Below are 72089 nucleotides of genomic sequence, written 5' to 3'. Positions count from 1 at the left end.
CTGTGATTTGGGCAGATATTACCAGAATCCTTAGAAACAGGGTTGGAGGAAAGAGTTCCTTCTACTCCATTTATCATGGATAAGGTGTCTTGCTCTGGCATTTACTTTTTAGAAAACGGTTTTGGTCCAAATGTGTAAGAATAGTTTAAAAAGTTAGATAGATAGATAGATAGATAGATAGATAGATAGATAGATAGATAAATAGATAGACACACATACACACACAGGATTCCTACTCTGAGTTTGCAGTGGTGCTATTCAAATCTTACTGCAAGGAGGAGATGCAGCTTCAACCCATGGCCTCTGAGTTCTTGTGGCCCCTAAGACTGTTTCATGTTCACAATCATTTGGGAATGTCATAGCTCTATGCCAACATCACTTAGGCAAAATAATAATGGTAACAATAACAAAAACCACTCAAATATCTATGGAGCATCTGCTTTAAGTTGGCTGCTTTAAATGCAACCCCTCATTTCATCCTTATCAGGGTCCTCTGAGCTGAACATATTAAACCCTTGTCTAAAAATCTTGAGTGCCAATGAACAGCTAACCCAGAGTAATGCAGCTAGGTGGCAGAGCTGGGATTTTTTTTTAAGGTATTTTATTTTTAAGTAATCTCTATACCCAATCTCTATGTGGCTCAAACTCACAACCCTGAGATCAGTAGTCACATGCTCTACTCACTGAGCCAGCCAGCCGCCCTCAGAGCTGGGATTTGAACCCAAGCCTAGAACCTGACTCCAAATCCGTGCTTGTTCAACTCTTCCTGATATATAAAGAGATGCATTACTTCCCTAAGACCACAGTGATGAAATGTGGATTTTTTTTTTCTCTACTCGGAAGATGGAGTCCTACAAGAGTTTCTTCCCAACACAGAGGGCAGGAGAGGAACTGGGAGAGGCCACCTCGTCCACTCCCACGATTGATCACGGATGGACACCAAGGCGGGCTAGGGCTCTAGCAGAGCTAGGAAGTGTCACTCAATGCTGTCAGCCCCTAGAGTCAACAGCTCCTGTCCTCTCAGCATGCCTCCTTTTCCCCACACCACCACACACCTCACTCCACATACTGAGTGCCAGTCCCTGGACCTGACAGAAGCTGTCACTCCTAGATCTCCTCTCAGCTTCACCTCAAGAAATGCTCTTACCTCCCCCACTTTCTTCAAAGTTTACCTCAGTGTCTGGGCTTCCGTGAGCCTTTGGTGATTCCCAGGCCAAAGTCAGCAGTCAGGCCCTGTGCTTCCATGGCAGTTGGCACCTGAAATGTGCCATCCATCACACAATATTTTTTTTTAAAGATTTTATTTATTTATTTGACAGAGAGAGACACAGCGAGAGAGGGAACACAAGCAGGGGGAGTGGGAGAGGGAGAAGCAGGCTTCCCACTGAGCAGGGAGCCCGATGTGGGGCTCGATCCCAGGACCCTGGATCATGACCTGAGCTGAAGGCAGACGCTTAATGACTGAGCCACCCAGGCGCCTCTCTATCACACAATATTAAAATGAATTACTTTGGGGGAGCACCTGGCTGACTCAGTCGGTTAAGTGTCTGCCATCGGCTCAAGTCATGATCTTGGGGTCCTGGGATTGAGTCGGGCTCCCGACTTGGCAGGGAGTCTGCTTCTCCCTCTGCCCCTCCCCCCTGCTTGTGCTCTCTCTCTCTGTCTCAAATGAATAAATTTTAAAAATCTTTAAAAAAAATAAAATGAACTATTTTTGTTTCTTCCTTTTCTCGGTAGACCATGCAGTCTCTAAAGGTAGGGGACAAGGGTTACTAGTCTTTCAAATGGCCTAGCACAGGTCCTCAATAATGGTTAGTTGAACTAAATGGAATTTATTTAAATTGAATTAAACCAGCTCATTGACACAAAATTCAGGCAGGAATATATTTCATGATTTGTTATGAAGATTATTCGATAATTTCTCTGCAATATCAAAAGGCTAAGGAGCAAATATTCTCATGAGTGTGTCCAGGCTTGCAATCTTGATTGAATATGTATATTTTGTGCAAGGCAGACACAGCTGGGTACACAAGATTTACAATTTTGTGTTATAAGAATGTAAGAGAATGAGGCAATTTTGAAATTATGACTAAAATATTGTGTGAGATGCTTATTGGAGACACCATGTGTTCTTCACAGAGTTGACTTGAGTTAGCACTACAGATTTACTCATTAGTTTGAGATAGTCTTTTAAATGCCTAGAAATAGACTCAGGAATCACCTCCTGGAGTCGGTTCTAGAAGTTTTACCATCCTTAGTCATCAGCCAATAATCACACTCTTCTCGGGGCTTTGCATACCTCATCTCATACTCTCCTCCCCAACGTTATGAGGCAGACACTATTGGCCTCCCCATTTCTCATGGAAAACTGAAGCAGCTTGAGGGAAAGTAACCTACCCAAGGCCTCACAGGGAGTGAGTGGTGGAGCGGGATCTGAACCCGGGCAGTCTGGCTCCAGAGTCCACACTCTGTACACTGCAGCTACTACACATCAGTATACTAATCCACTTAGAGCAAACTCACCCTTATAGATCTAGCTTCATCTGAATTATTACATATTTACCTCTTGACTTCCAGTTGTGTCCTCTGTGGGAGAGAGAAAAAGATATGTAACACCCTCTTTATAATCACACCATGAATATTGGAAGAGAGTTTTTAAGCTGTGTCTGAGTTTTCTTTCTAACACGTTTAAATAATTCCATTTAGTTTAAAATTTCTCCCAGAGATTCCCCCATCCCCGCCATGTTAGTCTTCATATTTTTCAGGGCACACTTGATTTCTTTTAGATAATTCTTCCCAAATTATGAAGGCCCTAACTGGATAAGAGTGTTCTCTAGCTAAGGCCCAACCAAGACCATATGTGGGAAAGTATTCAGGAGTTTTGCTTATCTTTTCCTCATTAACATTCCAGCATCGTGTTCTTTTGTTTTCCCAAATAGTTTCCTTCTTTGCTGACTAATTTTGTAGTCGTGACACAGTTGTTAACTTTGAAAACTTTGTTAACATTTTATTTTATTTTTTACTATAGGGCTACAAGCCATTTCTCATCTTGTATTTGTGGTGTGGATCATTTTTTAAAAAAAATTTGTCAAGGCCAATCTAAAAGGGTCATAGTGAGTTTAGTTCTTGCTGTTGGGATGTTGGCAACTCCACCTAATTTGGTATCATCCAACAAGAGCAAGATACTTATTCTCAACTCTATCATGTAGATCACTTGAAGAATGTATTTATATAAACCTCTTTTCCCATAAATATACTTTTCTGGTTTCCAGATAGTCTGGGAGTGGTGAACTGAGTTCACATTTAATCTTTTCCAATAACTGCAGTTGATTATCCAAGCGTTATGCCGACTTATGAAGAAACAATCAAAACTCATTTCCAAATCTGAAGAAATAGTGATGTTTGGCCACTGCTCAGTTCCTGGAGGACAATCAAAGTTGAATTTATTCTAAATACAGGAGGGATTGCAATGTTCTTTGGAAGTAAAAGCTTGGCCTAGATATCTGGAACTTACTGAGAGGGGTCTGCCCCTCATCTTGTTTCTAGACTGGCATTCCTTTTAGTTATTGCTAAACAGAGCAAATTTACAATCTGGTAGTAAGCCAGGGCAACTGAAGTATTGGAAGTTTTTAAACACATGTTTTTACATTGCTTATTTTGTATCTTGTGTCCTAGAAAGAAGAAGACTTTTTTTTTTTTAAGATTTTATTTATTTATTTGACAGAGAGAGACACAGTGAGAGAGGGAACACCAGCAGGGGGAGTGGGAGAGGGAGAACCAGGCTTCCCGCTGAGCAGAGAGCCCGATGTGGGGCTCGATCCCAGGACTCTGAGATCATGACCTGAGCCAAAGGCAGACGCTTAACGACTGAGCCACCCAGGCGCCCCGAAGACAGATTTTTTTTTTAAAAAAGGAAGTTTCCTGGCTTTTTGTGTGTTTTCATATTTGTAGGGTGAAGTGATGCGTTGCCTCTGCCAAAGAATCCCAGACCTGGCTGATAATCAGAACCACCTGGAAAGTCTGGAAAATTCATAGGGTCAACTCCTCCCTAGAGTTCCCTGAATCTTCATCTTGAAGCTGGTGTTAAAAAATGGGGGCAGTGTATCTCTACCTTCTGAAACTTCCCCAAATTGATTATATAATTTATTAAATCCATGCAATGGGGGGGCACCTGGGTGGTTCAGTCATTAAGTGTCTGCCTTCACCTCAGGTCATGATCCCAGTGTCCTGGGATCGAGCCCCGCATCAGGCTCCTGCTCGGCGGGAAGCCTGCTTCTCCCTCTCCCACTCCCCCTGCTTGTGTTCCTTCTCTCGCTTTGTCTCTTGCTGTCAAATAAATTTTAAAAAATCTTAAAAAAAAAAAAATCCAGGGGCGCCTGGGTGGCTCAGTCATTGGGCGTCTGCCTTCGGCTCAGGTCATGATCCCAGGGTCCTGGGATCGAGCCCCGCATCGGGCTCCCTGCTCGGCGGGAAGCCTGCTTCTCCCTTTCCCACTCCCCCTGCTTGTGTTCCCCTCTCTCGCTGTGTCTCTCTCTGTCAAATAAATAAATAAAATCTTAAAAAAAAAAAAAAACCAACCAAACAAACAAAAATCCATGCAATGGAACACCAAACAGCCATTTGAAAAAGGAGGTAAAACTACATGTGCTGATATGGAAAGATCTCACATTAGCCACACAGAATGTGCAGTAAGTTCCCATTGAGATGAGCTTGTCATGCATATATATTTATATACATCCACTTATATGTGTATACTGTATACAGTTAGGGGCTTCACCAGTGGCACCTGTCAATCAGCAAGAATGCCACCAGAGTGCCTGTGCCTGGTGTAACCCCTTAAGATGATTATAGGGGACAGGGTATGAGAGGACGGATCAGGGAGTCTGGGGTCCCATGGGGGTAGAGGCCGCGTCTTGTTTACCAACTGACATGGAAGTATTTCAACATGTTTACACCAGGTAAGGCTTCGTCCTGCATTTACATACATAAAACAATTCTGGAAGTTTTCCTAAGAATCTAAGATGAGTGGCCTATCCATCAACACTGGTTGATTTAAGCAGACGGATAATTTCCTGGGAGCCTATTGGGTAGAATTATCAGGAAAGCTTGGAAAATAGACAAGAATAATGGGGGGAGTAGACAACGAGCCACATCCACAGGCAAGGCCATACTGCTGAACCAGTCCAGGGTGCCCCCTACTGCTGCCACCCCTCCTCACTGGAGGCTGTTGCTGTCACCACTGCCACTTGCAAACTTTGGTTTGCACTTGGTACATCATCTTGTGATTATTTAGATTCAAAGGGGCACCTGGCTATTGTTGCTAACGCTGCTATAGACATCAGGGTGCATGTACCCCTTCAAATCTGTATTTTTATATCCTTTGGGGAAATACCTAGCAATGCAATTTCTGGATTGTAGGGTAGTTCTATTTCTAACTTTTTAAGGAACCTCCATACTGTTCTCCAGAGTGGCTGCACCAGTTTGCATTCCCACCAACAGTGTAAGAGGGTTCCCTTTTCTCTGCATCCTCACCAACATCTGTTATTTCCTGTTAATTTTAGCCATTCTGACAGGTGTGAGGTGATATATCATTGTGCTTTTGATTTGTATTTCTCTGATGATGAGTGATGTTGAGCATACTTTCATGTGTCTGTTAGCCATCTGCATGTCTTCTTTGGAAAAATGTCTATTCATGTCTTCTGCCTATTTCTTGACTGGATTATTTGTTTTTGGGGTGTTGAGTTTGATAAGTTCTTTATAGGTTTTGCATACTAACCCTTTATCAGATACGTCATTTGCAAATATCTTCTCCCATTCCGTAGGTTGCCTTTTAGTTTTGTTGGTTGTTTCCTTTGCTGTGCAGAAGATTTTTATCTTGATCAAGTCCCAACAGTTCATTTTTGCTTTTTTTTTCCTTGCCTTCCCTTTTTTCTTGTGGTTGACTTCATTTTGTCTAGTAAGAAGTTGCTATGGCTGAGGCCAAAGAGGTTTCTGCCTGTGTTCTTTTCTAGGATTCTGATGGATTCCTGTCTCACATTTAGGTCTCTCACCCATTTTGAATTTATTTTTGTGTATGGTGTAAGAAAGTGGTCCAGTTTCATTCTTCTGCATGTTGCTGTCCAGTTTACCCAACACCATTTGTTGAAGAGACTGTCTTTTTCCATTGAATATTCTTTCCTGCTTTGTCAAAGATTAGTTGAGCATAGAATTGAGGGTCCATTTCTGGGTTCTCTATTCTGTTCCATTGATCTATGTATCTGTTTTTGTGCCAGTACCATACTGTCCTGATCACTACAGCTTTGTAATACAACTGGAAGTCCAGAATTGTGATGCCTCCAGCTTTGCTTTTTTTTTTTCCAGGATTACTTTAGCTATCAGGGTCTTTTGTGGTTCCATACAAATTCTAGGATTGTTTGTTCTAGCTCTGTGAAAAATGCTGGTGGTATTTTGATAGGGATTGGGATTGCATTAAATGTGTAGATTGCTTTGGGTAGTACCGACATTTTCACAATGTTTGTTCTTCCAATCCGTGAGCATGGAATGTTTTTCCATTTCTTTGTGTCCTCTTCAATTTTTTTCGTAAGTGCTCTACAGTTTTCAGAGTACAGATCTTTGACCTCTTTGGTTAGGTTTATACCTAGGTATCTTATGGTTTTTTATGCAGTTATAAATGGGATCAATTCCTTGATTTTTTTTTCCTGTGGGGGCTTCATTATTGGTATGTAGAAATGCAACAGATTTCTGTACACTGATTTTATATCCTGCGACTTTGCTGAATTCATGTATTAGTTCAAGCAATTTTTTGGTGGGATCTTTGGGTTTTCTACATAGAGTATCATGTTGTCTGCAAGCTGTGAAAGTTTGACTTTTCCCTTGCTGATTTGGATGCCTTTTATTTCTTTTTGTTGTCTGATTACTGAGGCTAAGACTTCCAATACTATGTTAAATAGTAATGGTGAAAGTGGACATTTCTGTCTTGTTCTTAACCATAAAGGAAAAGCTCTCAGTTTTTCTCCATTGAAGATGATATTAGCTGTGAGTCTTTCATATATGGCCTTTATGATGTTGAGGTATGTTCCATCTATACCTACTTTGTTGAGGGTTTTTTATCAAGAATGGGTGCCGTATTTTGTCAAATGCTTTTTATACATCTATTAAGAGGATCATATGGTTCTTATACTTTCTTTTATTAATGTGATGTGTCACACTGATTGATTTGCAAATACTGAACCACCCCTGCAGCCCAGGAACAAATCTCATTTGATTGTGGAGAATAATTCTTTTAATGTACTGTTGGGTTTGATTTGCTAGTATCTTTTTGAGAATTCTTTTCATCCATATTCATCAGGGATATTGACCTGTAATTCTCCTTTTTTAGTGGGGTCTTTGGTTTTGGAATCAAGGTAATGCTGGCCTTGTAGAATGAGTTTGGAAGTTTTCCTTCCGTTTCTATTTTTTGGAACAGTTTGAGAATAGGTATTAAACTCTTCTTTAAATGTCTGGTAGAATTCGCCTGTGAAGCCATCTGGCCCTGGACTTTTGTTTGTTGGGAGATTTTAATTACTGATTCAGTTTCTTTGCTGGTTATGGGTCTGTTCAAATTTTCTTTCTTCCTGTTTCAGTTTTGGTAGTTTGTATAGGAATTTGACCATTTCTTCCAGATTGCCCAGTTTGTTGGCATATAACTTTTCATAATATTCTCTTATAATTGTTTGTATTTCCATGGTGGTGGTTATGATCTTTCCTCTCTTATTCGTGATTTTAGTTATTTGGGTCCTTTCTCTCTCTCTCTCTCTTTGATAAGTCTGGTTAGGGGTTTATCAATTTTATTAATTCTTTCAAAGAACCAGCTCTTAGTTTTGTTGATCTGTTCTACTGGGGCTTTTTTGTTTCTCTGTTTCTATATCATTTATTTCTGCTCTAATCTTTATTATTTCCCTTTTTCTGCTGGCTCTCGGCTTTATTTGCTGTTCCTTTTCTTGCTCCTTTAGATGTAAAGGTTAGGTTGTGTACTTGAGACTTTTCTTGCTTCTTGGGGTAGGCCTGTAATGCTATATACGTTCCTCTTAGGACCACCTTTGCTGCATCACAAAGGTTTTGAACAGTTATGTTTTCATTTTCATTTGTTTCCAAGTATTTTTAAAATTTCTTCTTTAATTTCCTGGTTAACCCATTCATTCTTTTGTAGGATGCTCTTTAATTACCATGTATTTGTGGTCTTACCAAATTTTTTCTTGTGGTTGACTTCAAGTTTCATAGCATTGTGGTCATGTGCGTCACTTTAGATCCCTGAAAATGAACAGGTGCACATGTTTTCCCATCCTCTATTCCTCCATTGATGTTTGTCAGATGTGGCTTCCACAAAAATGTATGGCTTGGGTTTCATGGTGGATTCATTCTGTCTCTTTCTCTGAATTGAGTATTCTTTCTAGCAGAGATTTGTATGAACCATGGTTTCATGAAGTGATTATCTTAATTTCAAATGTTATGTCCAGATTGAAGTAGGTGTAGGGGTCAACTGTACTTCCATTTCTGTTAGGACTTTTGTTTTGATTGCTTACACACATGAAATAATGCCCAACCACATCTCTGAGCCTTTCCTAAGCAAGCAACTTGAAACCAACATGGTTGCTATAGTCCAGGATCCTGGAAAGAAAAGCAAAAATAAACTACACCTTAAGAATTGCAGTGGTTTTCTTTTTTCTTTTTAAAGATTTTATTTATGTATTTATTTGAGAGAGAGAGTGAGCAGAGGAGGGGGAGAGAAACAGAGCAGGAGTGGGGACAGGGGGAGGGAGAGGGAGAAGCAGACTCCCCGCTGAGCAGGGAGCCTGATGTGGGGCTTGATCCCAGGGTCCCCTGATCATGACCTGAGTCAAAGGCAGCTGCTTAACCGACTGAGCCATCCAGGCATCCCAAGAATTGCAGGGTTTTCATATAAAAGCCAGGAGTTGAGAACATATACCAGAATTCAGGCTCCACTTGACCCACATACAAATTATGTAACTCTTCGAAGTTTCATCTGCTTTTTTCCAGGCCACAAGAGGATTCAGAGACTGGGAGGCTGTGAAGATGAAGGGTAATAGCATGCTAATAACAATCACGAGACAAAGAAGAAAGTAGATGGTCTTTGTTTATTGATGATTATATACTATTCATTCACAGAAAAGATCTACTACAATTCACTATAAAAGATATAAGCTCAGAGAAATGAAAACATATGTTCACACAAAAATCTGTACATGAATGTTTGTAGCAGCTTTATTAGTAATAGCCTCCAAACTGGAAATGACCCAGATGTCCTTCAAAGGATGAATTAAACAAACTGTGTGGAGCGCCTGGGTGGCTCAGTCGGTTAATCGTCCAACTCTTGATTTTGGCTCAGGTCACGATCTTAGGGTCGTGGGATCGAGCCCCATGTTAGGCTCTGTGCTTAGCACAGAGTCTGCTTGTCCCTCTCCCTCTGTTCCTACCTGCTCTCTCTCTATCTCTATCTCTAGCTCTAAAATAAATAAATAAAATTTAAAAAAATAAAAAATAAACAGTTACACCCACATCACAGAATACTACTCATCGATAAAAAGGAATAAATTATTAATACATACAGCAACTTGGATGAATTTCCAGAAAATTGTGTTGAGTGAAAAAAGCCAAAAAGTTACATAATGTATATAACATTCTTTTTTTTTAAAGATTTTATTTATTTGTCAGAGAGAGAGTGAGAGAGGCAGGCAGAGGGAGATGCAGGCTCCCCGCTGAACAAGGAACCCGATGTAGGATTTGATCCCAGGACCCTGGGATCATGACCTGAGCTGAAGGCAGACACTCAACCAACTGGGCCACCCAGGTATGCCTGTATATAACATTCTTGAAATGATAAAATTATAGAAACGGAGACCAGATTAGTGGCTACCAGAGGTTAAGAATAGGGTGGGGACAAGAGACAAGTATGTGGCTATAAAAGGGCAACATGAGGCATTCTTGGAGCAATGGCATGTCCTGTATCTTGACTGGGTCAATATCAATATCCTGGTTGTGGAACTGTACTATAATTTTGCAAGATGATACCATTGGGAGAAACCAGGTTAAAGAGTTCACAGGATGCCTCTGTATAATTTCTTACAACTACATGTGAATCTGTCATTATTTCAAAGTAAAAAAAAAAATTAAAAAAGAAACAAAAGAAAAGGTACAACCAACACAAAGATGTAAAAATAGAAAATATAAACCTGAGAAACCAAAACTCTGAGTTCTCATGATTAAGCATTACATTTATTTCTGTGATTTCTTGCAGCAAAAGAAAAAGAGGAAACCATGATAGGACAAATATTCTTGTTTTCTCATGAAAGTAATCACAGTAAATTTTTAGGAGAGACAGTCTTTCCCCTGGGAATCAATTCTTTTATTTATTTGAGAGAGAGAGAGAGAGAGAGAGAGAGAGAGGGAGAGCATGAGCAGGGGAGGGGCAGAGGGAGAAGGAGAAGCAGGCTCCCCGCTGAGAGCAGAGCCCGCCCCGATGCAGGGCTTGATCCTGGGACAACAGGATCATGACCTGAGCCAAAGGCAGATGCTTAACCGACTGAGCCACTCGGGTGCCCCTGGGAGTAAATTCTAAAAGAGCAATGAACTTAGCTTTTTTTTTTTTTTTTTTAAGATTTATTTGTTTGTTTTAGAGAGAGAGAGCACAAGGTGCGAGGGGCAGAGGGAGAGAGAATCTCAAGCAGACTCTGCGCTGAGTGTGGAGCCCCACACGGGGCTCCCTTTCATGACCCTGAGATCACAACCTGAGCTGAGACCAAGAGTGGGACACTTAACAGACTGCACCACCCAGGCGCCCCAAACTTACTCTTAAAATACAACCGCAGGGCACAAAGTAAAAGCTACAGAGGAGGGGCTGGCTCAGGGCTCAGGTGCTGTTACTTTTAATGCTTGAGGACCCATGACTTGGTTAAGGGATCCTATGGGGAAAAAATGATACAACTTTCATGGCTGGTCTTGTACCTAAATGGAGTAGATGATCACCCAAAAAAGTGTGGCTTCAGGGAAGCCAAAAAGACACTCTTCACAGTCCAGCTCGCCTATGTGGGTGTCGGAAAGTCCATCACTAGCTATGCACTCCTCTGGGCTGAGGATTTTTGCTCTCTGGTTTCTTCTATTGACAATTCAGAGATTGGGCCTTGCTCAAGTGTTGCACACACAAGGGGCTTCTGGGCATCTGGGAGACTCGGAAGAACTTGGAGAAAGAATATCCTACCCTCTGCTTTCCCTTCTGCGATGACAGATGCCTCTTCCCTGTGCTTCCTGTCCCTCAGTTCTCAGCTCCTACAAGTATCCCTCTCCCTCCTGAATCGTCAGTTTTCCTCCCTCTATGAGATCAGCTGTGTCAGCATTCAGAATGGTTCTGTTATCTCTTATCGCTAAAGCCCAAAACCCAAACAACCCAACACGAAAACTGCACTTCCTGCCTCGACCCTACATCTTCCCCTAGCTACTGCGCCATTTCTTTCTTTCCCTTCATGGCAAACCATGCATTGGCCAGAGGCTTGGTCTCCACTTTCTCACCAGCCTTTTTCTACCCGGCCTTCATCAAGGGGGCTCCACACTTGGAGCCTGCACAGTTGACCTCAATGTTCCCAAATCTGATAGTCACCTCTCCGTGGGTGTCTTAGTGGTTCTCTCTGCAGCATTTCTACCCAGCTGCCCACTCCCTACTTCATGGCAGACTTTTTTTCTCGTCTGCCATGACTTCTCCCCCTCATGTTTTTCTTCTTACCTCACTGGCTCGTGGCACATTCTGAAGTTGAGTTGAGCTGTTGGAGCACATAAGGGATTTGCCACATTTTGTTTGCTCCTCCTCTGTCCCATCTTACATGTAGAGTGCCCTACAGCTCGTCCTTTATTTTCTCTAGTTTCACTCTACTTAGGTCATCTTAACCAGTCCCAGAGCCATTTACTCCCAAATCTGTCCCCAGAACTCCAGATCTCTCTAACCAAAGGCCAACTCATCTCCAAAGGGATGACACATTGACATCTCAAACTTAACAGTCCAAAATAGCAATTGAACATTTCTCCCTCAACCTGTTCTTCATCCACTCCCCCCTATGGAAATACCAAACATCCAATTGCTCAGGGCAAAAGGTTTAGAGGTTTCTTTGCTTTCTCTTTTCTCATCCCCAACAGCCAAACCATCAGCAAATCCTGCCGACTCTACCTTATCCAGAATACCATCCCTAGTCCGACTCACCACCTTCCCTGTCCTGGGCCACCTCTATAACTTCTAATTGACCTCCAGCCTCCATTCTCCATCCTCCCACCCCCAACCCCAGCCCATCTTCCACACAGTAGCCAGAGCAATCTTTTCAAACATAAATTGGATCACATCACTCCTTTGCCTAAAATCCTCCATTAGATTCCCATCCAATTAGACAAAATCCAAACTTCATGCTACAACCTACAAAGCACAAACCATCTGGTCCCTGCTAACTCCTTCTCATTCCACCCTCTGCCAGAAGAAGCTCCAGCCATGTGGAAGGGCACAGACCATGTCTGCCTTGTAATGGGAGTATTCTCAGAAGCTAACACAGCAGGTACACAGTAAGTATTGGTTTGTGAATCAATAAACGAATGATTTCATAAGATAAAGTTACCAGTCCTAGACTGGTAACAACAGCTCTCTATCTCAGGGTCCTGACTTGAAAAGCCAGCATCTATAACTACCACTCTTCCTGGTTTGCGATGAGAACTAGTAGAAAAAAATGCTAGCTCTAAAAATCCACCAATTGTTCTTTAATGGGTACATGTCCCAGTTTGAGTCCTGTGATGACAGTCAGGGCTCCTCCTCACTTTATCCTTTGTGTGCAATGACACAAGACTCTTGAGTCCTCAAGCAAATGCTCCATTTGTGCCTTTTACATCTGCATCAGTGTGTGATTATCGTGGCATGATAAGGGATGTGTGTGAAGGGAATAGGGCGCGTGTGGAGAAGGAGATAATTACTCCCCAGTTAAGCAGCAGTGTTGGGGTAGATACCGGCATGGTTATGCAGTCAGTGGGCTCCGAGAAGCCACACAAAAGAACACAGTCCCCGAAGCAGGAAATGGCTCTGAGCCCGTGGCGCATCCACGTGAGGCCTGACTGGGCCACTGGCTCAGGCTGAAGTGGATTCCAGTTGTCTGCGCTTGATGGCTTTACTGCATCTTGTTACTGTTTTCTTTTTCTTGAGGGTATGTTTTGTCTGTTTAACCTTCTCACCGCCTGCTTTAGTCTGCGCTTGTTGCAAAGGGAAAGGCTGGGGAAGTGGACGGGACCTCAGTCAGCCTGCGATCACATCCGGTGGTTTAGGAGCGCTGGTACCTACTCATGTTTTCTCATCTCCCTTTCCATCGCCAGCCTTTTTGGCTTTTTCCTTCTGTAAATATTGAAGTTTGTGCCTAAAAAGCGGGGTGGTGAGGTGGGGGAGGGTTTACAAAACCACAGTAACGTTATTATGCCTGCTCAATTTACCAATAATTCCTAATATCAAATATCCCCCTTAGTAGTAAATGTCCCTGATTATATCATATATATTATATTAAAATATATATTTATATAAGTTAAATATATTTATAATATATTATATTAATGTATTTATTATAGTGTATTAAATATATATTAATATATTAATATATGTATATATTAAAATAACTGGTTTGTTTGAATCAGGATCCAGGCAAGGGCCATGTACTGTGTTTGACTGATACGGCTTTTTTTTTTTTTTAAGATTTATTTATTTATTTGACAGAGAGAGACACAGTGAGAGAGAGAACACAAGCAGGGGGAGTGGGAGAGGGAGAAGCAGGCCCCCCGCGGAGCAGGGAGCCCGATGCGGGGCTTGATCCCAGGACCCCGGGATCATGACCTGAGCCGAAGGCAGACACTTAAGCGACTGAGCCACCCAGGTGCCCCTTAAGTTTCTTTTTTAACCTAAAGTTCCCTCTTCCCTCTCATCTTCCCCCTTGTTACTTGTTGAAGAACAAGGTAAGTTTTTCTGAAGAGTTCCCCCCATTTTGAATTTTTCTGATTGAATTCTTGTAGTATCATTTAACCTGTTCCTCTTCTGACTTCCCATAAATCAAATGTTAGATTAGAGGCCCGATCTGCTTTGAGTTTTGGTTTTTATCTTGGGGGTGGGTTTTTTTGGCAGGAACACTTCATAGGTGGCATTTCATATTTCCATTGGGGACATCTATTTATTTATTTATTTTAAAGATTATTTATTTATTTATTTATTTATTTATTTATTTATTTGACAGAGAGAGAGAGAGAGCGCGCACAAGCAGGAGGAGTGGCAGGCAGAGGGAGAAGTAGGCTCCCCACAGAGCAGGGGGAGCCCGATGCGGAACTCAATCCCAGGACCCTGGGATCATGACTGAGCCGAAGGCAGTCGCTCAACCAACTGAGCCACCGGGGTGCCCCTCCATTGTGGGCATTTAATGACTAGATGTCCCTTCTGATTAGCTGCCCCTGGCAATCAATTCCTAGACCCACTATTCCATTAAGGTTTTATAAGAAGGTCAGTTTCTAACTCTGTCATTCCTTCTACAGTGATCACCTGGACTATTTCTACACAGAGACATTTTCCCTCATCGACAGTCTGGGTTGCCCTGGAGTGCACTTTGAAAGAGCTCATGCCTGCAGGAGACCAGGCCCACTCAGATGCACCAGCTGTGCCAAGTGGTAAGCGTTCATCAGAGCATGGGTGCAGGAGGAGGGTGGTGTGAGCAGTGGAAATGAGACGTGAACTCCTCCTACCCGGGTCCTCACTCACTACTTCTGCATGGATGATTATGAGTTGGCTGATTGCTGAGCCCTTAAGTTTCCACTTCACAATTGAGCTTACATGCATGATTCCCCATTCTGTTATTGAGCTTTGTCCTGACTCTAGTTCAGCTCTGAGAACAGCAACCTCACCTTATTCTTCTAGCAAGGCACTGAGCAAGGCATGGAGCACTGAGTAGGCTTTCAGTCAACGACTGATGACTGCTTGTAAATTCAGGATGATAAATTATTTATTCTATCACCATAATCACCCTCCAAAGCACTTTTGAAGCATCAATTTGGTCAGAGGGTTGGATGAAATGATATAGTTCCACCCCTCAGTAAGTCTTAAATCAATAATGGACAACACCATCACAGATTGACATGATGAAGCCAGATAGTTGAATCAGCCGTAAATGAATACACGGATACATACATATGTTCAAAAAGTGATATGTTACTGCCGAATTGACTTCCAGAACTCACGCCAGAGTGTATTTCCCCATCAGCATATGAGAATGCCTACTTCTCCACCCACTTGCCAACATTAGACATGGTCATTTCTTGGAACCTTTGCCAATCCTATAGGTGAAAATAGAATCGTATGTTCTAATTAGTCGTGAGAATAAATACCTCTTCATATTGGCCATTGTGTTTCTCCTTTTGTGGCTAATTATCTACTCACGTCTTTTGGTCATAGACATTGAGGTCCCTGTGTGCTGCCAGATGGGGGTGGGTGCTAATGTCACCATGATGCAAGAAATTGGGGACACTATTTTTTCAATCTATTGCAAAAAAAAATTAGAAAGTACATGTAAGCAAAAATGTTTAAAGAAATATCATTCAAAATCCTACTTCTCAGGCAGAATTGTGGGATTTTTTAAAAAGATTTTATTTATTTATTTATTTATTTATTTATTTATTTATTTATTTATTTATTTTTGAGAGAGAGAGCGAGCAGGAGCGGGGAGGAGGGGCAGAGGAAGGGGGAGAAGCAGACTCCCCCTGAGCAGGGAGCCCAATGCCGGGCTCAATCCCGGACCCCAAGATCATGACCTGAGCTGAAGGCAGATGCTTAACCAACTGAGCCCCCCAGGCGCCCCCAGGCAGAACTGTTAATAATCTAGTTATTTCATTGCAGACCTTCTATAAGAATATGTGTGTTTTATACACATGGTATCTTGTTATAATCAGCTTTTCTGTAACCTGTTTTCCTCAGAGGAACATTTGCAACTTCTTCAAAGAATGACAAATCAATTATAGAAAGGTAAATATAGAGTCTGTTAATAGAAAAATAAGCAAAATATATGAATAGGTTAACAACCAGGTACTTGAGTTCAGATTGTTTTTCTCGCATCACTACCAAGCTGGAGATGAGGTTGGTGGGTCAGGAGTTGCTGAGGCAGCTAAAACTCCTGTAACAAGTACCTCAAAAGTCTTTTAACAAGTTTAACTGGGATCTGGAAAGTGTTTTGAGATTCTGAGCTAAAATATGGACAAATGAATTTTATCAATTAAGAACAAACACCCAGAGACCATTTGCCTTTATCCAGAATTTATGACTAGGTGCTCTTACTTTTATTATCTGTGACGTCATAATATAGTTCCTTGGGTTGGGTAATGCATTTACTCCAGGAAACAGAACAGTCCATACATTATACTATTTCTTTTTTTTTTTTTAAAGATTTTATTTATTTATTTGAGAGAGAGAGAATGAGAGACAGAGAGCATGAGAGGGAGGAGGGTCAGAGGGAGAAGCAGACTCCCTGACGAGCAGGGAGCCCGATGTGGGACTCGATCCCGGGACTCCAGGATCATGACCTGAGCCGAAGGCAGTCGCTTAACCAACTGAGCCACCCAGGCGCCCCACATTATACTATTTCTGTGAGAAATCAGAAAAGGAGAAGTACAAATGACCTATGTGAAGAGATATTCATCCCTCCTGTTATTTGGAAGTATAAATTAGAATGAACATACAATTCTATTTTTCACTACCGTAGAATTTGCAATGATTCAAAGAAGTGATCATGCCCAGGTGCGAAAGTGAGCGGTCTCATACGCAGCTGGAGGTAATGTGCTCCGGAGCTAGCCTTCCGGGAAAAGATTTGGCCATAATAAGGTTTTGAGGATGAGTGTGCTCTTTGATACAGCAATACCATTTGCAGGGCTTTATCCTAAGAAAATAGCCATCCGTTTGAGTGACAATGTGTGTGTAAAATAAAGTAGGGGATTGGGCAAGGACACTGTGACATATTCATACCATAGAATACTACAGCGCAATTAAAATCGTATTTTAGATGAGTATTGGCGACCATAGGAGAATGTTCACCATGCATTACATAGAACGGAGGGAGGGTGCAGACTACAGCTCACTCCATGACCCAGTTTTTGTTTGTATGTATCTGCACACAAATGACTAGGAGGGGATTCACAAAACACTAACAACGATAAGTTATTTTTCTCTCTTTGTGCTTTTCTAAGGTTTTTGTGTTTCTTTGTGTTTTCTAAGGGTCGCTTTTTATGCCAAAGTTTACTTGTGTAAATTAGGGGGAGGAGGGACGATGTCATTAAAAAGTATTTCTATTTTGGGGTGCCTGGGTGTTCCAGTCATTAAGCGTCTGCCTTCGGCTCAGGTCATGATCCCAGGGTCCTGGGATCGAGCCCCACATTGGGCTCCCTGCTCAGCGGGAAGCCCGCTTCTCCCTCTCCCACTCCCCCTGCTTGTGTTCCCTGCCTCTGTCTCTCTCTCTGTCAAATAAATAAAATCTTAAAAAAAAAACTATTTCTATCTTGATGAAGTCCCAATAGTTCATTTTTGCTTTTGTTTCCCTTGCCTTTGGAGATGTGTCTAGCAAAAAGTTGCTGCCACTGAGGTCACAGAAGCTGTTGCCTGTGTTCTCCTCTAGGATTTTGATGGATTCCCATCTGACATTTAGGTCTTTTATCCATTTTGAGTTTATCTTTGTGTATAGTCTAAGAAAATGGTCCAGGTTCTTTCTTCTGCATGTGGCTGTCCAATTTTCCCAACATCGTTTGTTGAAGAGACTGTCTTTTTTCCACTGGATATTCTCTCCTGCTTTGTCAAAGATCAGTTGAGTATACAGTTGTGGGTCCATTTCTGGGCTCTCTATGCTGTTCCATTGATCTATGTGTCTGGTTTTGTGCCAGTACCATTCTGTCTTGATGATTACAGCTTTGTAATAGAGCTTGAAGTCGGGCATCGTGACGCCACCAGCTTTGGTTTTCTTTTTCAACATTCCTCTGGCTATTTGGGGTCTTTTCTGGTTCCATACAAATTTTAGGATTATTTGTTCCAGCTCTGTGAAAAATGTCAATGGTATTTTGATAGGGATTGCATTGAATGTGTAGATTGCTCTGGGTAGCGTAGACATTTTAACAATATTTATTCTTCCAGTCCATGAGCATGGAATATTTTTCCATTTCTTGTGTCTTCCTCAATTTCTTTCATAGGTGTTCCGTAGTTTTTAGAGTACAGATCCTTTACCTCTTTGGTTAGGTTTACTCCTAGGTATCTTACGGTTTTTGGTGCAATTGTAAATGGGATCAATTCCTTAATTTCTCTTTCTTCTTTCTCACTGCTAGTGTATAGAAATGCAACTAATTTCTGTGCATTGATTTTATATCCTGCCACGTTGCTGAATTCCTGTATGAGTTCCAGCAATTTTGGGGTGGAGTCTTTTGGGTTTTCCACACAAAATATCATGTTATCTGAAAAGAGTGAGACTTTGACTTCTTCTTTGCCGATTTGAATGCCTTTCACTTCTTTTTGTTGTCTGATTGTTGGGGCTAGGACTTCTAGTACTATGTCGAATAACATTGGTGAGAGTGGATATCCCTGTTGTGTTCCTGACCTTAGGGGAAAAGCTCTCAGTTTTTCCCCATTGAGAATGATATTCACTCTGGGCTTTTCATAGATGGCTTTTATGATATTGAGGTATGTTCCCTCTATCCCTACACCGTGGAAAGTTTTAATCAAGAAAGGATGCTGTATTTTGTCAAATGTTTTTTCTGCATCAATTGAGAGGATCATATGGTTCTTGTTCTTTATTTTATTAATGCAATGTATCACATTGATTAATTTGTGAATGTTGAACCACTCTTGCAGCCCAGGCTTTTGAACAGCAAGGAAAACCGTCAACAAAACTAAAAGGCAACCTATGGAATGGGAGAAGATGTTTGCAAATGATGTATCAGATAAAGGGCTAGTATCCAAAGTCTATAAAGAACTTATCAAACTCAACACCCAAAAAAACAAATACTCCAGTCAATAAATGGGTAGAAGACATGAACAGACATTTTTCCAAAGAATACATACAAATGGCAACAGACACATGAAAAAATGCTCCACATCACTCAGCATCAGGGAAATAGAAATCAAAACCACAATGAGATACCACCTCACACTAGTCAGAATGGCTAAAATTAACAAGTCAGGAAACAACAAATGTTGGTGAGGATGCAGAGAAGGGGAACACTCTTACACTGTTGGTGGGAATGCAAGCTGGTGCAGCCACTCTGGAAAACAGCATGGGGCTTCCCCAGGAAGTTAAAAATAGAGCTACCCTACGACCCAGCAATTGCACTACTGGATATTTACCCCAAAGATACAAATGTAATGATATGAAGGGGCACCTGCACCCCAATGTTTATAGCAGCAATGTCCACAACAGCCAAACTATGGAAAGAGCTGAGATGTCCATTGACAGATGAATGGATAAAGAAGATGTGGTATACTCACACAATGGGATATTACTCAGCCATCAGAAAGGGTGAATACTTACCATTTACATCGATGTGGATGGAACTGGAAGGTATTATGCTGAGCAAAATAAGTCAATCAGAGAAAGACAATTATCATATGGTTTCACTCATGTGGAATATAAGAAACAGTGCAGAGGATCATAGGGGAAGGGAGGGAAAACAGAATGGAAAGAAATCAGAGAGGGAGAAAAAACATGAGAGACTCTTAACCAAAGGAAACAAACTGTGGGTTGCTGGAGGGGAGGTGGGTGGGTGGATGGAATAATTGGGGGATGGGCATTGGGGAGGGCACATGATGTGATGAGCACTGGGTGGTATATGCAACTGATGAATTACTGAACTCTACATCTGAAATTAATGATGTACTGTAGGTTGGCTAATTGAATTTAAATTTTAAAAAAAGTATTTCTAAGAAGTATGGGTTGATACGGGGCATCCACAAATAGACTTAAAACTTTGATTCTAAATAGCTCCTATGTTCTGACACTGGCCAGTGAGGGCAGGAGAGGTGACCCTGCAAAGTTCCTAGGCTTGGGTAGCCACTCTGTGTCAGGTTTCAGTGTGGCCTGACTTTGCAGAGTGAGGGCTGAGGCCCTCCACCCCAGGGCATTCTCCTTCGGCTCTGCTTGGGCAGCTGGGTTAGAGGCAGGAGAAGTAAAGGAGATGAGAACAAATCATTCGGTACAAGAAGGAGGAGGGAGGCCAAGATGCAAAGGAAGTAGTCTCGGACACCAAGTCCCTGGGCACGGCTCGCCTAGACTGCCTCAGGCATCACTCCCAGAGAGAGAGCCACCAGCATGTGCCCAAACTCAGAGACAGAGAACAACTGTAGGAGCCTATTGCCAGGCACAAACTGCTCTGGAGACCAGCTACAAATACAACAGCGGCCAGTTCACACTGTGTGCTCAGTTCCCTGAAACCGCTTGCTTTCTGCAACCTGAAACTTGTTCAGAGGCAGGAGGGGTAAATGAGAATGGGCCTGGAGGAGTCAAGTTTATTTTTCTTTCTTGGTATAAAAATTAGCTGGGAGATCAGAATGCCATAGACCAAATGTGAAATAGGATGACAGGGCGGGGCAGGCTGAATCCTTCAACAGTGATGGTTCAGATGCTCTAGGACCCTGGAGCAGGCAGCCTTAAAACAAAGACCGAAGAGAAAAGAGCTCTGCAGTCATCAGCAGAAGGTTAAGGAATAAGACCCCTTCTTTCCGGTCTAAAGGAGAAGTCCTCACTATTCTCAAACCAGCCCCATGGTCCAGCTCAACTGCACGAGGCCTCGTGGCCCCCCAGTTTCCAGGTCTGAACCCTGTGAGATGCCCTAGAAGCATTCCCTGGTATGTTCCACTCCATCTCTGCCTATCCAGACCCCTCCCATCTTCAAGAACCATCTCTGTGCCCACCTCTCACTCCCTCAACCTAATAGGCTCTCTCCCTTAAGCCCCATTGCATTGTTTTACTTTTTTTTTTTAAGATCTTTTATTTATTTATCTGAGAGAGAGAGAGTGAGAGAGAGCACAAGCAGGGGGAGGGGCAGAGGGAGAAGCAGACCCCCTGCTGAGCTGGGAGCCCGACACGTAGTTCTATCCTACCACCCTAGATCGTGACCTGAGCTGAAGGCAGACACCTAACCAACTGAGCCACCCAGGAGCCCCTGCATTGTTTTTCTTGATTTCTGACATCTAGTCTCCTTTTTAAACCTGTATTTGTCTTAGCCTTCCCTTATGCCCAGAGAGCAACTTGCATAATGGACTACATGTTGTCTGTCTCTACATCCACATATCAGATTACTACGTTACTACATAAGTATCTGCTGAACATTTTTTTTAATCAACTTTTTATTTTAGGACAATTTTAAATACAAAGAAAAACTGTGAAGATAATAGAGAGAATTCCTGTATACCTTACACCCAACTTCCCCTATTATCAACATCTTACATTAGTATGGTACATTTGCCACAATTAATGAGCCAATATTGATACATTACTATTAACTACAATCCACACTTTATTAAGATTTCCTTAATTTCTTCCTAATGTCCTTTTTCTATTTCAGGATCCTTTCCAGGATACTACATTACATTTAGTCATGTGGCAGTTTCTCGGAATTTCCTTTTTTTTTTTAATTGAAATATAATTCACTTATTATAAAATCCACTCTCTTAAAATGTACAATTCAGTGATAGTATATTCACAACGTGTAACCATTAGCATTATCTACTGCACATTTTTTATCACCCCAAAAGCAAATTCTGTACCTGTTAGCAGTCACACCCCATTCCCTCTTCCTCTCAGCCTCTGGCAACCACTAAGCTAACTTGTCTTTATGGGTTTCTCTATTCTGGACATTTCATACAATTGGAATCATAGAACATGTGGCCTTTTGTGTCTGACTTCTTTCATTTAGCACGATGTTTTTAAGCTTTATTCACATTGTAGCAATGAATTAGTGCTTCATTCTTTTTTTAAGGCTGCATAATATTCCATTGTATGGATATACATTTTGTTTATCCATTCATCAATTGTTGGACATTTGGGTTGCTCCATTTTTTTAAAGATTTTATTTATTTATTTATTTATTTGACCGAGAGAGAGCAAGCACAAGCAGGAGAAGCGGGAGAGGGAGAAGTAGGCTCCCTGCTCAGCAGAAGCCCCAATACGGGGCTTGATCCCAGGACCCTGAGATCATGACCTGAACTGAAGGCAGATGCTTAACTGACTGAGCCACCCAGGCACCCTGGGTTGTGCCATTTTTTATCTATTATGAATAATGTTTCTATGAACATTTGTGTACAAGTGTTTGTGTAAACATATGTTTTCAGTTCTTCTGGGTATATGTCTAAAAGTGGAATTGCTAGGTCATAGGGTAATTCTATACTTAACTTTTTGAGGAACTGACAAACTTTTTTCCAAAGTGGCTACATCATTTTACATTCCCACCAACAATGTTGTGAAGGTTCTGATTACTCTGCATCCACATCAACCCTTGTTCTTGTCTGTCTTTTGTTCATGGCCATCCTAGTGGGTATGCAGTGGTATTTCATTGTGGTTTTGATTTGCATTTCTGTATTGACTACTGATGTTGAGCATTTTTTCATGTGCATATGGCCAATTTTATATCTTCCTTGGAATAATATCTGTTCAAATTCTTTGCCCATTTAAAAATTTGATCAAACATGCTTGATAGAATGAACAGCAGGCTGAAAGAGGCAGAGGAATGAATTAATGACATAGAAGACAGAGTAATGGAAAGTAATCAAGCTGAACAAAAGACAGAAAAAAGAATTATGCAAAACAAAAATAGACTTAGGGAACCCAGTGACTCCATCAAATGTAATAATATTCATTTATAGGAGTCCCAGAAAAAGAAGAGAAAGAAAAGAGGGCAGAGAATTTATCTGAAGAAATAGTAGCTGAAAACTTCCCAAATCTGGGGAAGGAAACAGATATCCGGATCCAGGAAGCACAGAGAACTCCCAAGAAAATCAACAAAAGATCCACACCAAGACATATTGTAATTAAAATGACAAAATATACCGATAAAGAAAGAATGTTAAAAGCAGCAAGATAGAAGACAGTTAAATACAAAGGAAACCCCATAAGGCTATGAGCAGATTTTTCAGCAGAAACTTTCCAAGCCAGAAAGGTGGTATGATATATTCAAAGTGATGAATGGGAAAAACCAGCAGCCAAGAGTACCCTGTCCAGCAAGGCTATCACTCAGAATAGAAGGAGCAATAAATAGTTTTCCAAACAAAAACTAAAGCAGTTCATGACCACTAAACCAACACTGCAAGAAATATTAAAGGGGACCCTGAGTGGAAAGGAAAGACCAAAAATGACAGTACGAAGGTAGGAAACACAAAAGCAGTAAAAATGAATATTTCTGTAAAAAAAATCAGTCAAGGAACTCACAAAACAAAAAGATGTAAAATATGGTATCATATACCTAAAACATGGGGAGGAGAGGAGTAAAGGATGGGTTCTTTTTGTCAAATAAATAAACAAAATGTTAAAAAAAAAAAAAGCCTCAACAATTCAAAAAGACTGTGGTCATACCATGCATCTTTTCTGACATGCATCACTATGAAACTAGAAGTCAGCCACAAGAAAGAATCTGGAAAGACCACAAATACATAGAGGTTAAATAACATGCTACTCAACAATGAATAAGTAAAACAGGAAATAAAAGAAGAAATTAAAAACTACATGAAAACAAATGAAAATGAAAACACAATGGTTCAAAACCTTTGGGATGTGGCAAAAGCAGTTCTAAGAGGGATGTTTTATAGCCAGACAGGCCTACCTCAAGAAACAAGAAAAAGCTCAAATAAACAACCTAACCTTACACCTAAAGGAGCTAGAAAAAGAACAACAAACAAAACTTAAAACCAGAAGAAGGAAGGAAATAATAAAGATTAGGGCAGAAATAAATGATACAGAAACTAAAAAAAAAAACAATAAAACAAATCAATGAAACCAGGAGCTCATGCTTTGAAAACATCAATAAAATTGATAAAACTCTATCCAGACTTATGAAGAAAAAAGGGGAAAGAACTCAAATAAATAAAATCACAAATAAGAAATAACCACCACAGAAATATAAACAGTTATAAGACAATAATATGAAAAACTATATGCCAACAAACTGGACAATCTAGAAGAAATGGGTAAATCCCTAGAAACATATAACCTACCAAAACTGAAACAGGAAGAAATAGAAAATTTGAACGGACTGATTACCAGCAAAGAAACTGAATCAGTAACTGAAGACTCCCACAAACAAAAGTCTAGGACCAGATGGCTTCATAGGCAAATTCTACCAAACATTTAAAGAAGAGTTAAAGCCTATTCTTTTCAAACTATTCAAAAAAAAAAAAGAAAAGAAAAGAAAAGGAAGGAAAACTTCCAAATTCATTCTATGAGGCCAGCATTACCCTGATACCAAAATCAGATAAAGATACCACACACACACACAAAAAAGAATTTCAGGCCAATATCCCTGATGAATGTAGACACATAAATCCCCAACAAAACACTAGCAAACCAAATCCAACAATACATTTAAAAAGTTATTCACCATAATCAAGTGATAGTTATTCCTGGGTTGCAAAGGTGGTTCAATATTCAATATTCAAAAATCAATCAATGTGATACATCACATGAATAATAGAGAAAGTTCTTATTTTATTTTATTTATAAAGAATATTCTTGGTGCGCCTGGGTGGCTCAGTCATTAAGTGTCTGCCTTTGGCTCAGGTCATGATCCCAGAGTCCTGGAATCAAGCCCCGCATCGGGCTCCCTGCTCAGCAGGAAGCCTGCTTCTCCCTCTCCCACTCCCCCTGCTTGTGTTCCCTCTCTCGCTGTGTCTCTGTCAAATAAATAAATAAAATCTTAAAAAAAAAAAAAAAGAATATCCTTTATTCTTTCTGCATCATTTCAATAGATGCAGAAAGGGCATTTGACAAAGTAGAACATCCATTCATGATAAAAACCTTCAACAAAGTAGATTTTAGAGGGAACATACTTCAATATAATAAAGGCCATGTATGAAAACCCGCAGTTAACATCATCCTCAATGGGGAAAAACTGAGAGCCTTTTCCCTAAGGTCAGGAACAGGACAAGAAGTCCACTTTCACCACTTTCATTCAACATAGTACTGGAAGCCCTAGCCACAGTAGTCAGACAACAAAAAGAAGTAAAAGGTATCCAAATCAGCAAGGAGAAGTAAAACTTTCACTATTTGCAGATGACATGATACCATATACAGAAAACCCAGAAGACTCCACCAAAAAACTGCTAGAACTGATAAATGAATTCAGTAAAGTTGCAGGATACAAAATTAATCTACAAGAATCTGTTGCATTTCTATACACCAATAATGGAGCAGCTTAAGGAGAAATTCAGAAAACAATCCCATTTACAATAGCACCAAAAATAATAAGATACCTAGGAATAAACCTAACTAAAGAAGTGAATGACTTGTACTCTGAAAACTATAAAACATTCATGGGGGCATCTGGGTGGCTCAGTTGGTTAAGTGTCTGCCTTTGGCTCAGGTCATGATCCCAGGGTCCTGGGATGGAGCCCTACATCGGGCTCCATGCTCTTCGAGGAGCCTGCTTCTCCCTCTGCCTCTCCCTGTTGCTCCCCCTGCTTGTGTTCACTCTCTCTCTGTCAATAAATAAAATCTTAAAAAAAAATTCATGAAAGGGGCGCCTGGGTGGCTCAGTCGTTAAGCGTCTGCCTTCGGCTCAGGTCATGATCCCAGGGTCCTGGGATCGAGTTCCACATCGGGCTCCCTGCTCTGCGGGAAGCCTGCTTCTCCCTCTCCCACTCCCCCTGCTTGTGTTCCTGCTCTTGCTATGTCTCTCTCTGTCAAATAAATAAATAAAATCAAAAAAAAAAAAATTCATGAAAGAAATTGAAGAGACCAAGAAATAGAAAGACATTCCACGCTCATGGATCAGAGGAACAAATATTGTTAAAATGTATGTACTACCCAAAGCAATCTACACATTTAATGCAATCTCTATCAAAATACCAATAGCATTTTTCACAGAGCTAGAACAAACAATCCTAAAATTTGTATGGAACCACAAAAGACACCAAAGAGCCAAAGTAATCCTGGAAAAGAAAAGCAAGCTGGAGGCTTCACAATTCTAGACTTGCAGTTATATTACAAAGCTGTAGTGATCAAAACAGCATGGTACTGGCACAAAAATGGACACATAGATCAATAGAACATAATAGAAAATCCAGAAATAAACCCACAATTATATGGTCAATTAATCTTTGACAAAGGAGTGAAATATCCAATATCCAATATCCAATGAGAAAAAGACAGTCTCTTCAATAAATGGTGTTGGGAAAACTGGACAGCAACATGCAAAAAAATGAAGCTGGATCACTTTCTTACACCATACACAAAAATCAGTTCAGAATAGATTAAAGACCTAAATATGAGACCTGAAACCATAAAAATCTTAGAAGAGAACATAGGGAGTAATTTCTCTGACATTGGCCATATCAACTTTTTTCTAGGTATGTCTTCTGAGGCAAGGGAAACAAAAGCATAAATGAACTATTGGGACTACATCAAAATAAAAATCTGCACAGTGAAGGAAATAATCAACAAAACTAAAAGGCAACTTATGGAATGGGAGAAGATATTTGCAAATGACATATCCAACAAAGCGTTAGTATTCAAAATATATAAAGAAGTTATACAACTTAATACCCAAAAAACAGATAATCCAATTTAAAAATAGGCAGAAGACATGAACAGACATTTCTCCAATGAAGACATACAGATGGCCAACAGACACATGAAAGGATGCTCATCATGACTTAGCATCAGGGAAATACAAATCAAAACTACAATGAGCTATCACCTCACACCTGTCAGAATGGCTAAAATCAACACAAGAAACAACAGATGTTGGCAAGGATGTGGAGAAAAAGGAACCCTCTTATAATGATGGTGGGGATGCAAACAGTGCAGCCACTGTGGGTGACTCAAAAAATATAGAGGTTCCTCAGAAACTTAAAAATAGAACTACCCTAAGATCCAGCAATCACACTACTGGGTATTTACTCAAGGAATATAAAAACACTAATTCAAAGGGACACATGCATCCCCATGTTTATAGCATTATTTACAAGAGCCAAGATATGGAAGCAGCCCATGCCCATCGATTGATGAATGGATAAAAATGTGGTATATATATATACAATGGAATATTATTCAGCCATAAAAAAGAATGAAATCTTGCCATTTGCAATGACATGGATGGATCTAGACAGTATAATGCTAAGTCAGAGCAAGATAAATACCATATGATTTCACGTGTGCAATTTAAGAAACAAATGAGTAAAGGGGAAAAAAAGGGGGAAAGAGACAAATCAAGAAAAACTCTTAACTCTAGAGAACAAACTGATGGTTACCAGAGGGGAGGTGGGTGGGGGGTGGGTGAAATAGGTGATAGGGATTCAGGAGTGCGTGTCTCATGATAAGCACCAGGTGATTAAAATAAAAACTTAATAAAATAAAATAAAAATTGGAGTATTTATTTTTTATTGTGGAGTTGTAAGAATTCATTATATATTCTGAATACCAGACCTTTATCACATATACGATGTGCAAATATTTTCTCCCATTCTGTGGATTGTTTTCACTTATAACAACTTTATTGAGACATAAATATGCCATACAATTCACCATTAAAGTGTAAAATTTAATTATTTTTAGTATATTCAGAGTTGAACAACCATCACCCTCATTTCCTTGATAGTGTCCTTTGAAGTACAAAAGTTATTAATTTTGATGAAATCCAATTTATCAATCTTTCCTTTTCTTGCTTATGTTTTTGGTGTCATTCATATTTAAGAAACCAATACCTAACCCAAGACCATCAAGATTTACTTCAACATTTTCTTCTAAGACTTTCCTAGTTTTAGCTCTTACATTTAGGTCTATGATCCCTTTTGAGTTAAATTTTGAAATCAGAATGCGTTAGTCTTCCAGCTTTGTTCTTTTGCAAGATTGTTTTGCTTATCTGGATCTCTTACATTTTCATATGAATCTTAAGAAACTTAAAAGTAAGAAACATAGAGAAAGAAATTTCTGAATCATAGTCTAAGGTGGCTGCATCATTTTTATTCCCCACCCCCCGCCAGCAGTGAATAAGAGTTCCTTTGCTCTGCAACCTAACCAGCATTTGGTATTGTCAGTTCTTTGGATTTTAGCCATGTTAATAGGTGTGTAGTGTTATCTCATAACTTTCTAAATTTGCCTTCCCTAATAATTGTGAACATCTCTTCATATGCTTATTTGCCGTGTGTATATTTTCTTTGGTAAGGTGTCTTCTTATGTAAGTTTTGTTTTGTTTTGTTTTGTTTGTTTTTTAAGATTTTATTTACTTGGGGCACCTGGATGACTCAGTCGGTTAAGCGTCTGCCTTCGGCTCAGGTCATGATCTCAGGGTCCTGGGATCGAGCCCCGCATCGGGCTCCCTGCTCGGCGGGAAGCCTGCTTCTCCCTCTCCTTCTGCCTGCCGCTCTGCCTGCTTGTGCTCTCTATCTCTCAGTCAAATAAATAAATTTTATTTACTTATTTGACAGAGAGAGACACAGCGAGAGAAGGAACACAAGCAAGGGGAGTGAGAGAGGGAGAAGCAGGCTTCCCACTGAGCAGGAAGCCCCGCATGGGGCTCGATCTCAGGACGTTGGGATCATGACCTGAGCCAAAGGCAGACGCTTAACAACTGAGCCACCCAGGCGCCCCTTATGTAAGATTTTTGCCCATTTTTTCATTGGATTGTTTTCTTATTGTTGATTTTTAAGAGTTCATGTATATTTTGCATTCAAGTCCTCTATCAGATATGAGTTTTGCAGGTATTTTCTCCCAGTTGGGAACTTGCCTTTGCATTCACTTAATTGCCAAATATTTAAAAAAACAAAAAACAAAAAAATTCTTTGGTAAGCTTTAACAATGCACCTGCTTAAAAAACATCAAAGGGTACCCATTTAAGTTTGTTGCTTTGTAAATTACTAAAGGGACTCTCTCTGGAAAGATCTAGAGCCAAGTAAAGATGTGTATTTGGATTTCAGCCCCCATCCATCCCCTTGACTGGTGCCCTTGTGCAAACCACAAACTGTGTAATCACATTGTAACAACCCCATTGATCTTAAGTGTATCCTTAATACACTTACAGAACCTTTCATGATAGGCTCTTGCCTATTCTCTTGCCACACTCATCCTTCTATCCTTTCTCTCTATACCCACAAAAGCCTTATCGCAACAACTTGAAAAGGCTTTGCTTCCAGCCTCAAGATTTTCATAGCCAGTGTGGCAGGCTGACTTCTAAGATGGCCCCCAGTGATCCTCACCCCTTGGTATTCATGACCCTGTATGGTCTCCTCCCATTGAGAGTAGGCTGAACCTTGTGACTTGCTTCTAAAGAACAGAATACAGCAAACTGATGGAATGGCAGTTCCAATAGTAGGTAAATTACTAACTTCTGTCTCGCACACTTTCTCTTCCTTTCTTACTTGTTCACTCTGACGAAGCCTACTGATTTACTGTAAGCTACTGAGGCAGAGGCTCATATAGCAGGGAACAGAAGGAGACTTTGGGTCAATAGCTTCTGAGGGGCTGCAGCCTCAGTCCAAGTCTATGAGGAATTTAATCCTGCCAACAACCACCTGAGTCATTTTGAAAGCAGATGAAACCCCAGTTGAGCCTTCAGATGACTTCAGCCCTGGTGACACATTGGTTGAAACCTTTATGAGACACAGGAGTCAGAAGATTCAAGCTAAGCTGCATGCCAATGCCTGAGCCACAGAAACTGTGCGATAATAACTGTTACTGTTTTAAGCCACTGTTTTGGGGTAATTTGTTTCACAGCAATAGATTAATACGGTTAGGAGCATTCCCCTCCTCACTTTCTACCACTCTAATCCCATGTGTCTTCAAGTCTCAGATTCATTTACTTACTTACTTATTATTTTTTAAGTAGGCTCCATGCTGGGCATGGATGCAGAGATTGAACTCACAACCCTGAGATCAAGACCTGAGCCGAAATCAAGTTGGATGCTTAACCAACGGAGCCACCCAGGCTCAGTTGGTTATTCTTTTTTAAGATTTTATTTTTTTTAAGATTTTATTTTTTAAAGTAATCACTACAACCAACGTGGGGCTTGAACTCACAACCCTGAGATCAAGAGTTGCAGGCTCCACCGACTGAGCCAGCCAGGCGCCCCTCAAGTCTCAGATTTAAATGTCACTTCCTCAGGGGTGAACTCTCTTCCCCCTGCCCATCCTGCACACCCCAGCAAGTCTCTGATTCCATACTCTTGGCATTCTCTCCTTCTCTTATGCATTCATCACCACTGCAATTAGTTCATTATCATGGTATTTGCTTCCCGTCTGTTACTCCCTAAGACTTGTCAGTTCCAAGTCAGAGTTGGCTGTATTTTTTCTACACTGAATTCCTAGCACAAAACATGGTGCCCAGCACAGAGTGGGGATATACTAATTATAGAATGAAAAAATGAATAAACAAATGAAGGAACTAGTAAATGAAGTATCCCAAAGCCTCGCCATTCAGAAAGGTGGTAGAGAAAAGCCCAGTGCCCTAGTAAAGATAGTTATAAAAGTCTCTTAATTCTCGGGCTTTATTTTAAAATATCAAAAAATAAAAACAAAAACCAAAAATAAAACCATGTCAACATATTCTAGATAGAAATTTGTTATGACAGAGTACATTATAACCAAATTCTCTACATAAATTAAAAGTCCAACAAAGGTTAGCTCATAGTACATGATTTTGATAAAAACTTTGCAGGGTTTTTTTTTGTATTTTTTTTTTAAGATTGTATTTACTTATTTGAGAGAGAGACAGAGACAGAGAGAACACGAGCAGGGGGAGCGGCAGGCAGAGGGAGAAGCAGACTCCCTGCAGAGCAGGGAGCCCGACATGGGACTTGACCCCAGGACCCCAGGATCATGACCTGAGCTGTAGACAGCTGCTTAACCAACTGAGCCATCCAGGCGCCTCTCCTTAGTGATTCTTAATCATCACCTCCTGCCAAGTAACATCCAACTCACTCCATAGCTGGACATTCAGCTGTCCTTTCCAGCCTGCTCCTCGACTGCTCCCTTCGCAGGCATCATGCTCTTGCCTTTCCTCGGTCACAGGGCATATTTTTTCATCTCTGGGCCTTTGCACACATTCTTCCTCTGACTGGAAGTCCCCCTTTAGTGCCAACCGATCCCCCCAAAGCCAAATTCAAGTCCGAACGCTCCTGGTCCCCCTAGAAGTGATTGCTCTTCTGCTCTGTCCTCTTAGGGGCCTTGGTTTTTACCTCTTTTATGGCCTCTAACACATTCAATATTGTCTTGTGAGCAGGTGTGTATTTTGTTTATCTTCTCTACTACCCACATCTGAGGATATGGTCTCTGTCCTGATGAACCCTTTTCCCCACATAACCCAGCACACGGCTTTGGATGGAGCAGAGGCTTAATACATGTTTGTCGTTGAATGGGTAAATGAAAGAATGAATGAAACATATATGCTAAAAGGCTTTTAAATGAATCAGATATACTTTATATCTCAATGCCAATAATAATATAGCCATAGAAAAATATTTCATTTTAAAAACATTTTAATTTCCCTTTTTATAAAATTTAGTTTTCAAAAGTCCCAAACATACTCTCTCATATAGTAAAAATGAACTTAGGAACAATTACACAGGATGTTTTTTCACTAGTCCATTGAACACTGGCTAAATGTCTTAATATATTACCCTAAATAGTCACAGAGAAGCCAAGGAAGTAAATAAATAACACAGCAAACTAGTAAATACAGGAAAATGAGTTTTTCAAAAGCTTTCTGGGATTCTTTAATTGTCTACTGTTGAACTTTTAACAAAATAATTTGAACTTAAAAAGTTTAATAATAATAAATATTAGTCCTATATAAAGTGATTAAGTCAAAGTAGTTTACTTCAAATACAGGGACTTAATTACAGAAATGGAAGGTACCCGATTATTTAGGGAATGTTGTTTGAGAGGACAGTGTTCTCATGACTAAGTTCAGTGTATCCTGGATCTTCATGTTATTTCTTTCTATCAGGGAAGAATGTCTCCCATCCGGTTTCGTGTTTTCTTCTGGTTCAAGGGGCAGAAGGGTATGGGGGTTGAACAGACATCGAGGCTCCCCCAAGATGCCAACTCTGTGAAAAGGATTATTGGTAGAGCTGAAGCAGTGAGGCCAAAGAATAAGGTGTATGGTTGTGGCTGTGCTTGCGTGTGTGTGTGTACACACCAAAGCTACACACACACACACACACACACACACACACCCCTATATATATATATATATTTTTTTTCTTTTAAGTTTTCCCTGTTTCCATGAACCCCCATTGTGGTCTTAAGTGTGGGTCCAAAAACTCAGCCCCCAGTAAGATTTTGTAACTGGCCTTCCCACATTTCCCAGAGCTGGTTCTTCTAATGGAGAAACTTCAGTCTTATAAAGTTGGTTACTCCCTCCTCCAAATTAGAGCTATTTGAAGTCCAGCATAACTTTCTAGCAATGTTTTCTAGTCTAGCCAGGTGTACCAAGAACTGCTTGGGAAAGGAAACAGGTGGAGTGGAGGGGGGTGGGTAAGAAGGCGGCTTTCATCTTTGTTCAACTTTCTGGACAAGGCACGGTGTCTGAGCCCCTGCCCCTCCTGGCCCAACCTAGGACATGACCCGAGGCTCTCTTTTCTCTCTCCTTGGGCCACTTACGTTGGCATGGGCACAGAGCCCAGACTGTCCATGTGCTCTTGCATCGGGGCTGGGAATCTGATGCCTCCTTGATGATTCTTTTTCTCAAAGACATTCTGAGCTTTATCTCTGAGAGATGGCAGCAGAGTAGACATGACTGGAGAGCGCATGTTGATGGCTTTTTTAATCGCTGGGCGTTCTGCCATCATTCTCCTGGGGGAGGGGTGACATTTAGGTTACATCATCCTGTTTTCTAGAAATGTCCCTGAGCTTTGGAAAGTCAAAAGATCATACCTAAATTGTACAAAAGTCATGCGTTTCTTTTCCCCTCCTGATTCTTCATCCTCGCGCTTCCTCCGAGGAATGTTGAACATATTGGTACGAAAGAGCCTCCCTATTTCTTCCTCAATCTCTGTGAAGTGTTGACGTCGGAAGACAATCCAAGCTACATACGTACAGAAAGTATAAAAGGACTACGACGGAAAACAGACAAGAATCATGACCCACGGCTATGACAGTAAAAACTCCCACCTGTCTATATAATACTGCTAATCAGACACAAACCCACATGACCCCATTTCTCCACATTCCTGAAAAGCTGTGGAAAATTACACACGTACTCACCTTTGCAGGAGGAAAATGAGACCAAAAATTTAAGGTATGGCATATAGCTTGTTAGCATCCTTTTAAGAAAAGATATTCACTAAAAATAAGTGCGTGACAAATGGCTATTGGTTATTGGTATACTTCATGTTTCATACGAAAGAGAAAAGCCCCAAAGACTCACCTCAAAGAATTTCCAGTCTTTCTGTGTATCTGATATTTTCTCCCTGCAATATAACAAATCACAACTATAGGTTGAGAGGGAAGTTCAATCTTTCAGTGATCTAGGCAAGCCCCTATCTTCAAAGGCCTCTTGGCAGGATCATTACCTGTGGCCCCAAGGCTATTTAGCTACATAAATGCTGTCAAAAGGCATTGATGAGTCCCGGTATCTTTTTCTTCAACTTCTCAGGTTATCCAGATCAAAACCCCTACTAGAGTGTTTGGTCAAAAGTTAATCAATATAAATTCAGGATACACAAGCCAGCAGGAACTGTATTCTTATGAATGTTTTTGGTGATGTGAGGGTTGGGGAAGAAGGAGAGTGGAAAGGTGGTAAAGAGGTAACATGGCATGTTAACAGGTAGGGAAATAGGAAATTAAGGGGAAGTCTACAATGGAGAAAAAGACAAAGAATAAACATCTTAAAAATCTTAGAAAGATTAAAAAAAAATCTTTAAATAAAATCTGCAATTCACTGGAGACAGCAGTGTGCTCTTCCTTCTAGATGTGGTATATACACTGAGCCTTGTCTCTTAAAGGCAGGCATCTGCTCAGGAGTCCTTGCAACACAAATTCAGTGTTAAGGATACTGTACGGCATGGGCACACTCACTGAACTTGGCCCCCCTCCCCAACACAGGCCATTCTAGTTGATTCCCGGCCTTAGGAGAGCAGCCATGGCCTGAGCACTTGAGAACTGATGGAGAGGGCTGTGCACCTGCAATCACTTGATCACTCAAGGGGGCCAAGGCTAGACCCAGGCACTCCAAGGCTGATCCTGGATGTGCTTCTGGTTTTGCTTGGGACTTCCTCTGAGTAACAGACTCCCAGGATTGGCCCTTGCTATCAGGCTTTCAAGAACCATCCGGAACTCCAGTGGTCTGGGGAAGATGACACAAACCCCTCAGGGACTTCATGATCTGTGTAGGCCCAAATTAGCCCTCCCTTTGGGGGGAACACGGAAGCACTGGTTCAGCTTTTACTGGGGCAGATCCCTCCCTTCCTGCAGCCTCTTCATTCATACACTGGTTTCCTCGTGTGCAAGTCTTCGACAAGGAAGTAAGGCAATCATTACAGTGCACATTTACTAAGTACGGACCCCGTGCCAAGTATGCTAAGCCCTTTACATGACCGTATTTAGTCCTCATAAGATCTCTGTGATGTAGTCAGCATCATTATTCCCACTTTACAGCTGAGGAGACTGAAGTTCAAAGACATGTAATTAGGGACAGAGTCTGTACTAAAACTTGGGCCTGTCAGACCCCACACCTGTCCCTGCAACCAGAATGCTAGGGAAACAAGCTTTTCCTTTAGATTAGTTTGCAGATGGAAAACATTAAACTACAGGCCCAGCAGAAGCTTTCAGGACAAGCCTCTGTGTCCTTCTGTGCCACGTGCAGCCTCCACCCGACCAGAGCGCTTCTGTGGCATTTGCCCTCTTCCATGGCCTCTACCAGCTGACACCAGACACCACGCAGACCTGCCAAGCTGAAGCAAAAACCAACCAAACTCGGTATTTGGAATACCAAGTCAGCCTGCCTTCTGGGAGAAGATTTAGACCAGCACTTAGGGTTATACAACTCAAACCAGAGGTTTATACAACTCAAATCAGCACCATCTTAGTGAGGTTTTGAAATGACAGGGTGCGCAGGAAACACATTTTCTCCTCTCCTCTTTTCTTTTTTTTTTTTTTAAGATTTTATTTATTTATTTGAGAGAGAGAGAGAATGAGTGGTGGGGAGGGACAAAAGGAGAGAGAGAGAGAAGCAGACACCCTGCTGAGCAGGAAGCCCATGTGGGGCTGGATCCCAGGACACGGAGACCACGACCTGATGGGAAGGCAGATGCTCAACCCACTGACCAGACAGATGCCCCTCCTCTTTTCTCTAATCTCTCTCTCTCTTCTTTTTTTTTTAGAGAGAGAGTGCATGTGCATACTCCGAAGTGGGCATGGGGAGGGGTGGGGAGAGGGAAAGAGAGAATATTAAGCAGGCTCCATGCCCAGTGCAGAACCCCTTGTGGGGCTGTCTCATGACCCTGAGATCATAAACTGAGCTGAAATCAAGAGTCGGACGCTAAACTGACTGAGCTACCCAGGCGTCCCTCTTTTTTTTTTTTTAAGTTTTATTTTATTTAAGTAATCTCTACACCTAACAGGGGGCTTCAACTCATGACCCCGAGATCAAGAGTCACATGCTCTTCCACCTGAGCCAGCCAGGTGCCTCTCTTCTCTTTTTAAACGTTAGAAGAGAAGGTACCATGAACCTCTTCCCCTTCCCCTCAAGTTGCCATAAAACTGAGACTTCTTTCTCCCTTAAAGCTCAAAGCAAACTGATGGAGCCTACCCCACAGAAATCAAGTACGAAGGCAGTGGGTTTCTTCTTACCATTCTGATTTAGCTCTGCATATGAACCTGAAATGAGTCAAGGAAATGGAGCCAGAGAATGAGCACATTGGGAACCTCCTAGTTTAAATCTGCAAATTCCTCTCTCGGGGAATTTTGGGTCATTTTTCTTCTTTTTAATTTTACTTTATAATTTTTATATTAAGTACATAATAATTATAAACTGACTATAAATTTAAAGATTCACTGAGCATCAGTAACAAATTTAAACACTCCAAATTCAAATAGACTTTATAATAGCAAAATCCAATGGAAATAATATGTGAGCCACAAGTGTAATTTTAAAATTTCTGGTGGCGGGCGCCTGGGTGGCTCAGATGGTTAAGCGTCTGCCTTCGGCTCAGGTCATGATCCCAGGGTCCTGGGATCGAGTCCCGCATCGGGCTCCTGACTCAGCAGGGAGTCTGCTTCTTCCTCTCCCTCTGCCTCTCCCACTGCTCATGCTCTCTCTCTCTCTGTATCTCTGTGTCTCAAATGAATAAATAAAATCTTTAAAAAAATAAAAAATAAAAAATAAATAAATAAAATTTCTGGTGGCCACAGTAAAAAGAAACAGGTGAAATTAATTTTAATAATATACTTATTGTTTTTTTTTTTTAGATTTTATTTATTTTTGACAGAGAGAGTGTACAAGCAGGGGAAGCAGCAGGGAGAGGGAGAAGCAGGCTTCCCGCAGAGCAGGGAGTCCGATGCGGAGCTTGATTCCAGGACCCCGGGATCACGATCTGAGCTGAAGGCAGACGCTTAACTGTCTGAGCCACCCAGGTGGCCCTGTTATGATGCTTTCTTATTCCTTCTTGCTACATTAGACTCTTACCTCTAAACCAAAATGAGGAAAGTATATCATATTTTTAGTCATTCCTGGGAAAAAAAAAAAGCCAGGCCCAAGGGGTCCTGAGGCCCTAGAGAAAAAAAGTTTGCTCCCACTTACCCCATGCTGCTTTGGATGGAAATCAGGTTTAAATGAAGGTCAAGGCCCACTCTGCACAAAGGAACAGAATATCAAAGGAATGTGTTTGGGGGAGGGGAAACAGGCCTTACTGACCATGACTAGAAGGGTGGGGATGGGGAATGGGGCTTAAGGATGATTTTATAAAACTGAGCTTCAAAGAGACCCCTTTCTCTGTATGCTCATCCCTATGCCAGCCTCTCTGGTCACCCATCAGGCGACAGCTTGCACTGAGAGCAAAGGAGGAGGGTAGAAATCCTAGGATAGAGGCAGGGGTGGAGCCCGAATTGGCCATAAGTGAGGAACAGATCTAATTCTATAGCATGTGCCATGAAGAGGTTTTCTTATCTACCCTGGAAAACACAGAGATCTTTTACTGAACACGTTCATCAAAATCGTGCCAAAGCTTTTGAGATATCAGGATTTTACAGATGTATTTAGAATAGAAAAGCATGTCCTCCTACTTTTCGAGAAACATGAAAGCACTAAATTAACAGCCCCCAAATTGCTGGTTCTTCTGAAATCTCTAATTTAACTCCAGAGACGAATAGCGTAAGGTAGTCCTAGTCCAATATTAAGTGTGTATATATGAGAAAAGTCAGAAAATACACGAGAATGTTCTCATGGGAATATTAGCTTATTCACATTGGAAGTGACAGAACGATATATTAAAATCAGGTAATCACTCCTAACTGGCAAAAAAACTGTCCTCACCTTCTAGATAAAAATAGCCAAAAGAACAATATAAACTCCATTCTAGGACATAATCAACGCCCATGGCCAATTAACAACTTTTATTGGCAAAAAACATGCTGTAATCTGTTTTCTTTGATATCCTTTGTTCGGTTCTATGACCCGTATGGAATTTGTTATGTGAGTGGTGGGTGGTGAGCTCTAAACTGATTCTTTGTTCCAAACTGCTATCCAATAGGCAGAGAAAAGCAGGTGATGCTGCATGTAATGACAAAAAGACCAGCACCTCCTGGAGATGAGCCAGTACTAAGCTGAGGCAATCCTCATCTTTCAAACACAGTGAGTTCTTTAAAAGTTTGTATAAAAATTACATTGTAATAAAAATGTACTGTTAAAAGTATAATAATGTGAGTGTAGAGAGAACTATCCAGAGAACTAAAAGATATAATAAAATCTCTAATTATGATATAATTATTCATAGTTTGGGTTTTTTAAATCTCAAAATTAGTCTGCACCGCACATGTGCTTTTATTTTTAATGTTTTTAAAGATTTATTTATTTGAGAGAGGGAGAGAGAGAGTGCGCACGCATGAGTGGAAGGGAGGCACAGAGGGAGAGGGAGAGAATCTCAAGCAGACTCCCCGCTGAGCCTGAGGCACTAAATCCCACAAACCCTGAGATCATGACCTGAGCCAAAATCAAGAGTCCGAAGCTTAACCAGTGGGGCCACATGCCAGGCGCCCCTGTACATGTGCTTTTAAAGATTAACCATTAAGGAGCGCCTGGCTGGCTCAGTCAGTAGAGCATGCAACTCTTGGTCTCAGGGTTGTGAGTTCCAGCCCCACGCTGGGTGTAGAGATTACTTAAAAATAAAAATCTTTAAAAATTAAACATTGGGGCGCCTGGGTGGCTCAGTCGTTAAGCATCTGCCTTCGGCTCAGGTCATGGTCCCAGGGTCCTGGGATCAAGCCCCACATCGGGCTCCCTGCTCTGCGGGAAGCCTGCTTCTCCCTCTCCTACTCCCCCTGCTTGGGTTCCCTCTCTCGCTGTGTCTCTCTCTGTCAATAAATAAATAAAATCTTAAAAAAAAAATTAAACATTAAATATTGCCAATATAATTATTTTTTAAGAGTAGGTATTTTTCTGTTTTGTGTTTTTTGTTTTTCTTAGAGTAGGTTTTTTTTTAATAAAGATTTTATTTAGGGGCGCCTGGGTGGCTCAGTCGTTGGGCGTCTGCCTTCGGCTCAGGTCATGATCCCAGGTTCCTGGGATCGAGCCCCGCATCGGGCTCCCTCCTCCGCGGGAAGCCTGCTTCTCCCTCTCCCACTCCCCCTGCTTGTGTTCCCTCTCTCGCTATGTCTCTCTCTGTCAAATAAATAAAAATCTTTAAAAAAAAAAAAAGGATTTTATTTATTTATTTGAGAGAGAGAGACAGTGTGAGAGAGAGAGAGAGCATGAGCAGTGGGGAGGGGAAAATGGAGAGGGAGAAGCAGGCTCCCCATTGAGGGGGGATCTCAAAACCGGACTCGATCCCAGGACCCCAGGATCATGACCCGACAGAGCCACCCAGGGGCCCTAGAGTAGGTTTTTTTTTTAACCTTGTTGTGGACCGAATGTTTGTGTCCCCCTAGTCCCATCCCAAATTCATATGTTGAAGCCTTAACAACCACTATAATGATAAAACATTTGCAGGTGGGGGTAATTAGGTTCAGATGAGGTCATGAGTGTGGAGCCCCCATGATGGGATTAGGGTCCTTTTAAGAACAGAAAGAGAGAGACTAGGACTTTCTCTTTCCATCATGGAGGGACCCAGTGAGAAGGCAACTGTCTGCAAGCCAGGAAGAGGGCCCTCACCAAAACTCACAATGCCGGCCTCCTGATCTTAGACTTCTAGGCTTCAGAACTATGAGAAAATAAATTCTGCTGTTTAAGCCATTCAGTCTGTGGTAGTTTGTTATGGCAGCGCAAGGTGACTAATACAAACCTCAAATTCTAGCTTTCTCAATTTGAAGTGACGCTTAGAAGACAGAAGAAATTAGAGTAATGTTGAGAAAAAGTAATTTTTTTAAGGGGGGGGCAAGGGCAGAGAGAGAGGGAGAGAGAATCCCAAGCAGGCTCCATGCCCAGCATGGAGCCCGACTTGGGGCTCAATCTCATGACCCTGAGATCATGACCTGAGCCGAAATCAAGGTCAGGACACTTAAATGACTGAGCCACCGAGGCACCCCTGAGAAAAAGTAATTTTAAAGTGACTGAATAGGAAACTGTGAAGCTGATGATGAACTTATATGACTACTGAATAGCATCAGAAACAAGGTAGAAGTGTTCAAACAAAGATTTTTAACACTTTCATAATGTGTAAAAACATAAACATCAAAGGAAAGCAACAAACTAGAAAAACAAATGGCCAAGCCTTGCTATATGAAACATAAATTATACAAATACCCACTTTCTGGTTGATAAATGGTTAAAACTAGATGAGGCAGTAATTAATTTTAATAATTAATATTATTATAACAGGCAATAAATTATTTTATACAGAAAAAGAGCACAGACCCCCACAGTCATGAAAGATATTGAAAGTCAAATGAAATAGCTTTAAGGTTTTTTTTTTTTTTTTTTTACAACTTTAAGCTATCAAAAATATTTAACTAATAGAGCTAGGTACGCTTATTGCTGATGGTGATACAAAATGTTCTAGCCTCTCTGGAGAACAATCTGGCAATATGTAACAAGAGCTAGGGAACTACTGATGCCTTCTAGGTAAATACATTCTGGGTAATTAGCCATAAGTAAATAGCTCAAATAGGCAAAAGTAATTTCAATAATGATATCTAACACAGAAATAGCATAAAGCGGAAAAACTGAAATCACATAAGCGTGCACAGAAGGAATGGTGAGGCAAACTGGTGTATCACATAGTAGAATAACTATAGTTGCTATTCAAAGTGGTAGGTGAGATTCTGTAAGCAGAATAACAGAATAAGGTACACAGAAAATGTAGAACATAAACAGAGCATATGGAAATATCTGTATTTTGAAAATGTGGGGAATGTGGAGAGAAACCATGAATTCTGTTCTTTTTCTATGAAGTTAAAAATAAGAGCTCTGGCCACAGCTTTGGTGTGGCTCTTGAGCCTGTTGTAAAACCACTCTGAGAAGGAGATTGGCGGGGGGGGGGGGGGGGGGGGGGGGGCGCGATTTGAGGATCAGAGCTTTCCCTCAATGTCTCCAAACCCTCCTGTGATACGACACATTATTTTTTTTTTAAAAGATTTTAAAGTAATCTCTACACCCAATGTGGGGCTCGAACTCACAACCCAGAGATCAAGAGGTGCATGCTGTACTGACTGAGCCAGCCAGGTGCCCCACGAGACACTTAAAACTTAATTACAGTAATATATAAACTATCATTCTAGGGCAAAGATGATCTCCACACAAACGTCATCTCATCACCCCCACCTTACTAGCTTGTACCCACAGCTCTTGCTGCACAACGAGCTGCAGAAGGGCAGGGGACACACCCAACGCCCCCTTTGACACTGGCCCATCACCAGGCCTCCTGCCCTAGGCAGCCGTGGGGCCCTGGCCCTGGAAGCAGGAAGCCTTCCAGGTTGAGAGCAAGATTCCACTGAGCCAGTATATCCTGAGGGGAAAGTCTTTTAAACTTAAGCAGTGTAGATTCTGGGATTCTTCCCATACTCGGCTTTCTCAAACAAGACACCACATGTGTTTGGGGCAGAGTCTCACCTGAGCCCAATTATTCTCTACAACCAAAATGGAAACTTTCACAAGGGCACCAAAAGTCAAATTTAAGGGTCTTCTGGATATGAATACATAAACAAGTGAAGATCTCATGAAACTGTGACATGTGCACTTACTTTCCGCAGCACATGTGATGTTTATCAGGCATGGCCAAGCCCAGGACGAGGATGCAGTACTTCTGGGCCAAGTATTTCTGCGCCGCTTCTAACTTACTTATAACCAATTCCATCTCTTTCTTCTCTACAAGGCCCCTGAAAAGAAAATGATCATTTGGGTTCATTTGGGCAAATGCCAATACTAATTAGCAAAAAGTCAGAAGTGTAAACTATTTTGAAAGAAATACAAGTGAGTCAACACATCTCACTTATCTTTCTTTTATTCAATTTGAGCTATGGCAAAGGGAGGGCCTCCAAGCCCTTTGATAGTTATCATTGTAATCAGCATCTTGAGTTTATGGTGAATTTTCACTTTTTTATAGATTCTTTGTAGTATGTGTCCTTAATTTTACATATAGGCTGTCCTAATTTATATAGGACAGCTCATCTGACAAATTACCTACACTGGTTTCTGAGGCAGCTAGCAGCCCATTTCCCTGCTGTTTTATTAAAAGAGCTACGGAGACTCTCTCCCTTCAGCTTCCCCTGGGTTCCTGATGTTACTACTAAGTTTGAAGGCTCAATGTTCGACCTCCTCAATGCTTCCCTACTCCCAGTTCTGTGTTTGCTGAGGAAGCATGTGTGGACCACTCCTCTGGGAACTTTGGCATCAATTATAATAACCTTGCTTCCGGGCGAAAACACTGCCCCAGTTCCAAATGAATTGCAAATGAACTTTCCAAAAGACAACCTGTTCATAGGTTACAGCGTGTCTGGAGCCAAATTTTAGAGTTTTTGCAGTACAATATAGTAGGAAACAATATTGCTAACAATACATTCCAGTGACTGCTATTGAAAAGTGAAGTGTCATTGGCTTTTTATCTGCCTTTTAATTTTCAGAAAGATTTAAACCCCATGAAATGCACTTTAAACAACAGGGACAAACTACTGCCCCTTCTGATGTTAACCACTAGACTGACCACACGAGGATATGCTGTGGAGGAAGGGGCTTAAGGATAATAGAGATATTTCAAAGCACAAAATGTTACCACATGCAGTGAGAAGGCTTGTGAGTCACTGGAATAAAATAAGTTTCTGGAATAGATAAAGTGAGTTCCAACTTTAAAAGCCCAAATTTCATATAACCCAAATATCTGCATCCATCTGCACCCCAAACCCCATCACTATGCCTGTCTCCCTGTTTCCTTCAGCAACCTCCACCCTCTCTTATTCCTCACCCCTGTGTTGCCAGAGCTGCCAGTAGTCAATACGTCTCTTTTGCTGTTGAAAACAAAACAAGGAAAAAATGCCTTGAAACTTTTAGGCCACTGGCTCCTAAGTTTAAATATATGTTAAGAATTGCCTGGGATACTCCCTAAAAGTGCAGATTCCTAGTGCCACCCCCTCTCCAAGATCTTGATTCAGTAGGTCTGCGTAGAGCCTGGCATTTAAAACAAGTATAATCCTTTGGGGAAAACTTGATAATAATTTCAAGTGCCATACAACTGACCATAAACTTGGGTCCAATAATCTCTCCTGGAAATTTATCCTTCTTAAAATAAATTATCCAAAATTAAGGGGGAAATCTAATGCATGAAGATATTCAATAATATTCAGTTATTACCTACTTGTCTATCAGGAAAACTGGCAACTCCCAAAAATATATAAAATGGAGGGGAAAAAGGAGTAGTAATGCAGGCTGTAGTAATACAGCCAAATACTGTTTAAGGACTTGACATTTATTAACTTAACATTTGAGTCCCTATAGGATTTATTCCAGCACCAAAGTCCACACCCTTGAGCACAGTACGTACTATACGGCCTCTTAATAGGTAAGTCAGTTAGTCCATTAACACACATTAGCTTGACGGAAAGTTACGCCACCATTAAAAATTATAATTATGAAGATGTAATAACTTGAAAAATACTTATGATGTTTTAAAAACTGCATAATTTTGCCTTTGTACAGAAGCTACAAATCCTAATTACAAATGGATAAACTCTGTATAAGAGGGCTCAGCTGACTGGGACCAGGTGGCGAGCACGCTGCACAGAGGCTGAGAGGCTGGGGAGTGAGATGGATCTGGGCTCCCATCTCAGCTCACCACTAACTAGGCAAGTCTTCTCTGGTCAGCGCCTTAACCTCTCTGAGCCTTAGCTGCTGCTTCTGTAAAATCGGGATAAGGCTTCTTCTTCCGGAATTAGGGCTTTTAATCATCTAAAACCACCACCGTGTACCTCTGTACCCCTTCCAGCTCTCCTCTCACAAGTTGTAGGCTTTCCTCCCAAGCGGCAACCTCTGCATTAAGATAATATGGATTATCTCATCTAATCTGGATGATAACTCTGTAAAGTAGATACTACTATTATCCCTGTTCTATCTCACTAGTTTGACTGAAATCAATTTTTTTCTTAAAGTTATTTTAGTCCAGATATCTCAATATAACCTATATTTATTTCTATTAATAAGTACACTAATTGACCACTGGAACCCTGAAAGTGAAACGTTAGTCTTCTTATTTTAGAATCACACCAGAGGGGACGCCTGGGTGGCTCAGCCATTAAGCGTCTGCCTTCGGCTCAGGTCATAATCCCAAGGTCCTGGGATCGAGTCCTACATTGGGCTCCTTGCTCAGCAGGAGGCCTGCTTCTCCCTCTCCCACTCCCCCTGCTTGTATTCCCTCTCTCGCTGTCTCCCTCTCTGTCAAATAAATAAATAAAATCTTAAAAAAAAAAAAAAAAATCACACCATAGAACCAATCATTTTAAGACTTGGATTTTTCTGTCATTCCGTAACTGATTTCCTTCTAAGAAAGTCTACCTTATACCACTGTGCTCTAATAAGTGTTAGTGTATTTCAAAAACAACTAAGAAACCTTTTTCTCTGTTATCTATTCCTCTAAATTAAGAAATGAAACAAATGTCTCTGCTAGATTAGCAGTAACCCTCAGAATTAGAAAACACCACATAAAATACAAGCTCGTGTCCTGCCACCAAAGTCTAATCAGTTCTTTCTGGGGGGATGATTAGACTCCTCAAACCTTCAGAGCCTCCAGCTGGCTGAGCCCTCGTGCTTGCCAGCAGAGGCACTTCAGGATCTCGGGCTGCCCTGCCGTGAACGCAGCGCCGACGTACACGGATGCGGTATACCGTGATGGCTTCACTGGAGTAGCAACGTCTGAGCTATTTATCCAGTTCTTTATGAAACTGCTGTCCAGATACGTTTATCTATCCATAAAATGTTTTTCAAACTGCCTGGTCGTACACAAGGATTCTGCATTTTAAAAACATTCCAAAGCAACAAATTGATGACTCTGACAGCATTTCTAACAGCTGAATCATTGGATCGGTTCCACACGTACCGGGGAGGGCAGCCTGGGCACTTGGAAAGTTCCATGGCTTGCCAAAGGTCACCAAGCCTGAGAGGCATTGTTCTGCTCTGGACTCTGAGTTCCCAGATGCTTGCCCTGTACAGCTCTGGGCCACCTCTGCCTAAAGCAGTTAAATTCTTCCTATGTAGCCTAAGAAATCTTATTTTCTTCTGTGATATGGAATATCATTTTGGTCATATCTATTAATTTTTTTAATTCTTCGTTTTTTTCATTAGATGCTTACAAAAGCCCTAGCAAGAATTTCATAAGCATAAAAAGCATAGAACCAATATCTGTATCTGCACTGTCCAATATGGTAACCCTGAAGCCACAGGGGGCTACTGAGTGGTTAGTATGAATTGAGGTATATTGTTAAGTGTAATATAGATATCAGATTTCAAAGACTTACTACAAAAAAAAAAGTAAAGTATGTCATCAATAACTTTCTAATACTGACTACATGTTGCAATAACATTTTTGAGTCATTGCATTAAATAAAACACATTATTAAAATTTCACCTTTCTTTTACATTTTTTTAAATATAGCTACTGAAAAATTTTAAGTTACATATGTGGCTCTCATTATATTTCTATTGGGCAGTGCTGGTCTATATTATCTGGAATATTTTGTTGCTAGAAAAACCATTTGAATTATTCAGTGAGCTTTAAAACTGATGAACTCCTCCCATGTAAAATGTTTGTTTTCGTATACTCCAAAAATTTTTAAATTTCCATCATCTCTTTACCTTAGTTTTCATACTGGCAATAATAAAACTTTAAAGTGCACTACAAAATCCTACTTACACCATATAGCTTTGGGGTTTCTTTTCCAGTGAGTTTTTTTCCAAGTAATGAGATAAATAGTACAACAATGCCATGAGGAAATTGTCAAGATTTTTATTCCTAAGGGAAGAATTAAAAAAAAAAAAAAATAGAAGAAAGAAATGAATGCTAACATATTTATTTTTTCTTCAAATTTTTATTTAAATTCTAATTAGTTAACATATAGTATAAACATATGTCAAACATAAAACTTTTTGTAAGAATATGGGCACACGACATAAAAATAAGTAGAAATACACGTTATCATGCCTATCACACAACTAATTTACCATTTAAAATTCTATCTACTATACTATTGAAGATGTAAGAAATCTGATTTTTGTAACCAAACTTTTTAGGGGGGTCACATACTAAATTATAGTTTTGTTTATCAATTAGTTTTAATTTTTAAGAAGTTCTCATTATACAAATAATATTTTCCATTGTTTAAAAAAATGTACACAAATGTGTAAAGTAAAAAGTCCTCTCACTTCTTTGCTACCATCCTACTTCCAAGCGACAGCCACTGCTAAGAGTGGAATGAATCCTCCCTAAACTTTTCAAAGCATAGACAATTACATATAAGGTCCTCCCCCACCAGCGCACATACATATGCATGAATATATGCCTTAAAATTTTCTTTGGTAACAAAGAAGATAATGCTATATATATACAAGTCTTTGCAACTTGCTTTTTTCACTTAACTGCTTAGCATGGACCTCTTTGCATGATACTATGTATCAATTTTCCTCATTCTTTTAAAAGCTGGATAAAGTTTTCTATAGCTCGTATTTTACTTAACTAGTCCTCTATTGATGGATATGTAGTTCTTTTAAAAATACTATTGACATTGCTGCAGTAATTATCCTTGTGGCCACGTCTCTGAGTAACTTCCTAGGAGTGAAATTGCTAGGGCATGGTGTACAGCATATTAAAGCTTCACAGTTTTGCTCTAGGAAAAGGTTGCATTGATTCACAATCCCATCTCATTTCTTTTAAAACTAGAAGCCTTTGTCTTCTTTCTAAGTATTCTTACAAGATTTTTGCTGCTTCCTTTCTAGCAAATGCAAATTCTTACTGGCATTCTTTCTTCAACTACACCTTGACAACCGGATGAAGATGAGCATTGCAGATTTTTTTTTCACAACGTTAGTAACTACCTGTCCTGGGCTGGGTTCTCTCAGAAACAGACTCTGAGACAAAGATGTGAGAGTCAGTAGTTTACTTAGGAAGTGCTCACAGGAAACGTGAGTAGCGGGTTGGGGAAGCAAGACAGGAAAGGGAAGGAAGCCCACACAGCGGGTGTTAACAAGTTCATTATCCCTGTGGATAAATGCAGCTCAGTCCTGTGGGGGGCTCTGGGAGACAGTGCAGAAAACTTCTCAGAGTTATCCTGACAGAAGGAAGCTGGGATATCTTTGTACCAACTCTCCATCTAGCACAACTCTGGCTGAAGGCTGCTTCTGGGACACTGACAGTGCTCCCAGCTTGCCCTGTGGTCAGGCTGAGTGTGCTCCTGCTGTGGAATAAAGCTTCAGGTGCTTTCCACAAGCAGCCTTCGCTGAATGCTGAGGGAATGTGGGAGGGCTGCCAATCTTGGGTACCCAGTTCTCATTGAATACCGACCCTCAGCCAGACCGAGACACAATTACTTCCGATTCTGTATCTGAGGAAACAGGCTTAGAAAGGTCAAGAAGCTCACCCAGAGTCATACACCTAGTACTTGCGGGGGCTCCAAACATGTAGAAAACTGATCTTCAGTAAGTGAGTCTACCCTCTAACCATTATATAAATATAATGTAGTCTTTATGGGACTTTGACAACGTGCTCTCCATACTCCTTGCCATGGGACTTTCTTTTCGGCTCCTGTGACTTCTGGCTTCCTGTCTTTGGTCTCAGTCTTGGGGACTGAGTCCTGAGGGGATGGCTTGCATAAAGCCAGTCCCATGTCCTTTCTCCAAAAACCAGATTTGTCATCATTTATCAGTTAAAATTGCTTCAAATTAAGGATAAAAGGTCTAAAATGTCTCATGAGCATTACATACCTCATAAATGTTGTAAAAGAACAGATCCGCTGCATCTCAGTATCTTGTAGCAAAAACAAAGCAACAACTGAAAGGAGAGAAGATGGACAATTGAGAGAGGGACAAAGGGCTGTGTCAGAGATTCACTCCAGATAGGATATGTGAAGATGACAAAACAGTTACTCACATTTAGCATCATGTAGTGTCACGTTGCCCTGCTGACCTCGTTTCTCTAAGGCTTTAGGTGACTTATCGTCTCTTGAAGCAAACTTTTTATCTGTCAACCTATTTTAGAATAGAACAGTCTCTAGTGGTGGTTTGAAAGGTTTCAGTTGTATTTAATTGATCCTGAGGTACATGAGACTTTTACTATAAAGTAAGGAGAGCATGAGTGTCAAAACCCCAAAAAGGGTTTTGTTTAATGGAGGAGAATTCTGGAATGCATTTTATTAAACATTATATTTACCAGGCTAGGGGTAGGAGAAAAGCCTGATATAAAATGTAAATACCAATTCCATCCAAAACAGATCATTTAAATCACCAATTAATCATCTATTTAGATAATCCATTCATGGTGTAGCTACCATTTTCAGATTTTTTTAAAAAGTATAAAACGTTGAAAATTTGCTATGAGCCAAATTATCACAGGGATACATCTGCAGGGACTATTGTAACACCTCCCATAATTGAGAAACAGTGCATGTTCTTTCCTTAAAAGGTATCTGCGTATCAACCTCAGATAATGGGAATGATATTTTCTAGAATTTGTGGGGGCGCCTGGGTGGCTCAGTCGTTAAGCGTCTGCCTTCAGCTCAGGTCATGATCGCAGGGTCCTGGGATCGAGCCCCGCATTGGGCTCCCTGCTCAGTGGGAAGCCTGCTTCTCCCTCTCCCACTCCCCCTGCTTGTGTTCCCTCTCTCGCTGTGTCTCTCTCTGTCAAATAAATAAATAAAATCTTTAAAATAAATAAATAAATAAATAAAATAAGATAAAAAAAAAAGAATTTGTGACAACTTGAGCCGTTCTGCTGAGAGCGGTCAGCAGCACTGCCACAGCTGGGAAGCGAAGGTACCTGTCTGAAGCGGGACCGTCAGTTTCAGCAAAGTGTATTGCTTTGCCTTTCTTTCCTTTCTCCTTCAGTTCTATTGCAGGTGTAAAACTGTAATAGAAAGGAGAAAATTAGGACCCTAACCTTTCCCCGGGGGGCGGGGGGTCGGGGAAGACTGATCCTATCAAGACAGTAGCTCATGGCATCTTAGGACTTGGAGATGTTATGAGTGGCGCCTGAGGGGAATCTGAGGTACCGCGGTACTCGAGTCACATTATTTACATATGGAACAACCATCTAGAAAGAGATGAACGTTTCAGGCTTTACGTTCAGCCTCTGCGTATCCGCGGTCTCCAGAACACCACCATACACAAAACATTTCCATCTGAAAATGTCATAGTAGCTTCACAAGAAACAGAAAGCTCATGAGAAGTCTGGAGAGATGTTTTTATTTACTGAGCACTTGTTACGCACCAAGTGCTTTTAGGCACAATCTTGTTCAATCACAGTGCCTCTATGAGGAAAATATTACTAGTATGGCCATTTTTACACACGGAAAAACCGAAGCTTAGAAAGAGATAAGTAATGTCACCAAGATCACTGAGCCCGTGTCGGAGCCAGGATTGGGGTCCAGGATCTCTCAACGCAGAGCCATGCGCGTACCCACCAGGCAGTCCTGCCTCCTGAGCTGCCATCTTAGTTGTCGCTGCGCTGGACTCTTGACTATCTCACGGAAGGTTTCAGGACCCTTTCTTTAACTCAGGGTTTCTTAAATTCTAAGGTCATACAAACATTTACTAAGCAGTAATGGGGCTAAGAAGGGACCATGACTAAGCAACAAACACACAGATACTGAGGCCATACTCTGTCACACATTGCTCTGACAGGAAAAGAAAATGGTGTCTGTTCGAGTCCACGCACAACCTCTTGGGAATATCAGCAAATGCTTAACAGAAAAGCCAAGAAAAACATTTTGAAGACCAGCAGAATGTGGTTCCTGCCTTTACAGAGAGTACATTTTTTGGGAAAATTGGGATGTCTACAAAATACATTGGTTTCGAAACCCACCGTGGATTATGATTTTCGTTTTTTCTGTCTGAAACAATGCCACAGTGGTAACACGACCCAGAAGCTTAATTTCTGCCCACAGTTTGATGTCTCTCTGCTAAGCTTAAGTGAAGGTGTAGTAATAAAAGCACATTCCCCCAGACTTTACTCATTTTCTAAAGACGGATATCAATCATGTCTACTCTCTTCATCTCCTTGCCAACACAATAGTTTTGTGTATTTTAACAGGTCTTTTTTTTGACACAACAGTTTTGAAACAACTTCCTTTGAAAATTTTCTTTGATTGATGTTACCCACAAAGTAATCATTTTAGAGAAATACTTTCCCATGGGAATAATAAAGTTAATCAGTTTGGTTTTTTCTTCCTCCAGTTTTTGCCAACCTCCTAGCAGTATTCAGGTTGTAGAATAAGTTAGCTCCTAAAACCATGTACATCATGTCACCGCAAGGAAATGATCCTTTGCATTTTTCAACTCTTTTTTTTTTTTAAGGTCATTGGTACCACGTTGGTCAGTGGATGATTTCTAAGCTTTTCATTCTTTCTGATGCCTCCAAGGATTGGGTATTTAGTGGGGAGAGTATGCTGAAATACTGAGGGGGTGGGTATGCTGAAATACTGAGGGGGTGGGTGGGAAAAAAAAAGAAATGGAAGAATACCAAATGTTGATGACGGCTACTGCCAAAGAGAGACGGGGGATCAGATGGGGCAGAGAGGTGAAATGGTGATAAAGAGGTCTATCTTCCAATCTGTGTACTTCCATTTTGAGGTGTTTCTTTTTAAGAATAAGAATATATTGATTTATTTCCTGCATTACTAAGAAAAAGTTGATAGAGACACATAGAAAGAAAACACTATATGGTTGATACGTTATATTGACAGACCATTTGGACAGCCTTTAACAAAATAATCAAATCTCCCAAACATCCAGACTTTTTTTTTTAAGTAGGCTCTACGCCCAGCATGGAGCCCAACGCAGGGCTCAAACTCACGACCCTTAGACCAAGACCCGAGCTGAGATCAAGAGTCAGATGCTTAACCGACGAAGCCCTCCAGGGGCCCCCCAGACATTTTCTAATGGCTCTCTGAAGCCATTTCTCCTTGCTAGATGCCTTGTGCAGATTCCTTCATATAACCATCCTAAAAAAGAACACAGAATTGTTTTCCCATTTCTCCTCGGATCATCACACTGTTTCGGCCACTTACGAGCCACTGGCTGTTAACTTTCCTACCCCAGGCTAAGGAAGTCACAGGTCACCAGCTCTCCCAGGATTTCTTTTCTCTTTCTCTAGAAGACAAGAGAAGATAGATACACCCAATCTCAGTGACTGCCAAATGAAATTGCTGTCTCCTACCCTCTTCTCAGTCCTATCCCTATCATTCAAAGTGTCTTGCCCTATTTGCCTGAGTTGAGATGAGAGAGCCTTAAAATAAGACACTAAGTGCCTGTCCTTAGCCAATAGTCTGACATTTACTGCTAAGCTTCTAGTCCTTATTCTCTGACTTTCAGACATGCCTTCTCTACTTCCCGCTATTCTGAGTGGCTGTTTCCTTGAGTCAAGTCATTCTCTAGCTTGCCTGGTGAGAAGGCTTTCTCCCTGTGAGTGCCCTGCTGTAGCTCTACAGGCGGACTATGCTCACAGTGCATTTGAAATCACTACAAAGCATCACTAGTAATAACTGAAAGCTATTTCAGTAATAACTGAAAGCTAGAATCGTACCTCTGATTGGCTCCCAAACCGCAGTCTGAGCTAGTGCTGTGCCCTGCTGCAGTCTCCGCCATTTCCCCCTCCATCTGGCAACCCCTTTAGAATCTGGGCCTTTCTCAGACCACATTTTGTTACATTCCCAGTATTACAACATAATCATGTCGTTTACCTTTGCCCTGAAATAAATGAGGAAAAGAATCATATTTTCCCCTAGAACCCATCCCTAAAATGCAGAGGGCTGGACCACTCTTGGCTTTCACACAAGTTAGAGCTCCTCAGTGGTTATTAGAGTCTTCTCTCAGGCCCCGAGGAAAGACAAGAGGAGTTTGGGGCTCCTGGAGGTTGAGTTTCCTCAGCTGTATATCCTCAGGGGAGTCAATGACCTTGGCAAAGACTCAGGGGGGCTGCTGACTCTCTCCCAGCTGTGAGGAGGGGCTCTTGAAACAAGAAAGAGTAGGACAGCTGACACTGTGTTAGAGGGAAGCCTGCCTCATGGGCCAACCCAGAGGTGGCCTGTGAAGAAAGGTATTCCCTCTTTAACAAATAAGAAATGGGCATGCATGCTGGTGAATTATGCAACACCCTCATTTATGCCTCACAAAGCATTATTATTCCATTTTATAGATGAGGGAACTGATCATCAGCGAAGCTAAGTAACTTGACAAATATAACCACCTAGTCAGTGAGAGACGTAGGATTTGAACCCTAGGTCTTTGAAGTTTCAGGCCCCCCTTCAAAGTCTCTTCCTTAACTGCCTATTAAGAAATAATGACCGGGGGGCCTGGGTGGCTCAGTTGTTAAGAGTCTGCCTTCGGCGCAGGTCCTGCTCCCAGGGTCCTGGGATAGAGGGCATCGGGCTCCCTGCTCCGCGGGAAGCCTGCTTCTCCCTCTCCCACTCCCCCTGCTTGTGTTCCCTCTCTCTGTGTGTCTCTCTCTGTCAAATAAATAAATAAAACATTAAAAAAAAAAGAAAAGAAAGAATGACCATCCTTTCCTGCCCATTAGTGTGTGTCCACTTCTTGTGTGGAGGTTATGGGTATCTTATATTCTGATACAGTTATCCCTCTCAGGGTATAATCTGCAAATATAAGGCAAGATCTGCCTGTGACATAGGGAGCTAGCTAGGTCTTCTCTGAAGGGTAAGATTTCCATCGTCACTCATTCAGGAAAGAGGTGAAGACCTGAAAGGCTGGGAAGAGGAAAGGGATCATCTTCTCTGAACTCAAGAATACCTAGAAGTCTGTGCTAGTGGGTGTAAAAGGTGGCCTACCCCATGTGAAAGAAGACTAAAACTCCAGAAGGGATTCCCAGGGTTTGAAATTGACAGGTTAAAAACCGAATGTCCCTGAGATCAAGCTGTTACTATGCAAAAGCAAATTATTTGGATTCATAACACTTCAAATTTTCTTCCCCACTGCTGGCTGTTCTTTCTTTAGTCTCCTTTTAAAGCTCCTTTTCCTTTTCCTGGACATGTTCCCTAAATGAGAGCCTTTCTCAGGGTTCCACCTCGTTCCTCTTCTCACGTCCTCTGAGTAATCTCATCTACTCCACTAACATCGATAACTGACAATTTTATAGTGAAGGTTCAGCTCTTTCTGCAGACTTATAAAATGATACATCTGCCTACTGGACACCTTCGCTTGGGCATCCTACAGACATCTCAAACTCAGTATGAGCTGAACTCATTCCCCTTTAACTTGTACTCCCTACTACTCCCCCATCTCAGCAAATGGGCACCACCACCCAACAGGTGGCCAAGCCGCAAAATGGTGTCATCCTTGGTTTCTCCATCACCTGTGGCCCTTGCAGCCCACTAACCACTTAATCCTTAAATACATCTCGAATTTGTCTACTTCCCTCTCTTCCCATTGCCACCTTCCTAATTTTAGCCACCATGATCTGTCAACAGAATGTCTGCAACTGCTTTTTTTTTTTTAAGATTTTTATTTATTTATTTATGAGAGACAGAGAGAGACAGAGGGAGAAGCAGGCTCCCCAAGAAGCAGGGAGCCCAATTCGGGACTTGATCCCAGGATCCGGGGATCATGACCCGAGCCGAAGGTAGATGCTCAACCATCTGAGCCACCCAGGCGCCTTGCAACTACTTCTTTTTTTTTTTTTTTTTAAGATTTTATTTATTTATTTGACAGCGAGAGACACAGTGAGAGAGGGAACACAGCAGGGGGGAGTGGGAGAGGGAGAAGCAGGCCTCCCGCCGAGCAGGGAGCCCGATGCGGGGCTCGATCCCAGGACCCCGGGATCATGACCTGAGCCGAAGGCAGACGCTTAACGACTGAGCCACCCAGGCGCCCCGCAACTACTTCTTAACTAATCTCCTGCTCCCGGGGAGTCTGCTTAAGATTCTCCGTCTCCCTCTCCTTCTGCCCCTCCCCCTGCTCGCACACACACTCTCAAAAGTAAATCTTTAAAAAATATATTAAAAAGTTTTAAAAATTAAAAAAAAAAAAAAAAAACAACCCTCCCAGTGGCTCCCCTGTGAGGTTCAGATTCCTCAACATTGCATGTAAGACCTTTCATGATCTTACCCTGGTTTAAATCTTCTACTCACACCTGTCTGGAACCCTATATCCAGCTTCCTGAACTACCTGCAGTCTCAAATATGCCCTGGGCCCTCTCAGGACTGGGCCTTTGCACATGCTGGGCCTTCTGCCTGGAATGCACTCTCTTCCTCCCCAACCAAATCTCCCTTTGCCTTGCCAATCCCTTACTCCTCTTCAGGTCTTGGCTTAGATATCACCTCCCCTGGGAAGCCTTCCCTGCCCCCACCTCCCCTGGGTTTCAGAAAATGGCCCTATTTGGGGACTGGGTCAAGGTACTTGGCTGAATGCAGTTTTCCTCAGCCCTGGTCCTAGCCCAGTGGTGGCAGTGGTGATTGTAACTAATGAATGGGCCCTAAGGAGAGCAGCAATCTCAAGGGAAAGAGTTAGGGTCATAGCACTGCTACCAAGAGATTCCCCTTCTAACAGGAGCTGGAAGGGTCTGGTTTATTTTCAGTAAGAAGGGCAGCATAGATACCCAACCACCCCTTCAAACTGCCCCAGTCCTCCTGTCTGTGTCACCTCCCTTCCACCGTACTCAGTGGGAAGGCGCTGCTATCTTTTCTGTGCTCTTGACCCCATTCCCCACTCCTTCTCTTCTGTTGCATTTCTTTTTTTCCCCAAAACAAACTTGAGATTTTCCTACCTTGAAAACAAAACCAACAAAAATCCCCTTCCCTTAGCACTGGATCCCCAAAAGCCTACTATCTCTTTTTTTCCTTCTTCACAGATAAAGTCACCAATAAGAGTACTCTATTTTTGCTAGGTTCTTGAAATTTATCTCAGATGTTCTCTTCAAACTACTGTTATCTGATTTCCACCTTACTGGCCTCCTGAAACTGCTTCAACCTAGGGCCCCCCCCATCACCCCCCCAGCAATCCTAACTTGAATCCTTAAATTTAAAGGCTTGTTTTTAGTATTTGCCTCACCTTAAATTCTCTTTAGCATCTGACATTGCTGACACTCCCTACTCCATCCTCTTGCTTTCAAAGGCCTATGTGTCCCAGCGCTTTTTCTCCGACCCTTCTAACTATTCTTTCTCTTTCACCAGCTCCTCTTTCTTTGCCTGTCCACTATTACTGGGAGCCACGTGAAAATAAAACTTTAAGACATGTACACTTGATTAAGAGACATATCAAACCAATTACAATGTATGGAAATTATCTGGATCCTGATTGGAAGAAACTTATAAAACATTGGATGATAGCAGACCCCTGAATACAAATTGAATATATGATGATATAAAGAAATTACCATTTATATTGTAACTGCATAAATAGTAAGTTTTTTTTAAGACAGTGCTTTATTTTTTTGAGATACATACTGAGATATTTATAGATGAAATGATATGATGTCTGGGATTTGCTTAAAAATAATCAAGGGGTGGAGGAGATGGGGTGTGGATGATATGAAGCTGACCTTAATTTGGTGACTGTTGATGCTATGTTGTGAGAATGTTGGGAGTTCATTATATCATCCTTCTACTTTTGTATATGCTGGAAATATTCCAGTATAAAAAGTTTTAAATGTTTACAATTATTTATAAAACTTTAATAATGCTATAAGAAAAAAACTAGCAAAAAATCAGACCTGCAAGGATTTTAGATATTGGAATTTTCAGTCACCGGATATAAAATAAATGGAACCAGTATGTTGAAGACAAATAAAAATAAGGTGTTAACCCTTAACATTGGTGCACTGTTGGTCTTTGGGGGTAGAACAATGGTGGAATCTTCACTTTCAACTTTGTACATTTACGTACTTGTTTTCAGTACATATGTACAACTTTGCCATAACAAAAAAGATAATAATACAGTGGCTAACTGAACATATTAAAAAAAAAAAAAAGATAATGGAAATGCAGAATGTAGTAAGTTAAAAGTACACATATAGAAGATTTAGAAGGCTATATAATAAGATGTTAATATGTTAACTCTTACTTTGCTGGGTGGGACTGCAAAGTTCTTTTTTGTTTTTGCTTATTGGTATTTTCTGATTGTTTAAATAATATGACTTTTAGGGGCGCCTGGGTGGCTCAGTCTGTTAAGCGTCTGCCTTCGGCTCAGGTCATGACCCCAGGGTCCTGCTCAGCGGGGAGGCTGCTTCTCCCTCTGCCTGCTCTGCCTGCCGCTCCCCCCTGCTTGTACTCTTTCTCTCTCTGACAAATAAATAAAATCTTTTTAAAAATTAAAATAAAAAAAATGACTTAAAAATTTTTTTTCATAATTTTTAAAAGTACGTATTTCCTAGGGTTCTGGCCTCTGTCATTTCACTCCATACTCTAATTCTGCTCAGGCCTCTCTCAGGAGGGCCAAAATCCTGCCTACTGACCTGGGAGTCTCACGGGCAGCTACCTCAAATTCTGCACATCTACAAAAGTAACTTGTTACCTTTCACCCCCTCCACAAACTTACTGGCCCTCCCTCCCTCCTTATCTCAAGGGGCAATATCATCGCCCACACAGTGACTGGGACATTCGTGCTTCCTGCCCTCGTCTCGCAGCCAGTCTCACCAACTACTCCCTCCTTCAGCAGGGCCAGAGTTACCTCCCAGTACCTCTACCGCGGGTCTTTGACTCTGTTCTGCCAGTCTTCATCCGGGTCCTAGTCCCCTCCCCCCTTGGATCGCTGCCTAATTGTGTCTCCCTAGTTCTTTTGTTTTTTTTTGTTGTTTGTTTGTTTTTAGATCATTAAAAAAATTTGAGAGAGCCAGCGTGCACAGAGGGAGAGGAAGAGGGAGATGCAGACTCCCTGCTGAGCAGGGAGCCCCATCCCCCCAGGACCCCGAGATCATGACCTGAGCCACCCAGGCGCCCCTAGTTCTAACCTTCCCCTCCACGCTACTGTGGGAGGGGCTTTCTAGAGCATAGATGCAATCCCATCCTACACATGCTCAGTCAAGGTTGATGGAGCATACTAAACAGAACCAGGTCTGAGTGCAGTGACTGAACAGGCCTTCCCTCTGCCTCCACTGCTCCCACCCCTACCACTGGCTCCTCTCAGCCTCCCCTGCCTCTGCCCTGTACCATCACCAGTAACTGGGGTGACATAAGTCTCTGAAACACAGTTTCAGGGAAAAAAAAGAGCATGTTCCGGCTCATGAGTCCTCTCACATTTTAATTTGTGATGGGATATGCTTAGACTCTAAAAGGGAATCAGTACCTGCACTTCCATCAAATCCAAACACTAACTCTGGCCTAAAACATACAAAGGTTTGCTTTCCTCTTCCTTAGGATTGTCCTTAGCAGCTGGAGTCCCAAGGGAATCCTGATACTCTGAGATTTGCCATGCTGAGTTGCTGAAACATAGAGCAGCTCCACCACAAAACAGCTGTCACCCATCTACTCCTCATGGCATTCTTTTCCTCTCTCTCCTAACTGCCCCCATTTTGTGTACTCCACAGTCTGGACTTCGTGTGTTGTTTTGGTTTGGTTTGGTTTTTTGCTTTTTAAAACTGTGGTATAGGGGCACCTGGGTGGTTCAACTGTTAGGCATCTGTCTTCAGCTTAGGTCATGATCCCAGGGTCCTGGGATCGAGCCCCACATCCGGCTCCCTGCTCGGCGGGAAGCCTCCTTCTCCCTCTCCCACTCCCCTTGCTTGTGTTCCCTCTCTCGCTGTGTCTCTCTCTGTCAATAAATAAATAAAATCTTAAAAAAAACTGTGGTATAATTTAACATGTAGTAAAGTACATAAATCTTTTTTTTTTTTTTTTTTTTAAGATTTTATTTATTTATTTGAGAGAGAGAGAATGAGAGACAGAGAGCATGAGAGGGAGGAGGGTCAGAGGGAGAAGCAGACTCCCTGCCAAGCAGGGAGCCCGATGCGGGACTCGATCCCGGGACTCCAGGATCATGACCTGAGCCGAAGGCAGTCGCTTAACCAACTGAGCCACCCAGGCGCCCTAAAGTACATAAATCTTAAGTGGACAGCTTGATGAATTTTTTACTATGTATATACCCATGTAAGCACCACCCAGATTGATATATAGTCCATTTCCAGCACCTCGGAAGGTTCTCTTATACCTTTCCCCATCCCCTATCAGTTGATAATGTCCCAAAGGTAACCACTATTCTGACCTCTATCATCACAGTTCTTTTTTTGCCTGTTATTTTAAACTTTTATATAAATGGAATTATAGATTTACATTTTTGTGTCTGGCCTTTCAACATTATGTCATATAATCTACCTTTTAAATCATACCATCACACATATATTCTCCAAAATTAGTGGAAATCAATCAAGCCATTTTTTAAAGAATAATTTGGTAATAAACCAAAAGAAACTAGTTTATGAATATGAATATTTTATGAGTAAGAAAGTCAGTGTGAAATTGATAATCTGTGAATTTATTAGTAGGCGCATACAGGAAACAGTGACACTTGGGTGGGTTACCATTAAATTAGCACTGAAAATTAGTTTGAAATATACTGCAAATTAATTTCATTTACAAAGGTCAGTAAGTAAAAAGTATGGTCCAACTTTCACCATAGGAAGAGAGGATTGAGAGGCACCTGGGTGGCTCAGTCCGTTAAGCATCCAACTCTTCATTTCAGCTCAGGTCATGATCTCAGCGTTGTGAGATTGAGCCCTGCTCGGCTCTGTGCTGGACATGGAGCCTGCTTGAGATTCTCTCCCTCTCTGCCCACCCCCATGCATGCCTGCTTTCTCTCTCTCTCAAAAAGAGAGAGAGAGAGAGAGGATTGAGATGGCCTTTAAATATACATGAAGACTGAAAAATGAAAATGTTGGCACTTAAAATTTATATCCACATTTTCTGGTATTTTAACATGTATTTAACTTGTACTTTGACTCCTGTGTTTATCTTGGCTGTCTAATCCCAAAGCTCTTTCTTTCTCACTGTCGATCTCACACTCACTGAGTGTGATATTTCAGGAGCTACATGACAGAATTTTCTGCAACACATCTACAAACAAAACACTGAAATCAATCACCACTTTGGAAATGACAAACGACTCAGAAATATTGAAACAAATATTCTATGAAATGTAAACTTTTGATTTTGACTCTAAAATAATGCTTAGCCTTTAAACTGCTGGACATTAAATATCATTATATTTATAATATAACTATAAAGTACATTTGCTTAGCCTTTCCTGATCTCCAGGCCCATTTATCCAACGGCCTAAGAGACCATTGTGAATATGTCACAGTAACCTCAAGCACATCACCAGTTTTGTCTGTTATTCTGTATATAGGTGAAGGGCAGTCCCAGCTACGCAATCACCCAAGCCAGGCACTGGGAATCAGTGTGAGCCTCTCTTCTCCCTCTCCCTTCACATCTTATCAATTCTACCCAAAATCCTGTCAGTTCCAACTCTGAAGTATTTCACAGTCCTGCACCCTTCTCTGTTCCTCCTACTACAAGACTTCAAGCCGACTCACGGTTCTGTACCCCTACAGCCATCTGTGTTCCTCCCACAACTAGCTTTTTAACTGGTCCCCTGCCTCTGGCCTTCCTCTACTTGAATCTAGTTGGTTTACTGAAATATTCAATAAACACCTGGTGAGGGTGTACTCTGTGAAGTTCTGTAGACAGATCCTAGGGACACAAACATGAGTAAGACAGCTCCTGCCACTGAGGGGCTTACAGTCTAAAGGAGGGAGACAGTGTATATGGTGGGAAGGGCTTTGGCAACAGACAAACCCTGGTTCAAAATGTCAGTTTTGCTACTTACTGGCTGTATGACTTTGGGTCAGTTGCTTAATCTCCCTGAGCCTTGTTTCTTCATCTATAAAATGGAGGTATTCGGGGTGCCTGGGTGGCTCAGATGGTTAAGTGTCTGCCTTCAGCTCAGGTCATGATCCCAGGGTCCTGGGCTCGAGTCCTGCATGGGGTTCCCTGCTCAGCAGGGAGCCTGCTTCTCCCTCTCCCTCTGCCTCTCCCCCTGCTCATTTTCTCTCTCTCTCTGTATCTCTGTGTCTCAAACGAATAAATTTAAAAAAAATCTTAAAAAAAAATAAATAAAAGAAAATGGAGGTATTAATTCTCACTTTCCATGGCTGTTTAAGAATCAGAAAACATGCAAATGTCTAGCACATAATACGTACACAGCAGATAGCAGCTAGTACTGTTTGTTTAGTTATGCACTTTTTATTAATTTTTTTGAGATTTTATTTATTTATTTGAGAGAGACAGAGATAGCAACAGAGAGGACAAGCGGGGAGGAGAGGGAGAAGCAGGCTCTCTGAGGAGCAGGGGGCCCGATGCAGGGCTCGATGCGGCGCTTGATCCCAGGACCCTGGGATCATGACCTGAGCCTCAAAACAGGGAAACGTGCTCTAACACCGACCCCTCTCAACCGACTGAGCCACCCAGGTGCCCCAAGTTATGCACTTTTAATAGAGTCAGTATTTTCTCAATGGAGATTAAAATCATTTTTTTCTAATTTAGTAATTTTACCTTGGAGAACTGACTGTCTATTATGCAGCAAGTATAATACGGTCTCATTAATGTAAAACTGTATTTCTGTAACTCAAAGAAGCAATTTTATAAAGTAGTTAAGAATATGGACTCTGGGGGCACCTGGGTGGCTCAGCCCGTTAAGCATTTGCCTTCGACTCATGTCATGATCCCAGGGTCAGGGTCCTGGGATCAAGCCCCGCATTCGGCTCCCTGCTCAGCACAGAGTCTGCTTCTCCCTCTCCTGCCCCTTCCCACTGCTCCGTGCTCTCTCTCAAATAAATAAAGTCTTAAAAAAAATATATGGACTCTGAGCCAAACAGACCTAGATTTCAATCATCTTAGTCACCTGTGAGCTGTGTTATTTGGCTAAGTCACTTAGTTTTCTTTAAATTGCTTAACCCTTTGAGTTTAGTTTCTTCATCTGTAAGTGGATGAACATGCAGCTTTTTCAAAGGGTTGGCAAACTGATTAGCACAGTGTCTGCTACATAGGAAGCAGCTGATAAATGTTATCAGAAAGTGGTATCTGGAAGGCCGCTCACCAAAATGTTTTCCTCTAGATGGTGGGATTTCAGCAGATATTTATTTTGCTCGTTATACTCTTGTGTGTCGCTTGATTTCTTTTTTTTTACCCCAAGCACATGTAATTTTTATAAAAGCTAAAATAAAGTTTTAATAAAATTTACCTTCTGAATTCAAGAGTTCTGGTTTCATCTTTCCAGTACCACATCCCCAATCGCAATCCCAACTGCTGTAAAATGAAATGATTGCAGCAAATATTAAAAATTCAATTTACAATACACATCTCACAATGAACTTTTAACAATTCCCACTTGTTGCTCTTTATTCAGTAAAGATGTAGAATCTTCAAATGTTGTGTTGTGGGGTTTTGTTTTGTTTTGTTTTAATTGAAGCCAGGATTTTATCCTTTTTGTGTTCAGGTGTAGTTTCAGTAGAAAAGAAGGAAGAGAGGGATGAAGACGGGGAGGAAGAAAAGGAAGGGAAGGAAGGACATTTCACTTAGTCTGCACTACTATCCCGAGGCTCATCAGAGCAATTTATGAATTGGGACTCAGACCACAATAAACTGATGCCCAGAGGAGCCTCAGCGGAGGAGAGGAGATAAGACATTCAAAACAGGGAGCGTGCTCTAACACCGACCCCGCCCTTCAGGGGAAGGAGGCAAAGGGCAAGCACACCTTTTCAGTAGGGGTAGCTACCACGCCACCAGCCTTTCCTTCCCGGGGATCGCGCCCGGAGCAGGACGGCTTTCTGCGCAGGAGGGCTATTTATTTTGCAACCAACCAAATTAGAGGTGCTGAGGAGGAACTTTCATAAACATCTAAATATCTGGGTAGGAAGCCAGAATTCAATTCCGACCTTTGGCCGAGTACACCTCTCTAGTCTTGGTTTTGTAGGCAAATAGGGCCACGTCTCTCGGAGAGCCGCTCGCCCGGGGCTGAGGGCAGGGCCGCGGCAGGGGGAGCCGCCCCGGGAGCCGCGGGGTCAGGGAGGGGGCGGCAGGGCAGGCCTGCTGCGGCCTCGGGGCTGGGGGCGACCAAGGCTGCACTTACCTCCGGCAGGGAAGCGGCCTGCCCGTCCCACCGCCTTCTCCGGGAATAAAACTCCGGCACCGGATGCCTGTCCTCTCGCAGCCCGCCAAACATGGTCGCCCAGGCAGCTGCCCGCCGGCGCGGGCAACCGCGGCCCGAGAGCTGCCGCGAGGGGGCCGGGCGGGGGGGGGCGGGGACCCTGCTTCCGCCGCGGGCTGCGCCGACTGCGCCGGCGGGCTGGCGAACGGCGGCGCTGCCCAGCCCGGGCGTGGCACGCCTCGGCCGGGTTCCCGTTCCCGCGGGGCCCCGTCCACTTTCTGGCTACCTCTGGTGGCTTATAGGCGTACGCAGAGTAAAGCTGCCCGGGGGTTAGTTCTGTACAAGTCAATTCTTCATGGCCTTCCAACCGTGAAGTAAACCACTTAGCTGTTTTTTGTTCTTAATTGGGAGTAACAAGATTCAATTCCATAGGGAAGATCCCTTTGTCCCAAAATTTAATAGCACTAAATTAATTTCAAATCCAGGTCGGGATTAGGTCGATGGGGGGGGGGGGTTGGGGGGGGTTTAGGGGAGGATGCGTGGAAATAAGGTTTTTGTAACTTGGTTCTGCTGCATAACTAGATGTGCTACCCAGGGCAAGACAACTCTGATCCTCCTGAAGATACCGAAGTCAGGGGTTATGAGGTTTTTAAAGGAGTAATGTGTGTAAAGCACCACCCTACTCAAAATTAGTGTTGCTTAAAGCAAAGAAACTTGTTTTGTGTGAGTATTCAATAATATTTTTACATTTATGCTTTTCACTTTTTAAATCCTGTGTCTTCGAATTCCTTCTTGCAACTGACTTTTGTTGATATTTTTCCTTCCAACACTGATGTCAGCAATGCTAGCTAACAATTGAGAATGCCTAATATATTCTGCCTGTTTTATCCCCACAGTTTAATTAGGTTAAGAGATGCTCAGTAAATAGTAACTATTTATATTCCCATCAATTTTCAACATATGACAATTGGCATCCCACTGCTTCCCCTTACTGCCCCAGCCCCCACCCCCACCCCCAGTCTCACTACTGGGTAACACATAATTAGTATAAAACTAATCAGCTGGATTCATGTTCCACTCAGTCCACTGCTGTTCAGATAATATGGAAACCCACCTATACACTGGCAGTGGGGCTTTGAGGCTGTGGCCTCTGGACTGGCTTATTATATGAGATTACTCACTTGAAATAGGAGTTAAGAATATTTCAGTCACCAAGAGTTTTTCACCTAACAATGTATATAACTTGGGGTGGGGAGGACAGGGAGAAATTATGAGCTAACGCTCCACAAAGGCCTGAGAAAGACCAAGGACTCCAGATAGAATCCGTTCACCTCACCACCAATGTCAGGAAGACCACACTTCAGTCAACTTCTTCAGTTTATCCCAGTGAGTGAAGAAATGCTAATAGAAAACCAAAGATCTTTTATACTTCACCATAGTTTAACTTCAGGCTGTCTAATGTACAAAACTAAGGTAAAAAATAAGAGGTGAGACCTGAAAACAATGATCTACATAAAAGTTACATGACAAGTTATTTCACCTGTGCTAGAGGGACATAATATTTATAGAAAAACTTTGATAACTCTGAAGGGGCCATCTTATACTTCTGTATTACCAGACCCTAACAAAAAAGGGAATAAAAGGTTGTTTTTATGGCTCTAAATCATTATTTATTTAAAAAGTGACCAATACTGTTGGGGCGCCTGGGTGGCTCAGTCAGTTGGGCGTCCGCCTCCAGCTTGGGTTGTGATCCAGGGTCCTGGGATCGAGTCCACATCAGGCTCCCTGCTCAGCAGGGAGTCTGCTTCTCCCTCTCCCTCTCCCTGCCGCTCCCCCTGCTTGTGCCCTCTCTGTCAAGTAAATAAATTAAAAAAAAAAATCTTTAAAAAAAAAGTGAACTATTCATTTCTTAGATTTTTTTTTACCAGTTAGATTTTTTTAGTGATATCAGAATCTCATAATCTAAAATGGAAATATAATTTTCCCTTTAAAAAACAATTCATGATGTTATAAAGTAGGGATAAAGGTACTATCTAAATATTTAACAACTTGGGCGCCTGGGTGGCTCAGTTGGTTAAGCGACTGCCTTCGGCTCAGGTCATGGTCCTGGAGTCCCAGGATCGAGTCCCACATCAGGCTCCCTGCTCAGCAGGGAGTCTGCTTCTCCCTCTGACCCTCCTCCCTCTCATGCTCTCGTCTCTCGTTCTCTCTCTCTCAAATAAATAAATAAAATCTTTAAAAAAAAATAAAAAAAATAAAAAAAATAAATAAATAAATATTTAACAACTTCAAGTGTCCTGTGAGAGAAAGATTTTTTTTTTTTTTTTGCCTAAGTAAGAGAAACAATTCTTAAGTTCATATAACTAAGAGCATATTAACATAAAACTAAGTTGCTGGTCTCAGATTTTAGGCCCAAGACATTAACTGAATATAATGTATGCTTATACTATGAAAAAATCATAACAGATTTTCAAAGTATTATAATTCTACCTTTAAAAACTAACATGTAAGAAAATGGCAATGCCAGTATTTGAATTATCAACTCCATTCATCTATTCTCCATCTAACCTATACTGAAAGAGGAAAGACCCTATGGCTTCTTGATTTGTTCTAAGGTAAAGACATTTCAACACTAAGTATCACCCTATTAAATTTCAGGACTGCATATACCCTTAAGTATTCCAAGAGCTATCTCTAAAGATCTATAATTTTTAAGGACTGTATCAATTTTTCTGTATCTAATTGTAATGCTTAAGGATAATCCTTCAAAACTCATTTCTATTTAGACATTATACAGAAGCAATTAAATATGCCTGTTGTTCCTTAACCTAAACATATATATTGCCTTAGCAATTGTCTTGTGATGTATGGATTTGAGATTCTTTAAAACTTCAATTCCAGTGTTCAAAAGCAAGGGGAACATGCCTCACAGCACAACTTCTATAAACTACATTCAATGCATAGGATAAAGAAATTCTCGTTGTCTCCTTGACATATTGTACAGATGATACATTAAATAACCTTTGTGCATGCTAAGTTTAAAGATGTGAACAGCATTAATATCTCCTCATGAACAAATGTTAAATGAATTACCACTATACACATCAAACTAATACCATAAAAAATTTAGAGTAAGCTTGTTTTGAAATTTCATGCATCTCAAATACTATGAAAAACTTTGTTAGGTCTTATTTTGACAGGTATTTAGGATTTATTGCCTCAAAACAGGGACAACTATATTAGACATTCAGGTAAGTATTTAAGTGCCCATTCTGAGAAGTGTTCTTTTTAATCCCTTAGCATTCTATATGTATTGCATTAGCTTTAGTCCAGACCACTAGTCCCTAGTGTTAACACTACTTTCAAGTTCAAGTGATGCTAATTATTCCTTAAACTGTAATTTACCCTTCCTAATATCAAGTACTTTTTCCATTGTCATTTGACTATGTCTGATGTAACATCTGCTAAGGAGTTCCCAGGAGTTATCCGATTACCAGTTTCAACTGACCCCTGGAAACACTGAATGGCTACTTTGGTGGCATTATCTTCACAATATTCAGATCTAGATAAATTTGAGAAGACAAAATTAAATTAAAAACACTCAAGAAGGCTAGGAGTTTTACAAATTACTTTTCAGAATAACAGAAAATGAAGTATCTACATAAATTGATATTCGTGTTATAGCAAGTTACCCAAGGCCAGGCCATAGGATAGTCAAAGAGACTACCACTGGTCATTTTTCTGATACTTTAGAAACTAATCTCTTCTAAACAAAGGTCTAAAATGAATCATACTAATACCAAATTGCACTTGCAGAAAGATTCCATTACATTTTGAAGTTAGAGCAAGGGATAAACGCTTTCAACAAATAAAGGACTAATAAAAGGTTACTAGAATGAGCATTGTCATGGTAAAAATTCATGTTAGACATCACTTTAAAGCTAGTATTCACCAGATTCTGTTAATACTAAGGTAGTTTGTCAAGTATTTATGTGATGCTATCTGTAGTTAATTAAACACCCTTAATGCCTCCTTGCTGAAAACTTTCCACCAAAGTGGCACTAGCACTGAAAAAAGTTATCATCAGCTTTTCAGAGGGTAAAAAGCAGTTACCTTAAAATTTTTTTAAGTTTTGAAACAATTTCAAAACTGCCTTTTTATCTCACTCCCACCCACCCAAATGACTCTGCTTAAAAAATAAAAAACTTATGTATGTTAAGAGTCAGCTCTTGTGTGAGAGGGTCATTACAAAGCTCAATATTTTTAGGCTAATTTGTTCTCTAGTTTTTATATTATTTCAAAAATTAATCTCTCTGCATGATACAGAAGGGTCCACTACTAAAAATATAGCATCTATAATGCACTGTTATCTTATGAACAACATGAAGCAAAGCTACATTGAATAGAGATATTGAAATGTCTGTATGTGGTAAAAACAGGCTAACTGCCATTTTCCAATCAGCTTTACTCAATTTCTCCTAAGTTCCCCTTAAAGAGAATAAATCAGAACAAAGTAGAGATGTCATTCCACTAAAAAATACAAATATGAACCCCCTTCTCCTAAGGGTGTGGATTTTAAAGCTTAAGCCCAGGACAGTGGATCCCAAAGGGTTGCAATATTCTTCTTTTTTTTTTAATTTTATTATGTTATGTTAGTCACCATACAATACCTCATTGGTTTTTGATGTGGTGATCCACGATCCATTGTTTTCGTATAACACCCAGTGCTCCATGCAGTATGTGCCCTCCTTAATACCCATCACCAGTCTAACCCATCCCCCCACCCCCCTCCCCTCTAACACCCTGTTTGTTTCTCAGAGTCCATAGTCTCTCATGGTTCAGGGTTGCAATATTCTTATCTGTAACAATTTCAAATCAGATACATAGGAAAATGGACAAGTTGTATATTACAAAATACAGGACTATCTTGCAGTTTTATCTTTTAGAAAAGGAAACTGGTGCGCCTGTCTGGCGCAGTCGGTTAAGTGGCTGACCCTTGGTTTCAGTTCATGTCTGATCTCAGGGTGATGAGATCGAATCCCACAACGGGCTCCGCTTAGCACAGTCTTCTTGGGTTTGCCTTGCCTCTCCATTTGCCCCTCCCCCCTAAAATAAATCACTTTTAAAACAAATATTAAAAAAGTAAAAAGAAAAAAAAGAAAATCTATTCTAGTGATTTAAGGCAAGTATTGCAAAAGCATGATTCTCAAATCAGAAAAAAAAAAATATCTCCCTCTATCTCCCAAGTAATTGTTAACTGTTGAAAACCTATCCTTATGGAATTTGGATAAGCTCAGAAGTTAAGATGTTTCACTAGAAAATTAAAGTTAAAACAAGTTTGACTAAATTGGACTCTTAATATTAAGTGGCTTTAAAGTTTGCCCTGCTGGCTCTTGTTTCAGGCACCCGCATGCCCCAAAAAGCAATTTGTTTCATACTGTGTCAGGCTATTATCAGAGGACAACTCCCACCCCAGTTTAGAGAAAGAATCATTTTATACTTAACCCCAGAATATAGCTTGCATCTTGCTGAAATATTCAGGTGGATTTTCACTTGAACACTTAAACCAAGCGTTAGGAGTTTGGGTACTCTGGGAGACCTGTCTGGTTTATTGAAAGGAGGGGGAAAGTTTACCCAGATCTTCTCCCTTGAAAAGTTGTTGGCAATTCAAAGCAGGAATCTCATCTGAGAATTAGACAAGACTGAGTTAGGTACATTTCACCTCATACTAATATCTTAAAGACCAACATGGGTAAAACTATGAGAAGGGAAAATTGAAAACTCCAAGACCGTGATTTTGAGATCAATTTCAGCTTTACTTTAAATCTGTATTTATGCATCTGTTTGCAAAAAAATGTGCCTGTCCTTAACATTACTGCAATGTTCATTTTAGTCTTAAAGTAGTACATAAAAATAAACAATTCAAGCTTCTATATATTTTATTGTCACCAAGCTTCCACAGAACTTGTGTGCAAACTTCAGGTTTCCCATCTCAAACAAACCTCCATGCACAAACTAAGCTACTCAAAAATACTCAAGTCAGCAAACACCCAAAACGCATTAAAGAGAAACCTCAAATAATGGTTTTAAAAATCAAACTTCAAAACTAACCTTTTATAATTGAACTAAGTTGTTGCATGTTGCACCCTTCCTTTCCTATGCATACACCCAGGGAAAAACTTCCAACAACAGATCTCATACTTGGCACAAAGGCATTTCAAAGAAACACAAACAAAAGAAAAAGAGAGAGAGAAAGAAAGGAAACGAGGTTTACGCTGACTCAAGTGCAAGCTTAGTCCACTTCCTCGATGGTCGGTCCCCCGGAGGCTCCAGAACTGCCGCCGCCGCCAGGGCCGCCTTGGTAAAGTTTGCTGATGATGGGGTTGCACACTCTTTCGAGCTCTTTCTGCTTGTGTTCATACTCATCTTTCTCTGCCATTTGGTTTCGGTCGAGCCAGTTGATCACCTCCTGACACTTCTCGAGGATCTTGTTTTTGTCCTGCTCGCTAATCTTGCCCCTCAGTTTCTCGTCTTCCACCGTCTGCTTGATGTTGTAGGTATAGGACTCCACCGCGTTTTTGGCGGCGACCCGGTCGCGATTGGCCTCATCTTCCGACTTGTACCGCTCTGCCTCCTGCACCATCCGGTCAATGTCGTCCTTGCTCAGACGACCCTTGTCGTTGGTAATGGTGATTTTGTTTTCTTTACCGGTGCTCTTGTCGGCGGCGGTGACGTTGAGGATGCCATTGGCGTCGATGTCGAAGGTGACCTCGATCTGGGGGACCCCGCGGGGCGCCGGGGGAATCCCGGTCAGGTCGAACTTGCCCAGCAGGTTATTGTCCTTGGTCATGGCCCGTTCGCCCTCGTACACCTGCACCAGCACGCTGCTCTGGTTGTCTGAGTAGGTGGTGAAGGTCTGCGTCTGCTTGGTAGGGATCGTGGTATTCCTCTTGATGAGTGGGGTCATGACGCCGCCAGCCGTCTCAATGCCCAGCGACAACGGGGTCACGTCGAGCAGCAGCAGGTCCTGTACGTTCTCTGACTTGTCCCCGATGAGGATGGCCGCCTGCACCGCGGCTCCGTAGGCCACCGCCTCGTCGGGGTTGATGCTCTTGTTCAGCTCCTTGCCGTTGAAGAAATCCTGCAACAGCTTCTGGATCTTGGGGATGCGGGTGGAGCCGCCCACCAGCACGATCTCCTGGATCTGGCCCTTGTCCAGCTTGGCGTCACGCAGCGCCTTCTCCACCGGCTCCAGGGTTCCGCGGAATAGGTCAGCGTTGAGCTCCTCGAAGCGGGCGCGGGTGATGGACGTGTAGAAGTCTACGCCCTCGTACAGCGAGTCGATCTCGATGCTCGCCTGCGTAGACGAGCTCAAGGTGCGCTTGGCTCGTTCGCAGGCGGTGCGCAGTCGCCGCACTGCGCGCTTGTTGGGCCCAATGTCCTTCTTGTGCTTGCGCTTGAACTCCTCCGCCAAGTGGCTCACCATGCGGTTGTCGAAGTCCTCGCCGCCCAGGTGGGTGTCCCCGGCCGTGGATTTCACCTCAAAGATGCCATCCTCGATGGTCAGGATGGACACGTCGAAGGTGCCGCCGCCCAGGTCAAAGATGAGCACATTCTTCTCGCCGCCGGCGCAGCCCTTCTTGTCCAGGCCGTAGGCAATGGCCGCCGCGGTGGGCTCGTTGATGATGCGCAGCACGTTGAGGCCCGTGATGGTGCCCGCGTCCTTGGTGGCCTGGCGCTGTGAGTCATTGAAATAGGCCGGGACCGTGATGACCGCGCTCTGCACCTTGCCCCCCAGGTAGGCTTCGGCGATCTCCTTCATCTTAGTGAGGACCATGGAGGAGATCTCCTCTGGGAAGAAGGTCTTGATCTCTCCCTTGTACTCCACCTGCACCTTGGGCTTCCCTCCCTCGCTCACCACCCGGAACGGCCAGTGTTTCATGTCCGACTGCACTGTGGCGTCCTCGAACTTCCGTCCGATCAGCCTCTTGGCATCGAAGATGGTGTTGGTGGGGTTCATGGCCACCTGGTTCTTGGCGGCGTCGCCGATGAGGCGCTCGGTGTCGGTGAAGGCCACGTAGCTGGGGGTGGTGCGGTTGCCCTGGTCGTTGGCGATTATCTCCACCTTGCCATGTTGGAAGACCCCCACGCACGAGTAGGTGGTGCCCAGGTCGATGCCGATAGCCGGGCCGCGGGCAGACATCCTGACTTAAAGATAAGGCAAGCGACGTTAGGCGACAACACCTAGGACCGAAAATCTGCGGCGTCAACTAACGGTCGCCTCGTACCAGACACCGCGAGCGCAAACAAGATCTCCCGCTCCCCCTGCGCGGCTCCCGGCTCTTATAGCCGCCTCCCTGCCGCCTTCTGGAAACTCCCGGAGCCAATCCGCTCCCAGCACCGCCCGCCACAGGCTTGCCTGGGTCGGAGTGACCCGCCCGTAGCCCAACAGATTTCTAGTTGGGTGAGGGGCGGGACACCGGCCCGTGCTCAGACGCGAGGGGCGGACGTTATGCAAATGAGGGTCCCCCCAAGTCTCCCCGGCTGCCTCAGACCGCCCAACCTCGCGCTCCTCTTGCAGCTCAGCGGCGTTAGGCTCGCGCCCCTCCCGCCAGGTGTAAACGCTTTAGCAGGACCTTTGCTTCTCATAAGGCGGGATTCGGCAACGTCTCCTGGATTGGCAGGACACGCAACCAATGAGCAGCGCGGACTCCCAAGTGGGTGGGGAAGGAAGGGAAGGCTGGGGCGTGGTGCAGGGAGGAGACGCGGGAGGGGAGCTCCGAGAAGGGAACCACCTGAGCGGTTCGCTCAGTTCCTAAGACCTTAAATGCAGTTCAAAGCCGAGTGTCCCAGCTAACCTAGCACGCAGGGGCGGGCCGGTTCCTTCAGAGTTGGCTGCGCCGAGGAAATAGGGCCAGAGCCAGCTTTTTTTCTTCCGTCCGCACCCTTCAAACGGAAGGGACTGGGAGTTGGCGTGGCCTGGGCGTGAGGGCGGCTCCCCACCCCCCTCCGGGCGGGGACAAAAAAGAAATGACTTTGAAGTTCCTAGGACGGGACGTCGGCCTCCTGGAATTTTACTTCGCGTGCTTTGCAGCGTCTCTGTGGGTGTGAGCGCTCGATAAAAAACCGCCTGGCGGGGCGGGGACCACAGGAGCCCGGGGGAGCGCCCAGGGAGGCCGGCGGTTTTTCTGCGCCGCGCGGACGGCCTGCAAAACTGTGGAGACCGGGAAGCGACTGCGAGTCGTCGTCCCAGGGTTTAAACTTTCTCCACCTCGCTCTCCATTTTCCCTGCTTGTCATGCCATTTTAAGCTTCCCGATTTCGTCTCCCTGTTCTCTCCACTGCTTTCCTTATTTTCCGTTTCAAGTGCTTTATTCCCCGTTTTGAGTTCTTCACTGGAAAATCTAGAAATTAATCAAAACCTGCTCGTTGAAGCACCGTGAAATAACCCAGGCTCACGCCCGGCCCGATTCTCTCATCCCCAGCATGCGCTCACGCGCTCGTGTTTATGACCGAGTCAGGTTTTATGACCAAGCTCAACTGAAGAGATTGTTTTCTTTAACTATGCTGAAGTTACGTTAAAGACAGAAACCCTCAGAGTAGGTAGATGAAAAGGAGCGTAACTCATTCTAGTATGTTTAAGAAGACGATGAGAATAGGTCTGGAAGTACTCTCTGGCACCAGCTGAGAGGAGGTCGAAGCAAACCCCTATATTTGGACTCCTGCAGGAAGACGACAACAAAATTGCTGTGACAAAAACAGCGATAACACTTCACATTATGGGGGAAAGCTGGAGACATTCACTCAACGAGCTTTTAACAGGTACCTATTATGTGAGCGTAAAAAGACAAATGGTCAGTTTTTGTGAGGTTACGACTCTAATAAAAAGGTAAAGGT

General features: G+C 42.1%; 2 protein-coding genes across 2 annotated transcripts; both read right to left on the bottom strand.

Moving 5' to 3' along the window:
* Positions 1 to 31730: 31730 nt before the first annotated feature.
* Positions 31731 to 62321, bottom strand: PPP1R36 (protein phosphatase 1 regulatory subunit 36). Its single transcript, XM_032405297.1, has 11 exons — positions 62176 to 62321; positions 61288 to 61352; positions 48869 to 48955; positions 47984 to 48081; positions 47818 to 47884; positions 45755 to 45853; positions 41601 to 41735; positions 33637 to 33679; positions 33144 to 33322; positions 32871 to 33062; positions 31731 to 32314 (listed from the first exon to the last, which is right to left on the bottom strand). The coding sequence occupies exons 1-11, from the start codon at positions 62266 to 62268 to the stop codon at positions 32128 to 32130; spliced, it is 1245 nt and encodes a 414-aa protein (XP_032261188.1). The 5' UTR covers positions 62269 to 62321; the 3' UTR covers positions 31731 to 32127.
* A 5667-nt stretch (positions 62322 to 67988) lies between these two features.
* HSPA2 (heat shock protein family A (Hsp70) member 2) lies at positions 67989 to 70812 on the bottom strand. Its single transcript, XM_032405296.1, has one exon. The coding sequence runs from the start codon at positions 70394 to 70396 to the stop codon at positions 68486 to 68488; it is 1911 nt and encodes a 636-aa protein (XP_032261187.1). The 5' UTR covers positions 70397 to 70812; the 3' UTR covers positions 67989 to 68485.
* Between the last annotated feature and the right edge of the window lie 1277 nt (positions 70813 to 72089).

This window comes from Phoca vitulina, unplaced genomic scaffold, assembly GCF_004348235.1.
Source record: "Phoca vitulina isolate PV1807 unplaced genomic scaffold, GSC_HSeal_1.0 scaffold7, whole genome shotgun sequence".
Lineage (NCBI taxonomy): Eukaryota > Metazoa > Chordata > Mammalia > Carnivora > Phocidae > Phoca > Phoca vitulina.
The sequence above is the reverse complement of the archived record's forward strand: the minus strand, read 5'-3'. Positions and strand labels throughout refer to the sequence as shown.

Coding starts and splice junctions, on each gene's coding strand:
- HSPA2 (XM_032405296.1), bottom strand. CDS start 70,396: ATGTCTGCCCGCGGCCCGGCTATCGGCATCGACCTGGGCACCACCTAC.
- PPP1R36 (XM_032405297.1), bottom strand. CDS start 62,268: ATGTTTGGCGGGCTGCGAGAGGACAGGCATCCGGTGCCGGAGTTTTAT. Junction 61,353..62,175: donor AGGCCGCTTCCCTGCCGGAG/GTAAGTGCAGCC, acceptor TTCATTTTACAG/CAGTTGGGATTGCGATTGGG. Junction 48,956..61,287: donor AGAACTCTTGAATTCAGAAG/GTAAATTTTATT, acceptor TTTCTATTACAG/TTTTACACCTGCAATAGAAC.